Genomic DNA, 72,089 nt, shown 5'->3' on the forward strand with positions numbered 1-72,089 from the left:
TTCAAATGCTTGAGATAACTCTCCCATTTGTTATGACGGCGGTGGAGGGGGGCCGCGTGGACTCCCCTCCTCATTACTAGTACAACCGGACCCCGGTGCTAAACTTGGCCCAGTGGAGACTGCCCTTATTTTTTTATTTTTATTGTTTGCCACAAACTTGTGGCAAAAAATGATTGTTTTGGCCCCACATCAGGCCTAGCGGATCAGGGTATTCCTACCCTGCCCCCTTGAGGTGTTTTTTTTCTTGAGTACCCATTCCCAAGATGGCTGTTACCACTTTTTTGTTAAAGTGGTGTCAGCCGATAAGATCTCACCATGAGACCTGTTGGATAGGGAACCCTGCCCTGACAGCAATGCTTTTAGTAAATTAAGAGGCAAGTCAGGAATTATGTGGACCCTGTTTATGGGCTAGATTCCAATTATGAATGGGGCAAACATTTAGGGCCTCATGTAGGTAGCCAAATACCGGTCGGTAACGGCCGATTTTCGGTAAATATGCCGTTACCGACCGGTATTCAGACAAGTGAGATGTAGGAGTCCAAAAACCACTTTTCGGTAAATATGAGGCGGTAAATACCGATTCATATTTACCGAATTCCAAAATACCGAATCAGATTTACCGAATACATAATTAACGATTCGGTAAACATGAAGTGGTAAATATGAAGTGGTAAAAATTAAAATGACATGTAGGAGCACTCGGTAATTAAGAAATCCAGGAAAATCGGTAAATAAGAGTCGGTAATTAACACGGATTGAAAGCAGGTGGTAACCATCAACAGTGCAGATAAGCAATCCCAAAATGCAACAGCGTGGACAACATGGCCGCTATGTACGTCATTGCAAGGCGCCTACGTCTACAGGCAGCAGGACTGAGGGTGGGCGACGGGAGGAACAAATCTACAGACAGCGCATCACACTATTCCAGCTGACTGATGCAGAGATACATGAGAGGTACAGGCTACACCCTGAAACCATCATGGACTTAATCAGGGACCTACACCCACTCCTGGACCATCCAATAAGAAGGGCGCACGCCATACCCCCACATGTGCAGGTGCTCTGCAGCCTACATCTGTTGGCATCCGGCAGTTATCAGGTGGTGATAGCTGCGGTGGGTGGGGTATCCCAGAGTTGCCTGTCACGTTTCTTCAGGAAGTTCCTGGATGCCATGATGCAGAGAATGCACCACTACATAAGCTTCCCAAACACACAGGCTGCACTGCAGAAAACAAAAACAGACTTTTATCACATGGCACAGTTCCCCCATGTCATCGGCTGTATTGATGGTACACACATCCCAATCTGTCCACCAGCTGACACAGAGCACATCTACAGGAACAGGAAGTCCACCCACTCCATCAATGTGCAGGTGATCTGTGATGCAGGGAACATCATCACAGATATTGTTGCAAAGTTTCCTGGGAGCACCCACGACTCTTACATCTTCCAGAATAGTGGGATCTACACACGACTGAGTGCCGGAGAATTCGGAGAGGGATACCTGCTAGGTAAGTAACAGTGACGCCCCTTGAAACCTGCAAATCATAGTGTATAGAGGCATGTTACTGATGGTTCCCTTTTACTCATCCAGGCGACAGTGCATATGCATGCCGTTCATTCATCCTCACTCCCTACCTACACCCAGCAACCCAGAGTGAGAGACGATACAACGTGGCACACAAAACAACACGCAATGTGGTGGAGCGCACGTTTGGACTACTGAAGAGCAGGTTCCGCTGCCTGCACAAGAGCGGAGGCGCACGCCAGTACAAACCCATCACCTGCTGCAAGATTATTGCCACTTGTGCAATGCTGCACAACCTTGCCACGAAAAAAGGTACAGATGTGGAACTGACATATTTTGAGGACAACGAGGATGAGTCAGGCCAGCCAGAGGGCAACGCAGCTAGAGTGCCAACTGCAATCGATGGGAGAGAGAGACGGGCAGAGATCACATGCAACTATTTCTGAGTAAGTGAGGGGACACAGCGAGTTGTGAGAAGTCATGACGTAGTTTTAATGTGGCACCACGCCATGAACACATGAACAGGCCAATCTGGCAATATACCATCTATACAAGGAGTATGTCCAGGGTTACGTCACCCAATGGGAAGTGGCTAAGCAGGGCTACATCAATGTTTGCGCATACGCGCTGCAGTGGTGGATTGCACGGCCTGTGCATCCTCACTAGAGCCAACCCCAAGCCGCCTGCTGCTCCTGCGTGCTTCTGGGACGGGGGGTGTGATGCTGCTGCTGGTGTCGATGCTCTCCGCAGCATCCCCTGCAGCAGTTGTCGACGCCTGACTAGTCAATAGCACCCCTAGTGCACTTGTCACCTGCACCATCCCCCGAGACAGGTCGCTGCAGCACTGTGTTAGGCCCTCCTGCATCGTCACAGAGCGCCGGCACAGTAGAGAAGTCGCAGTTGCCAGACGGTTGAGTGCCCTGCTGGTAGTGTCCCTTCTCTGGCGTTCCCGGCGCCGTGCTTCGATGTCAGCATCTAATTTGCTGCACAACTGCTGGATTGACTGGGACATGTCCCGAATGCCCGCAGCCATGCCGCTAATGTTATTGTCCATGTTGACTAATGTTGTCTTCATCACCCGCATGTGCCTCTGGACTGACATAACTGCCTTTGATTGCAGGCGCTGTTGCTTCAACATTTGGCCCTCGAGCCCCAAGAAGACACCATGGCCGTCAGTGGGTGCTGGTGGACTCTGGACACGCGACCTGCGGCGCCCTCTTGCTCCCGTCTGTGCTGCCTGTGAGGTGTGGGGCACAGTGGCATGGCTCCCTTCCTGGGGCCCGGTGCGGTCTTCTGGGCCCATGCTGTCGTCTGACGAGGTGTCTAAGGCTCGTAGCCTGGCTGCTGGACGCCTCCTCATTCTCACACCTGCAAGCGGAGATGTGGCCGGTGATTCGAACATGAGTGGCGATGCTGGCTCTGGTTGTGGTGATGCTGGCTCTCGGTGAGGTGATGCTGGCTCTGGGTGCGGCGAGGCTGGCTGTGTTGGTGGTGCGGCTGCCAGTGGGCCTGCTCCCTGGTCTGAACTTGTGCTGGCTAGAGGTGATATTTGTGGCCGGTGTGCCGTCTCTCCTGCAGCATGCCCTGTCCCGCATGATGTCACATCTGTGGACAGAAATACAACATTGGCTCAGTGTCCCTGAAGGGCTGCATTGCAAGCGTCACAATAAATCATTTCACATTCCAATATGTCCTCTGTCTCCTTGTGCCTCGAGTGCGTGACATGCCTTGTTGCCCTGTAACATTTACGTCATGGTTAGTGTTGCCCTGACTACATCTCCCGGAATGCATTGCCTGTCTGCACTGACACGTGTGGACTGCAGTGTGATTATCGTTTCACAATGGGGGATGTGGGATAGGGGTAGGGGGGGCTACATTGCTGTGCTTTCGTCTTACCTTGGTGTGTTGCGGCTCTGGCCGAGCTGTCGGCGTCCCCAAGACCCACGACGCTCTCCTGCTCGATTGTGGCCGCCACCAGCTCCTCCAGTTCGGTGAGGGCAGGTGCCCTGTTGGTTCCACCTCCAGTCTGGCTGGCCTCCTTCTGGATGTCGCCCATCTTCCTCTTGGTTACAATCCTCAGGTCATACCAGCGCTTTTTGAGGACCTCAATGTCCCTGTGGGTCACTCCCACAGCATTGACCTGCGCCTGGATGGCCAGCCATATGTTGCGCTTTTCAGCCTCAGGCACTTGCAGGGATTGCCTTCCAAACAGCTTCTGGTGCTGCTTCACCACCTCCTCCACCAGCACCTGGAGTTCCTTGGGGCTAAATTTCAGCTTCCTCCTCCTTTCCCCTCCGTCTCTCTGTGTTCTCTGGCTGGACATGCTGTTCGTTTACCCGCTCGCACATGCAACGGCTCCCTGCCTCTCCTCTGCACTCCAAGCCTCTCCAGGGTCGGCTAATTATGTACACCTGCCTGGGTGTGGCCACTTCGGCTAATTATGTACACCTGCCTGGGTGTGGGCACTTCCTGGTTGGGTGGGCTGTCGTTGCACTGGATTAGCTGTTTCGTCAAGTCATGTGATTTTATTTACCGAATCCGTACATACCGATTCGGTATTTCCCGATTCGGTAAATACCACCTCGGTATTTTCCGATTCGGTAAATACCACCTCGGTATTTTCCGATTCGGTAAATACCACCTCGGTATTTACCGATTCGGTGAATTCCGATTCGTGATTACCGAATGTTACCGAATCGGTAACTGTTACCGAATTTTTACCTACATATAACTTACCGATTCTAATTTACCGATTCGGTACGGCTCGGTATTTTAGAACCGGTAAAATTTATTTACCTACATGAGGCCCTTAGTCTATTTAATCATGAAAGGTTTCTTTTGTACAGCAGAAATGCTGAACTCACATATTTAGAGGGGCACTCATGAGCGAATGAAGAAAAAGGCGGCGCTGTAAAATGAAATATTTGCCTAGGATCCCACATTTTGAGAACAGTTCAGGGGTCTGGTACATTATAGTTAGGTCTAGTAGAAAATTCAAGTTACTAGACCTTGAGGTCTAGTAACATGTTTAGGGTTTTTCAAGGCCTGATGTGTGCAGAATTACTAGCTAGATCTACAAGCTGTAGACTCCTAAATTTCATGTGATTTTTACAGCTTAGGCTGTAGTTCATAGGATCAGGGTAATAGTATTGTTTATGACTGGCATTAGTAAATGGCTGAATTGTTACCCTAGAAACTGATCTCATCAACTATTGATTAAACACAGGAGGAGATTGTGTAACTGAAGATAATATACAGTCACAAAGTGTAATTTTGCATGTAGGTACTGTTGAAAAGACTAACATTGTTATTGACATTCTTGTGTTTACCATAGAGAAACATACACTCTCATTTTCTGTAGTACAAACGTATCATTGGTGACCATGGAAATGGGAAAAGTAGCGTACTTTGTTAATGTAGATGTTCTAAGCATCTGAATGTTTTTCCTGGTGCCTACTCAGTTTTATATGTAGAAGCACTGACAGATAACAAGTGCCTTTATACCATACCACTGGTTGTCAGTAGGAATGACTGTTACTCGTATGTAGGTAAATTATGTTTTGTGAAAATTTAGCACTCCGCTTACACGAATTTTCAAGATCTCCAGTTTTATGTGACTAACATTACTTCTAACTATTTAAACCTGAAAAATTGTTTGCCTGTTCCAATTAATTATTAATGTAATGCTGTTTGTTAAATGTTTTGTATCAGGGGCGTAGGAGACACTAAAATTCGGGTTGGGTCAGGGACAAACTTTTGGAATTTCTAATGACCCTATACAAATCGGTCATTGTTTGAGAGCCGTACAATTTGTTAAACAAATACAATTGCATAGTATTGTAGTGTAAATTGATAAAGGAAGACATGTAGTCACAGTTTGCAAATATGCTTTAATTGTTACTTACATTTACAAAAAATTAGACCAAATGTGAAAAAACATGTTTTTGAATCTTACACCTTCATGCACCAAGCAAACAAAGGTGGGACGAAAAAAAGGAAGAATAAACTGAATGCTCTTAGTGACATTTCTAAAACTCAAAATACAATTGGACCAAATTTGGAGTGTACTGGAGACAGGCTGCATGCACACAGAGCTGTAAGAGCAGATAAATGTCTACTTTCTAAAAGTGTCATATCTAAAATAGTAATGTGCAATCCAACCTTACCAGTAAAGAGGATTTATCATTGCCATTCCAAAGTTATAAAACATGCTACAGCTACTCCTTTCCAACCAGGAATTACACCTTAAAAGAGTGTTTTAAGGAATTCCCGATGTCAATCTATGAGAAGATTAGGCCTCGCATTAGTAAAAAACGAATGTAGGTGGTTTTCACTGCAAGGACATACAAACATAAAATTACATGTCCTACCTTTTAACAACATAGCACCCTTCTCCATGGGCTACATAGGGCCTACCTTAGGGGTGACATATGTGTAATAAAAGGAAGTTTCAGACTTGGCAAGGGGCTTTTAATACCAAGTCAACATGGCAGTAAAACTACACACACAGTGGCAGGCCTGAGACATGTTTAACCCCTCCGATGCTCATGACGGAGCGGTTCCGTCATGAGCATCGGTTGGGCTGTGCTTATGACGGAACCGCTCCGTCATGAGCACAGCCCCTGGGGGAAGCGCTGGCGCTCCCCCCCTGGGGCATCGATCCTGCCCCCACAGAGGGGGATGGCAGCGGAAGAGTTTCCGCTGCCACCCCCGAGCCCCCCCACGCTTCCCCACGACGTCAGCGCGCACAGCGAGCGCCGACGTCATCAGGAAGCACTGGGACGCCTGGAAGCCATTTGCTTCCAGGCGTCCAGCAAGAAGGAGGTAAGTTTTGCTGGCTGGTGGGGCCGCAGGGGGGATTGTGTTAGCGATTGAGGCATCGGGGGAGAGGAAAGAGTATTTCCTCTCCCCTGATGTCTCAATGCTGGGCATTCCTGCTTCACGATCGCGCACAGCGTCGCGATCGTGGAGCAGGGATGCCCCCACTAGACACCAGGGATGTCTTTGTTGTGGTAGGAAGTGACCCCTTGGGCAAGGGTCGCTTCCTGGGGCCCCATTTTCGTTGAAAGACTTTTCTGCCCCCCCCCCCCCCCCCCCCCCCCGGGGGCAGATCGGTCTTTTTTGTAGCCTTTTTCGCTCCCAGGGTGGGCAGAAAAGCCCACTAGACACCAGGGATGTGTTTTTTTTTAGTAAAGGAAGCGGCCCCTTGGGCAAGGGTCGCTTCCTGGGGGCCCAAATAGTTTTCAAGACTTTTCTGCCCCCCCTGGGGGCAGATCGGTTTGATATTGTTGCCGTTTCCGCTCCCAGGGGGGGCAGAAAAGCCCATTAGACACCAGGGATGTCTTTGTTGCATGAAGGAAGCGACCCCTTGGGCAAGGGTCGCTTCCAGGGGCCAAATAATGTTATTAAGACTTTTCTGCCCCCCCTGGGGGCAGATCGGTCTTTTTTGTAGCGGTTTCTGCTCCCAGGGTGGGCAGAAAAGCCCACTAGACACCAGGGATGTGTTTTTTTGAGTAAAGGAAGCAGCCCCTTGGGCAAGGGTCGCTTCCTGGGGGCCCAAATATTTTCAAGACTTTTCTGCGCCCCCGGGGGCAGATCGGTCTTTTGTGTAGCCGTTTCTGGTCCCAGGGGGGCCAGAAGAGCCCACTAGACACCAGGGATGTTATTTTTTTGCCTAAAGGAAGCGACCCCTTGGGCAAGGGTTGCTTCCTGGGGGCCCAAATTTTTATTAAGACTTTTTTGCCCCCCCTGGGGGCAGATCGGTCTTTTGTGTAGCCGTTTTTGGTCCCAGGGGGGAGCAGAAAAGCCCACTAGACACCAGGGAATTAGTTTAAATAAAAATGGAAGTGACCCCTTGGGCAAGGGTTGCTTCCAGGGTGCAATTTTTTATAATATGTATTTGGCCCACCCGCCCCGGGACAAAGTAGCCTTTTTTTTTTAACTGCTGTTTTCTGCCCCACCTGGCACACAACCCGATTGACCATTTGGGTAGTAACATAGCATGTTATAATGTTTATTGTTATATTTTTTGTGATTTGCAATTGCAATGTTTTTTTTTTTACTTTTTTGTTCTAGGTGAAGGCTTTTGCTCTTTCCAGTTTGCCGTTTCGTTACTGGTGGTTCTGCTGTTTGTGTAGTTTGGTAAGAGACTTTTTTTTGTACAATGTAAATGTGTTTGTTTTCTCTGCATGAAGTTTTTTTGCAAATGGTGTAATAATAGCAGTATGTTTGGTTTTTGAGTGTCAAAAACTGTTTGCATTTGTGCTCGATGTGTATTTTGTTGTCTTGTGAGTAATTTGTTTTTTTTTCTTCTTTCTAGTTGGATATCGTTGGTTTTTGCTGTGTCACTGCAGAGTAGGTTCTGGTGAGTGTAGCTGTCTCTTGTAATTGAATTCTATAGTTTTTTAGTACATTGATCTTTGTGATAAAGGTACACATTTCTTTACTTACTTGGTTTGCACATTGTTGGTTGTTGTTGACTTGTTTGTGCAGTCCTCTATCTTAGTAAGTATAATGGCTAGCCGCAGGATTACTGCTCAGCAGGTTGTTGGTTTGCTTTTTGAGTCTTCCTCTGACCATGGTTCAGAGACTGACTCTGCATTTGAGGCAGAGGAGGCAGGGGACGATTCTGGCAGCGAGTTTTCTCTCCATATGGAGTCATCGGATGACGAAGATACTCTTAGTGCGGATGAAGTGCCTGTGTTAGAGGAGGAGACTGATGTGCCGATAGTGCGGCAAGAGGCATCTGGGCTGCAAGGCTTCCCGTTGGTGTAGTGCGGCAAGAGGCTTCTGGGCTGCAGCCTGCGGCTGCAAGGTTTCCCGTTGGTGTAGTGCGGCAAGAGGCATCTGGGCTGCAGGCTGGGGCTGCAAGGCTTCCCTTTGAAAGTGATGACCTCTGGGTTGCCCCTGGCATGGTGCAGCCGGCATTGCCAGACTTTACTGGTGTTCCAGGGTGTAGAGTGAATACTGAAAACTTTTTGCCGATAAATTCTTTTCAGTTGTTTATGGACGATGTGTTTTTGGCAGAGATTGTCGAGCAGACTAATTTGTATGCCGAACAGTTTTTGAGGGACAACAGTGCCAGTCTTAAGCCATACTCTAGAGCTACCCGGTGGACTCCCACAAATCTTGAAGAGATGAAGAAGTTCTTGGGTTTAACTTTGTTGATGGGCTTGCTAAGATAGCCATCAATGTCTTCATATTGGTCTACTAGTCCCTTGATGGCAACTGCTATTTTTCCGGCAGTCATGACTCGTGACAGGTATTTACTTCTGCTTCGGATGATGCATTTTGTTGATAATGGTTTAGCGTTGCCACGAGATCACCCTGAGTGTGACCGTCTTTTTAAGATTATGCCTGTCCTTGATCACTTTGTTGATCGATTTTCTGAGATCTATGCTCCTGGGAAAGAAATTGCAGTGGATGAGTCTTTGGTGTTGTTCAAGGGCTGCTTGGTTTTTAGGCAATACATTCCTAGTAAGAGGGCACACTATGGAATTAAGCTGTATATGCTGTGTGACAGTAGGACTGGATATGTCTCTAATTTCAGGGTGTACACCGGTAAGGAATCCAGGATTAACCCCCCTGGTTGTCCGTCCACTTTTGGAGTGACTGAGAAAATTGTTTGGGATCTTGGTAGAGGATTTTTTAACAAAGGCCACCATTTATATGTAGATAACTTCTACACTGGTGTGCGGTTGTTCAGGGAATTGGCCAAAGTGGACACTGTTGCTTGTGGCACAATCCGCTCTAACCGTAAAGGTTTCCCAAAAGAACTTGTTTGTCAAAAGCTTGTGCGGGGACAGTGCAGTGCGTTGCGTTGCGAGGAGCTTCTTGCTGTGAAGTTTTCAGACAGGAGAGATGTCTACATGCTGACTACCATCCATGATGAAAGCACTGCACCTATGACTGTTTGGGGTCAGGTCGCTGAAGCGCGCAAACCTGTGTGCATTTTAGACTATATTAGGAACATGGGTGGTGTTGACAGAGTAGATCAGAGGTTGGAACCTTACGCTGCTCTTCGTAAGGCTTACATTTGGTACAAGAAGTTGGCTATCCATCTTTTCCACTTGGCAATCTTTAATGCTTTTGTTGTGTTCCAGGATTCTTGCCCTGAGTCAAAGATGACTTTTGCTAAGTTTCAGGAGTCTGTAATAGGCTGCCTTGTTGTAATGGAAAAGGCAAGTGTTCCTAGAGTAGGAGTGGTGGAGGATGTTGCTAGATTGTGAGATCGCCACTTTCCTGATCACATTCCTCCCACACCCTCAAAAGATTTTCCCAGTAGGAGATGAAGAGTCTGTTGGCGAAGAGGTATGCGGAAGGAGATTTGTATGTACTGCCCCGGCTGTCCTTCTAAACCTCACACGCAAAAGAATTTTTGGGAGCATTCATGAGTGGTAAAGTGAACTGCCTGTTCTGTATTCTTTGGAAAATTTGATTCTGTTTCAAGGTTGGCGTTAGTGCAGTGCATTTAGTTGCTGATTTTGTGTTTGTAGATTTGTATCTATTTGCGATTTGCTTGTGTTTTTATTTTTTTCTAAAAAAAACCTAAATGTGATGGCGGTGTGTGTAGGCTGGCGCGTGGCTGTTGGTGTGTGTGGACTGGCACTTGGTTGGTGGTGTGCGTGGAATGGTGCTTGGCTGGCAGTGTGCGTGGACTGGTACTTGGCTGGCGGTGTGCGTGGACTGGCGGTGTGCATAGACTGGTGCTTGGCTGGTGGTGTGCGTGGACTGGAGCTTGACTGGCGGTGTGCGTGGAATGGTGCTTGGCTGGCGGTGTGCGTGGACTAGTCTTGGTTGGCGGTGTGCGTGGACTGGTGGTGTGTGCAGACTGGTGCTTGGCTGGTGGTGTCCGTGGACTGGAGCTTGGCTGGCGGTGTGCGTGGATTGGCGATTGGCTGCCGGTGTGCCTGGACTGGCGATTGGCTGGCGGTGTGCCTGGACTGGCGCTTGGCTAGCGGTGTGCGTGGACTGGTGTTTAGCTAGCAGTGTGCGTGGACTGGCACTCTGCAAGCGGTGTGTGTGGACTGGCGCTCGGCTGGCTGTGTGTGAGTAGTGACTATCTACAGGTCACTACACACACTGCTAGCTGAGTGCCACTCCACGCAATCCATCAGCCTGTGTAGTTGCTGTGTCAGGAATGTGGGTGTGTGAAAGTGATGGGCCCTTGAATGGCGCTGTGTGCTGGTGTGAGTTTTGTTATGTGATGGGCCCGCAGCTGGCGGTGTGAATGGTTTTGTATGTCTCACACGTATGAAAGGTGTATGAATGGCCTGTAAAGAGGTTGGTGCCTTGTCGTGGCTTTACAGCTCACGCGCTGTGATTCAATGGTTCAGTTTCTCGCCCTTTCAATTATTAACAGTGCATTTCATTTTTGTGAAATCTCTTGCTAATACAATTGTTTATACTGAACCATCACTCACCCTCGTGCCAAATCCAACCAGCATGTGTGTGTGCTTGAGGATTAGATGGCTGTGCAGTAATATTTGTCTTTCTGAAGCAGGGTGTACCTTGTCCCTTTTTGTGAATTTTGTAATGTGTTGCTTTTGTGCCTGGTGGTGTGAATGGTCTTGTTTGTATCACGTATGAAAGGTGTGTGAATGGCCTGTAAAGTGATTGGTGCCTTGACGTGGCTTTACAGCTCACGAGCTGTGAGTCATCGGTTTGGTTTTTTGTGCATTTAATTATTGACAGTGCATTTCATTTTTGTGAAATCTCTTGTTAATAAAATTTAATACACTGAACCATGACTTGCCCTCGTGCCAAATCCAACCAGTATGTGTGTGTGTTTTGTCTTTAGTTTCTCTGCCAAGGTGTACTTTCCATGTAAGAATAACCCACCAACTATAGATATTGTCGAAAACCCATGGGAGTTCATGGTGATGTCTCTCTTGTGAATTCAAAAAGTTTTTTTATCCCCAATGTCCTGCAAACCTCAAAATGTCTGCCACATTTTCATTGCAATATTGTTCCAAAATTCTCACACTGTAGAAACAAACCAATAATTATGGATCAGCAATCTGGTTTTGCAAGGGGGGTCACTTGGGTTTTTGGCCCGGCCATCTAGGGAAACCTACCAAACCCATACATTTCTGAAAACTAGACACCCGGCGGCTTCCACGGAGGTATGGCTTGCGTGGATTCCCCAACGTTTCCTTACCCAGAATCCCCTGCAAACCTCAATTTTAGCTGAAAAAATCACTTTTTTCACATATTTTGGTGTGGGAAAGTTGTGGCATCACCGGGCACACACAAATTTTCCACCACCCAGCGTTCCCCCAGGTCTCCCGGTAAAAATGGTGCCTCACTTGTGTGGGAGGCCCAAGTACCCGCGGCAAGCAATATATAGGTTTGCCAGGTTTCCCTAGGTGCCGGCAGGGCTAGGGTTCAAAAACTACAGCTAGGCACTTTGCCAAAAAAGGGTCATTTTTCACTGCAAAATTGAGGTGTGACCACGTTGCGTTTTGCGCCGTTTCCTGTCACGGGCACTAGGCCGACCCGCATAAGTGAAGTACCATTTTTCTTGTAGGACTTTGGGGAACGCGGGGTGGGTGGAAATTTGTGGATCCACGCACATTCCAGAACTTTCCATCACAGAAATGTGGGGAAAATGTGTTTTTTTGACAATTATTTACGTTTGCAAGGGATTCTGGGTAACAGACCATGGTGGGAGGCAGTCAAGTCACCCCATCCTGGATTCCCCTGGGTGTCTAGTTTTCAAAAATATATAGGTTTGCTAGGTTTCCCTAGGTGCCGGCAGGGCTAGGGTTCAAAAACTACAGCTAGGCACTTTGCAAAAAAAGGGTAATTTTTCACTGCAAAATTGAGGTGTGACCACGTTGCGTTTAGCGCCGTTTCCTGTCGCGGGCACTAGGCCGACCCACACAAGTGAGGTACCATTTTTCTCGTAGGACTTTGGGGAACGCAGGGTGGGTGGAAATTTGTGGATCCATGCAGATTCCAGAACTTTCCATCACAGAAATGTGGGGAAAATGTGTTTTTTTTGTCAATTTTTTACGTTTGCAAGGAATTCTGGGTAACAGACCATGGTGGAAGGCAGTCAAGTCACCCCATCCTGGATTTCCCTGGGTGTCTAGTTTTCAAAAATATATAGGTTTTCTAGGTTTATCTAGGTGCCAGCAGGGCTAGGGTTCAAAAACTACAGCTAGGCACTTTACCAAAAAAGGGTCATTTTTCACTGCAAAATTGAGGTGTGACCACGTTGCATTTTGTGCCGTTTCCTGCCGCGGACACTAGGCCGACCCCCACAAGTGAGGTACCATTTTTCTCGAAGGACTTTGGGGAACGCGGGGTGGGTGGATATTTATGGATCCACGCAGATTCCAGAACTTTCCACCACAGAAATATGGGGAAAAAGTGTTTTTTTTGTCAATATTTTGGTTTGCAAGGGATTCTGGGTAACAGATCATGGTGGGAGGCAGTCAAGTCACCCCATCCTGGATTCCCTTGGGTGTCTAGTTTTAAAAAATGTATAGGTTTGCTAGGTTTCCCTAGGTGCCGGCAGAGCTAGGGTTCAAAAACTACAGCTAGACTCTTCGCAAAAAATGTGTAAATTTTCAGTGTGAAAATGTGGTGTGTTCACCTTAGGTTTTGAGCCACTTCCTGTCATGGGCACTATGCCTACCCACACAAGTGAGGTACCATTTTTATCGGGAGACTTAGGGTAGTTCAGATTTGTAAAGCAACTGTTATTACCTATTGATTTTTGATGCATTTCTCCCTTCCAAATGAAAGACATTGTGTAAAAAAAAAAAGCCATTTTGAAAAATGACCAATAATTGTCATGCAAGTATGAGTATTCCCAATTTCGAAAATGTGCAAATACGCTCTGTTTCTAAACTCTGTAATTTGTTCCCATTTCAGAAATACATAGGTGTCTTTCATACCAATTTCTCCATGTATACATTTTCACACAATAATTGCTATATACCCGGAACAAAAAAAAAACCATTATAACATGCTGCTCTGTTTTTTACTCTGGGTTCAATGGGCTCTTGGTGAACCTACAAGTCCTATATATCCCCACAACCAGGAAGGTCCAGCGAATGTAACGGTACATTGCTTTCAAAGAGATGTCATAATTAGAAGAAGTTACAGGTGAAAACGTTGACACAAAAGGCTGCTTTTTTCAACAAATGTTTAATTTTTCCTATATTTAACTGTTAGTTTCTATAAAGAAACCTTGATGGATCTACACAAATGACCCCTTGCTGAATTCAGAATTTTGTCTACTTTTCAAAAATGTATAGCTTTCCAGGATACATTATTGCTTTTCTACCCATTTCTACCATTATCTGGAAGGAGGTTGAAAGCACAAAAAATTGCAAAAATAGGGTATGTCTCAGAAAAATGTCAAAACTGTGTAAAAAATGTTGGATTTCTGACAAAAATCTGTCATTCCCTAAAAGCTGGAGAAATGGTGATTTCAGCCCCACAAATCCTTTTTTGATATCATTTGCAGAGCAAAACCCAGATGCTTTCATTTGCAGCGACATTTCCCCATTTTTCACAAAAAAACAAAATGTTGCTGTATTTTGACTAATTTCTGGGAACCCTCTAGGAGAATCCACAAACCCTGGGTACCTTTAGAATCCGCATGATGTTGGAAGAAAAGGACGCACATTTGGCGTGGATACCTAATGTGGTCAAAAAGTTACAGGGTCCTAAGCGCGCACTACCCCAAATAGCCCAAAAAAGGCTTAGCACAGGAGGGGAAAAGGCCTAGCAGCGAAGGGGTTAAGGGGCTACTTGTGTGGGTGGCACAATCAGTGCTGTAGCACCTCATTTACAGGCCCTGGGTATATGGTGTACCACTGTACATGGTATTTACAAGTAAATTAAAAAGGCCAATTGTGTATACACCAATGTTACAATTTTTAAGGGAGAAGCAAATGCACTTTAGCCCTGGTCAGCAGTGGTAACGTGCTCAGAGTCCTAAGGCCACCAAAATGAATCACAAAAAATGTTTGGGGAAGACCGTCCTAAGGCAGACAGCTCTAACAGTATGGTATAGGATTCTGTATGTCTGTTTGAGTATTGAAGTCAGTTGGATCCCTTTTGGAAGCCCCTGGTTTAGCAGGGCACAAGAAGGAGAGCAAGAATAGTTTCTCAAACACTGTAAGTTTATCACCTGCATTCCTGAGGCTGGAGGGTGGAGAAAACCTCAATGCATCGCAAAGTATACAACACAATACAAAAACTTTTGTTGTCTAATCTATGAAAAGCACTATTGAAGATGGATAATAGAAGTGTAGAGTACCCTCAAACCACATTATCTTGCACAAGAATATAAGACACCCTATGAGATAAATTTGCAATAAGAATTATCCCTGTGTGGGATGTTCACAAAAATGAGATGAACAGATTTTGTGTGGAAGAAGATGCTTACCAATGTAAAAAAAAGCCTGCTGTGCAAGGCACATATGAGATACTCACAGAAGATAGGTGTAGTGAGATATGCAGAATGAGGTGTGTGACAAAGCTCAGATATGAGATGTTAGTGATAAACACCAGAAACAGTGTTTGTGTGTGAAGCTTACAAATGAATACAGTGAGTGGAAGGTTACAAATAATTAGTGAGTGGGATGCACTAAAGCGCAAAAACTTTGTTATATGAGAGGTCCACAAAAACTATAAAAATGCTCAAACTAGCAAATATGCCTCATGTGGAGGCCTTGCTCAAGACTATGACGATTTATTTACAAGTGACATTTGGGGGAGTTGCGTATCAACAGTGAAGTAATCTTTGAGGAACAGTTATTGCTACCAAGAAAAAAGTTCAGATGAGCAGGATAACTTGAATATGGATGGTGATGCTCCAGAAGAGGAGCCAAACTCTGCTTCAGAGCATATCCAGGAGGAGTCTGAAGACCCCTTACTGGAGAACTCTAGTCCCCTAGTGAATAGTTCTAGTGACACAGAGGGAGGCCCTAGAGGTATGACCCCCTTTATTCCTCCTGGGAGGGTACAACATGATCAGGGGATGTCCAGGTCCTCCTCAGTTAATTCAGCCTCCTCTGCCACTTCAATAGAGACCTCCATCTCTAGCAGGAAGGGGAAAATTCATTAGAAAGGGAATACCACCCGCTCAAACTTGAGAGAGCCAATCTCAGAATCAAGACGGAACAGTTAGCCCTGGATAAGGACACCCTAGAAGTCCTGAGGGCTAGGAAGAATTTGGTATTATAATCCCATGGTGGCAGGATTAGTGAACCTAGAGTTAGGGAAGATCCCTTTGACACTAGGAACTGGAGCAGGATAGTCCCTCCTTAGCAGGAGGGTGATGACATCCATAAATGGATTACTGCTTTAGAGAGGGCCTGTAAAGTTCATAAGATTCCTCAGGGGCAGTGGGCAGCTATCCTGTGGCTCTACTTTGCTAACAAAGGTAGAGACAAACTCTTGACTGTAGAGGAATAAGATGCAGACAATTACAAAGTCTTAAAGAGTGCCCTCATAGATGAGTTTGGGTTAACCACTGAGCAATATAGGTTTACATTTATGGACATATAGAAGGCACACACTCAAGACTGGGTAGATTTTGTAGATAGTGCTATTAAGGCTCTGGAAAGCTGGCTTTATGGAAGTAATGTGCATGATTATGAAGGACTGCACAATTTACTTGTGAGGGAGAACATCCTTAACTGTTAGAATCAGCAACTGCATCAGTACCTGGTGGGCTCGGATCTGACCTCTCCCCAAGAATTAGGAATAAAGGCAGACAAGCGGGTCCGCACCAGGCGGAAACAAAAGTCTCATGGTGGTGGTGACCAGAAGAAGCAAGATTCTCATCCTGGGCTTCTCGCCCTCCGCCTGGGACGACTCCTGGTGGCCCCCCGCCCTGGGCACCGCACCCAAACCGACAGACCACGCACGAAACCTGGGCTTCATCCTGGACTCCTCCCTCTCCATGACCAGACAAGTCAACGCCGTCTCCTCGTCCTGTTTCAACATCCTGTGCATGCTACGGAAGATCTTCCGGTAGATCCCCACCGAGACCAGGAAGACGGTCACCCAGGCCCTCGTCACCAGCCGACTGGACTACGGCAACGCCCTCTACGCCGGAACCACCGCCAAGCTCCAGAAGAGACTCCAGCAGATACAGAACGCCTCAGCCAGACTCATCCTCGACATCCCCCGAAGCAGCCACATCTCCGGACATCTGAGAGACCTGCACTGGCTCCCCGTCAACAAGAGAATCACCTTCCGTCTCCTCACCCACGCACACAAAGCCCTACATGACCAAGGCCCGAGCTACCTCAACAACCGCCTCAACTTCTACGCTCCCAAACGCCATCTCCGATCAACCAGCCACGCCCTCGCCGCCGTCCCCCGCATCCGAAGAGTGAAAACAGGAGGAAGGTCCTTCTCCTACCTGGCCGCCAAGACCTGGAACTCCCTCCTGACCGACCTGCGCCTGACCCAAGACCACCTCTCCTTCAGGAAGAAGCTCAAGACCTGGCTGTTCGAGCAGTAGCGGCACCCCCCCCCCAAGCGCCTTGAGACCCTCTGGGTGAGTAGTGCGCTCTATAAATGTCTTTGATTGATTGATTGATTGATTGATTGATTGATTGATTGATTCTAAGGCCCAACAGAAAGGTAGGGAGAAATCTAAAGAAAAGAAAGAGTCTTCTGAATGGCCCCAAACATTTTGGTCTGGGGGTGGGTCCCGATCTTCTTCCTCCTCTAACAAGAAACCTTGGTGCTATTTGCCAAGAAGTTAGGCACTGAGGGAGACCTGGATCATGACAAAATGGACCAGCCAGCTCCAAGAGAAGGTGCAGGTAGGGTAAAGATGTACCCTTCCCTCAGACTCCCAGTGAGAATCATCCTCCCAAAGGAGCTTGGGCCTTACAAGACAGAGCTCCTGGGGGCAAGGGGACCTTCCAGGAAAGACTTGAGTCTGGAGCAGAAGGCCTGCCCCTCTCTTGAACATCTCAGACTGCAAGCTGCTGCTGAGGAAGCAGGGAATGTCAGTCGTTCCCACAGGACTTATTGGGAAGATGGGCTCATGTTTTCTTAAAGTAGAGACCCCAAGTCTGGTGCCACCAGGAGGTTGGTCATACCTCAGACATTAAGAGGTTTCCTCTTGACCCTGGCAGGACATCTTGGGCAAAGCAAGACTTGGGACAGGTTGTCCCTCACTTTCACTAGCCCCACATGTATGAAAACACCAAGGAGTTTTTTTGCTCCTGTGTTACCTGCGAAGGCAGTGGTAAGTCAGGTGGCACTATAAAGGCCCCCTTAATCCCACTACTAGTGTTTGGGGTTCCCTTTGAGAGGATAGGGATAAACATCGTAGGTCCCTCAAACCCTCCAACAGCATCTGGATTTATCTTAGTGGTGGTGGACCATGCCACTAGGTGTCCAGAGGTTATTTTCCTTAGGACCACTACAGCTCCTGTAGTGGCCAGGGCCCACCTTCAAATCTTTTCCAGAGTTGGGTTCCCTAAGAAGGTCTTGTCAGACAGAGATACACATGTCATGCCTAGCTACATCACTGCTATGTAGAAAGAGTGTGGTATAAACTTTACCACACTCTACCATCTACAGGGCAATGGGCTTGTTGAAAGGTTCAGCAAGATCCTCAAAGGTATGATCATGGTACTCCCAGAAAAGCTGACACAAAAATGGGATGTCTAAGTAACTTGCCTTCTCTTTGCCCACAGAGAGGTTCCTCAGAAGGGGGTGGCCTACAGTCCATTTGGACTTCTGTTTGGACATCGAGTTAGGGGTCCATTATGTCTAGTCAAAGAAGAATGGGAGCAACCTCTCAAGTCTCCTAAACAGGACATAGTAGATTATGTACTCGGCCTGCCTTCTCACATGTCTGAGTGCATGAAGAAGGCCAGCAAAAACCTTGAGACCAGCCAAGAGCTTCAGAATGCTTGGCATGACCAAAAGCCTGTACTGACTTTACCAGCCAGGACCGAAAGTGCAGGTGTTGGAGCCTGTGGCCCCAGCAGATTTTCAGACAAGTGGAGTGGCCCCCACACTATACTGGAAAAGAAAGGTGAGGTCACCTACTTAGTTGACCTAGGTACTCTAAGAAGTCCCCACAGGGTACTTCATTTGAATCACCTGAAACCTTTTGTTGACTGGGCTGACATGAGGTTGCTCATGGCCTCTGATGAGGGACAGGAGGAAGAGAGTGACCATCACCCTGATCTCTTCTCTCAGGACCCTATTGATGGATCAGTTGAAGGAGTAGTCTTGGCAAGCAGACTCACTGATCAACAGCAAGCTGATTGCAGACATGTTCTCAATCAGTTTCCTGGTCTCTTTCTTTGACATCCAGTCAAACCACCTGGTGTACCCATGAAGTGGACACAGGTGACAGTCTGCCACTGAAGAGCAACATTTACAGACAGTCTGACCATGTCAGAGATCGCATCAGAAAAGAGGCCCAAAAGATGCTGGAGTTGGTGGGTTCATTGAGTCTTCAGACAGACCTTAGGCTAGTTCTGTAGCCGTTGTACCACAACCTCATACCGAGGATGTTGAGAGAGAGATTAGGTTTTGTGTTGACTATAGAGGCCTCAATGCAGTCACCAGGACTGATGCCCATCCAATTCCCAGGGCAGATGAACTGATTGATACTTTTGCCTCTGCCAAATATGTCAGTACATTTGACCTCACTGCTGGTTATTGGCAAATTAGATTCTATGAGGATGCCAAATCAAAAACAGCATTTCCAAACCCCAGTGGGCATTCTCAATTTATTGTGATGCGTTTTGGTTTGAAAAATGCACCTGCCACGTTTCAGAGGTTGGTGAATAAAGTCTTAACAGGTCTGGATATCAATAGTGCAGCATATATAGATGATATAGCTGTATTTAGCTCCACCTGGGAGGATCACCTGGTCCACCTCAGAAATGTACTCGAGGCACTGCAAAAGGCAGGCCTCACTATCAAGATCACAATGTGCTGGATAAGGCAGAGTAAAGTTGTGTACTCAGGCCACCCTGTAGTTGGAGGCCAACTTCAAACATTGGAGAGAAAAATTCAGACCATCATGGACTGGGTGACTCCCACCACTCAGACTCAGGTCAGAGCTTTCCTGGGCCGGAGTGAGTATGACGGGGGTTTGTTAAGGGCTATGCATCCATAGCGACACCCCTTAATGATCTCACCTCCAAAAGAATGCCTAAGAAAGTTCAGTGGAGAGTTAGCTGTCAGAAGGCATTTGATGACCTAAAGCAAGCTATGTGCTCTGCTCCAAATCTGCAATGTCCTGATTCCAGTGCTAGAAGTATGATCCCATGTACTGGGGGGCTCCTTAGGGGACCCCCGATGTACTCCTGGTAACAGCCTTTTATGGTCTACCAGCAAGCTAGTGCTGCTGCCAACCACGAACACGATTCTGCCCTCCTGCTGCTGAACTGAGCTCAAGCAGGGGAAGGTAGAACAATTTCCTGTCACTGGAGTTGTGACCCCCTCCCAGACAGGATTTAAGTGTATTGGGCTGGGGTGGGGTCGCCTTCCTGACCACGAGACTGTTATAAAGGGCACACTTGATGCCCTCTTTGCATACTCCAGTTTGAGCCAGTTCCGGAATCCTTGGTTCACGCTCTAACGAGAAACTGGACAAAGGACAGGGAAGTATCCTCCCCTCTGTCAAGCCCCTCCTCTGGGAGGGACCCTGGTGTCGTTCCAACTCTTTCCATAGAGTACATAAGGGTTCCCCTGTGGGTGGGTCCTCAGATTCATCGTGGAACAAGACTCACCTCTGAAACCAAGACAACCCTCTTTGGCCGTCTGGACACTTGAACTTCGTTGGGCTTCGACTGGAACTGAAGAGTCCTGCTGCTGCTGGTCTTGCTGTTCTTCAAGTCTTCTGAGTTGTCTATGTCTGTGCTTCATCCAGGTTCTCCAGAAGGCCTGTGGGCATCAAGGACATCTTAAGTATTCTCCCTTGGTGTGAAGGAGTCACTCCCTTGCATATGCAGGGACCACAACGAAGCTTACTGGTCTGATGCTTCTGTTGTCCTACGGGCTTCCTGAAGCCCAGCAACACAGGTGGGGGTTCTGCAGCTCCCTAGAGGCTTGACCTGTCTTCTCTCCAACTTTGAGGACAGTATCCCTCGTCGGAGCTGCTGGGACTGAACCCCTGTGCACCGCATCTACTTGCTATTGCCAATGCTTGTTGTTCCAAAGATCTTAAGGCTACAAGAAGCTCAAACCTCCAGTACCTCATCCGTGGAAGGTCAGCATCCTCATTGCATCCTCTGAACCATGGGTCTCCATCTTTGGTGAGCTGCCTGAGGTCCTCTTGCGACTCCTGCGCCTTCGGCATGTGGGTCCTCTCAAGGGTCTTCCTTTGCTGCTGTGGGCTCCCCTGCTTGCTCAGGGCCTGCTCTGATTCTCCTGCTGGTGGTGAGTCCCTTGGACCTTGCTGGCCCCAACGTTTGCATCTTTTCACTTTCTACGCCAGTTGTGGATACCAAGGCTTGTTGCTGCTCCCGCCAGACACCAGACACCTGGACAAGGACACCTGATGTGGGCCAGCTCATGCACGGCTGCTGGTCTTCCTCAGCATCAATCAATCAATCAATCAATCAATCAATCAATCAATCAATAAATCATAGCATTTATAGAGCACACTACATACCCGTGAGGGTCTAAAGGCGCTGGGGGGGAAGCTGCTACTGTTAGAAGAGTCAGGTCTTGAGAAGTCTCCTGAAGGTTAGAAGGTCTTCGGTTTGCCGCAGGTGGATGGGGAGGGTGTTGCATGTCTTGGCGGCAAGGTGGGAGAATGATCTGCCAGTGGCGGTCACTCTTCGGATGTGGGGGACAGTGGCGAGGGCATGGTCTGCGGAGCGGAGCTTGCGGGTGGGGGTGTATAGGCTGAGTCGGCTGTTGCGGTACACTGGCCCGGTGTTGTGGAGTGCCTTGTGTGCGTGGGTGAGGAGTTTGAAGGTTATCCTCTTGTTGATGGGGAGCCAGTGCAGGTCTCTCAAGTGAGGTGTGATTTGGCTGCGGCGAGGGATGTCGAGGATCAGGCGTGCGGAGGCGTTCTGGATGTGTTGGAGCCATTTCAGGAGTATGGCCGGGGCTCCTGCATAGAGTTTCTATAGTCCAGTCTACTGTTGACAAGGGCCTGGGTGACCATCCTTCTTGTTTTGATGGGGATCCACTTGAAGATCTTGCGAAGCATGCGGAGGGTGTTGAAGCAGGAGGAGGAGACAGCATTGACCTGCTTCGTCACGTAAAGGGTGGGGTCTAGGATGACCCCTAGGTTGCGTGTGTGGTCAGTGGGTGTAGGGGGTGCTCCCAGTGCAGTCGGCCACCAAGAGTCATCCCAGGCCGAGGGGGTGGATCCAAGGATGAGTACCTCCGTCTTGTCCGAGTTCAGCTTCAGTCGGCTTTTTCTCATCCAGTTGGTGACGGCCTTCATTCCTTCGTGGAGGTTGGTTTTGGTGGTGTGGGGGCTTTGGTGAGGGAGAGGATCAGCTGGGTGACATCGGCATAGGAGATGATTAGCGGTCGTGCCGTCGTGTGACGTGGGCGAGCTGTGCCATGTAGATGTTGAACAACGTTGGGCTGAGGGATGAGCCTTGGGGTATGCTGCAGATGATCTTGGTGGCTTCGGAGAAGAAGGGGGGGAGGCAGATGCTCTGTGTTCTGGTGGAGAGGAAGGAGGTGGTTCAGTCCAGGGCCTTCTCTTGGATTCTGGCGTCGTAGAGGCGTGTTCGTAGCGTGCGGCGTCGAAGGCGGCTGACAGGTCCAGGAGGATGAGGGCCACGGTTTCTCCGTTGTCAAGCAGGGTCCTGATGTCATCGGTGGCGGTGATGAGGGCAGTTTTGGTGCTGTGGTTGCTGCAGAACCCGGACTGGGACGGGTCTAGGATGCTGTTCTCCTCGAGGAAGCTGGTCAGTTGTTTGTTGATGGCCTTTTCGATGACCTTCGCCAGGAACAGGAGCAGGGAGATGGGTCGGAAGTTCTTGAGGTCCTTGGGGCCCGCCTTGGGTTTCTTGAGTAAGGCGTTGATCTCTGTGTGCTTCCAGCTCTCCGGGAAGGTCGCTGTCTCGAAGGAGATGTTGATGGTTTTCCGGAGATGGGGTGCGATGGTGCTGCTGGCTTTGTTCGAAGATGTGGTGTGGGCAGGGGTCTTTCGGGGATCTGGAGTGGACGGTGTTCATGATCTTGATGGTGTTGTCGTCGTTGATGTTGGTCCAGGTGAGCAGTCAGTTGGTGCGGGTGGTGGTCGTGGGAGCGGGGGTCTCAGCGGTTGCTGGGGTGGGGATGGCGTTGAAGCTTTCGTGGATTTCTGCAATCTTGTGATGGAAGAAGGTGGCCAGTGAGTCGCACAGGTGATGTGACGATGGGATGTCGTTGGTGTTGGAGCTGGGGTTGGAGAGTTCCTTCACGATGTTGAAGAGCTCTTTGCTGTTGTGTGCGTTGTTGTCTAGGCGATCTTTGAAGGAGGTCCTTTTGGTGGATCTGATGAGGTGGTGGTGTCTGCGGGTGGCGTTCTTGTGGGCTGTGTAGCTTTCCGGTGTTCGTTCACGGATCCAGTTTTTTTTTAGTTTTCGGCAGGATCGCTTGGAGGCCTGGAGGCGTACAGCGAACCAGCTGGCTCTCTTGCTGGTGTGGGTGTTGGAGGGCTTCTTGAGCAGGGCGAGGGTGTTGGCGCAGTCGTTGATCCACTGTCTGGGGGACTTGGGCTGCGGCGTCGTTGTCGGTCGGGTCTGCGGGTGGGCTCTGGGCGTGGGTGGTGGCTAGCTGGTCATCGGTGACTTTCCTCCAGTGGCGGCGAGGCGTCTGCTGGGTGCAGTGGTGTGTGGTGGCTTTCCGGAAGGTGAAGTGGATGCAGCGGTGGTCGGTCCAGTGGAGTTTGGTGGTGCGGTTGAAGAAGACGTGGGAGCTTGCTGAGAAGATGGGGTCGAGTGTGTGGCCGGCGGAGTGGGTGGGTGTTGTGACGAGTTGTCTGAGTCCGAGGTTGGCGATCAGGGTGGAAGAGTTGGAGTCGTTGTTGTTCTCGAGGTGGAAGTTCAGTTCCCCGAGGAGGATGTAGTCCGTGGAGGCGAGGGCATGTGCTGATGAGGTCGGCGATAGAGTCGCTGAACTGCGGTCGGGGTCCGGGGGGTCTGTAGATGAGGGTACCTCTGAGGGTGGTGTTGGGGTCGGTGTGGATCTGGAAGTGCAGGTGTTCGGCGGTGCTGAGGGTGTCGTCGGTGTCTGTCGAGATTTTGAGAGTGTTCCTGTGGACGATGGCAATTCCTCCTCCTACTCCATTGGTGCGGTCCTTGCAGGTGAACTTGTAGCCTTCCGGGATGGCTATGGCGATGTCAGGTGCCGAGGAGGGTGTCAGCCAGGTCTCTGTCAGGAAGGCGACGCCTGGGGCGTTGGTGTCGAGTAGGTCCCAGAGTTCGACGGCATGTTTGCAGGCGGAGCGGGTGTTGAGCGGGATGCATCTGAGGAAGTTGGGTTCTTCTGTAGGTGGGTTGGTGGGCCGGATGCTGGTGAAGCTGCAGTTCTGGCAGGAGAAGGGTCCTTGGGTGCGCTTCGGGGCAGCCACGCAGGAGGTGCGTGATCGTCCGGCATTGAGTGCGTGGAGAGTGCTGGAGTCATAGCAGAGGTGGGTGTCATGGCGTTCGCGGGGGCCAGGGGTCCTGGCGCTGGGCACGGTCCAGGTGCGGACGGGCGCAAACGGTCTTGCCTTAGGCGTGCCTGGTCCTCACAGCTGCAGGGACAAGGTCATTGTCTTCACTGCTGAACCTCCAGACATAAGTGGGCATTGTGCTTCCGTGCCTCCTAGTCACTTCCGAGGGGCATAGACTCTGTCCCCTCTGCTTGCAGGTTCTCCTCTTGAAGGGTCTACTCTTGGATTACACCAGACTCCTTCACAGGCTTCTCCAGAGGCATCTTTTTCAAAGTCTTCTATTGTCATCTACTGTAGGTTCCGACGTCACTTCACTCTATGCACCTGGCTTTCCTAGTGCTAGTAACCTGATTCTTGGGACATTCACAGGTGGGGTGGTTCTCCAACCTTCCATCTTCCAGAGGGTTTCTTCGGAGTCCTCTGGGAAAGGTCCTTCTTTTTTAAAACTGCAACCGGGACCTCTCCATTGACTTCCATTGAGCACGTGGCTGTGTTTCCAATCTGTACACAGCCTCCGTGGGGTTCATGAGTACTTACCTTGGGTGGTTACTTGTGTCCAAGTCCAAGTCCTGTTGTCCTTTGCAGTTCACATTCCACTTTCTTAGTATATGGGTTGGTCTACCCCTGGAGACCAGTGTATATTTGTGCTACTTACTTGATTATTTTGAAGTGTTCTTGAGTGTATTGTTGATATCTCCAGGTAGGAGATATGCCAATGTGTTAGTGATTGTGTTGCATAATAAATAGACCTATTTTTATAAACACTATGTGGTTCTTTTTCATCTAATCTACACTGTTGATTAAATGTGGTAAAACAAGCGGCTTTACACTCCTTCAAGATAAGCCTGAAGGCTGCTCAACACAGCTACCACTTTGAGAGCTTTGTATGGTTATCAAAGACTACTAAAATCACCATAAGGGTTGTCTGGATTAGTGCAAGGTGCATCACTTCTGAGTATACACTATATACTAAGACAGCCACCTACAACCACCAACACCAGTTGTCCATTGTACTTCTCCCACCAGGGTACAAGTCATAAAAAAAGAAGTGGGGCACTAACCAAGTTAGGCAGTATGTACGTGACATCACAGCACGTGACATCACAACCCATGACCTCACAGGAAGTGATATCACAATAAATGATGTCAGATTTTAAGCCCTCATGTATGTTAAGCAGGTTTGTCATGAGTACACTTGAGCATATTACAATATTTACCATATTAGATCTTGCGTCGGAGTTGTGCCAAAAAAGTGTTGCAACCCCAGCGCAAGATCTAGGCCTCAGATTACACATTTATTTATTAAAACTCTGCCAGAAAGAAATTGGCAATAAGGAGAAACGTGTCATTATATCTGTTCTGCTTATTTGCTTGCAAAGTCTACATTTAAAAATATCTTATGGGGTTAAGGTGCCTGCTGCATAGATCTTTATGTACCAAGTAAATCTGAGGGAATAATAATAATGGTAAGATAACTCTGGAGGTTGATGCACTTGCTGGAGAGACAGGTGTTTTGTCTAGTCCCAATTTTGTCAAAGTAGCATGGAGGATTAATGTGTCTCCCACAAAGAACATCATGTGACACACAGATGACAGATTTTTATTTTATGTGGATGGGTAAGTGGGTTATTGCTTTCATCTCAGAGATCCTTTAGTTACTTGCAGCTAATACATTGTAATCCTTCTAATAGAGTACAGTGAACTATGAAGGAAAGACACGTGACACCTAAACCTTGCAACCCTGTCTTATGTAACACATCCAGTAAATTGATTTACAAACATATGATTTATTGTCAATGTACATTTGTGATGTAAGGCGCTCCAACACCCTGGATTGGGTTGAGTAGCGCTATAAAAGAAATCAGACAAAATAGTGGTATCTAAATTGTTGTTTGTGTAAATATTAGGACAGACCAACACATCTTACACACAACAGAACTGTGCTCAGATAGTGGCTGATACAATTGTTTTTATGTTCCTGGCTCAAAATAAGCATTTCACCAAACATTAGCCTTTGAGCGGCTGAATTGCGCAGTAAGAAACAGTCAAAATAAGGTAGGGTTGGGCCTGAGGAGGTGCAGGATGCAGATAGCAATCAACAAACTGCCTCTCCTCCTTTGTCCTAGAAGTGCAGAGTGCAGGCAGCCATGGCCGGGAGGTCGATGGCGAGGTGAGGACATTTCTGGAGGTTTGGAGCACAACAAAAAGGAAGGGCCATTGGCACGTGAAAGGCTTTGACAAAATCATTTCCCCTCTCTCTTCTGTCAATTACAGGGCCATTGGCACCACAAGGCACTGTGCTTTGCGGTGTCAATGGCCCTGCGACTGACAGAACAGGGAGGGGAAATTCTTTTGTCCCCTTGTCCCCCCCACCCTTGTCCCCCCACTACAAAATCTGGGGGGGATATATCCGCTGCGTCCCCCACACTTCCTACGCCCATGTTTATAGACATAAAATGTTGCATCATGGTCATCCAGATACAGGAGAGAAGGTAAGATGTTTACTTACAACACATATTTTCATTGAAAAACAAAGGAGTTAATTAGACAAGAAATCAAATGTACTGTAGTGATTTATTAAAAAAATATAGGATTTCCTGTTTTCAGTTTCTATTTTTGGTAAATTCTGGTGGAGTTTTTTCAGTGTTTTCAATACCTTAAAAAAACAGTGGTTTTCATTGGTTACACATTTTCAGGCCATTAAAAACAACAGAAACAGTGTTTTGCCAGTGTTTATGGAATGTTTTGCTTTTAATTATTGCTTGCTTTCTGCACTGATAGTGCATGTGTATAGACAGCATGTGTACAGGGCACATGAGGTCCAACTACAATTTTTATGAATCAAACTTATTGTAGTATACCATATCATACTTTTTATAGTGACTTTTTGGTCATGCGAGCTCGCTCTTTCCTTCCTATGTAACCATGTATCTGTGAAAAGGCCCTCTCAACATTGGCACTTGAGACAGGGAACACCAACAAAGCCAGTACACAATTTGCTAACTCTGGCCAATGACATAGCTTTCCATGTCAATACTGGTGCCCCTGAAGATTGTGATTTTCTAGGACATGTTCTGCAACATATGCGTTGAATTGGGCGCATATGCCCTCAGTTATCGAAGTAGTCAAAATGAAGCAGTACTTTTAAAAGTCTGAAGAAAATTCAGAAGGGATCTAGAACTTGTGCAGAGTACCTCAGTGTGGCTTCATTACCTTGAAATGCCATGGTTGGTGAAGGGACATTTCTATGCATCATTGTAAGCCATTTCCCATAGACTGTAAAATAAAATTTGCTGAATTGCTCATCAACATTTCTGTGCTTACCATGTGGCAATAATTCTAACATGGAGCATGTTGCAGTGCCAAAGTCACACCCACAATGACCGTGGAACATGTCCCTGATTGCCTTGGCACACTGCAGCACACATAGAAATGCCAAGTAGGCCCCCATACACAATGTGCACAGAGGTCCACCCATCAGCAATATCACAACCGACCCATGCACATGTGCTGAATCCAGCAAAGCAGCGGCTCTGTGACCCACACTGACTATGCAAATAACACTGCATGTCCGATAGCATGGCAGCAGCCAAAAAATTGACATGGCCCACGAATCAACTTGGAGGTAGCCCGGTGCAGATCACATTTGTAAAGGAGCAGGTCACACTCTGACATGTCCACGTGCACACACAACGTATGCCGTACAATACACGCAGCAGACGAACAATGCACCATGCCACAAAATCTGTCCGGGAGCACATATGACCCAAGTCAAAAGCAAATCAGGCCCCGAAAAGCACAAAATTCAAAGGCATTCCACCTCAAAGAGAGAAGACCACATAAAATCAGAGCTGCAGGTGCAACTCCCCCACAATGCAGCACACACACATAGCAATCACAGGACATCAGCAACAACGGCAATGTGGTACAATGTGCAACACCAGCACCACAAGACAGAGCTCACAACAGGTTCCGCTCATGCATAGTAACTGTCCACTCACATCTGGCATTGCCTGACACAGTGTGATGACAATCAACAGGTACTACCACACATACGTCATGTATTCGGAAAACATACTGACTGCCATCAAATAGCCAGCTCCCCAAAACAGTCACAATGTACATTGGCATACAGTCTGAATGTAAACATCTGCAAATCAACAACATACATGTGAAACTCTGTTAACTTGCATCTCCCCTTAACATTTCAGAGGGACAATCAACACTTACTGCAGAGCAGACCACAAACCCCATCATTGATGATGAAGAGGACAACCTGCACATATGTCAAGATGCCCTCCAAGGGATACTGGGCAGCCACTGCACCTGCACCCGCACCCCCAGGAGCAGGGCAGTCCAGCTGCCTCGAGGTGACCCCACCACCTGCACAGACTACACAGCAGGAAACACACACCACCACAGCTGTCTCCCAGGACCCCCCAGACCAATACATGGAGCACATACAACGTGTGTGGTCTTCCCAGGTGGAGTTGGCTGAACAGCTGCAGGTGGGTTTCGAGCTCATGGCAGCCAAACTTGATGCCATACGTGGATGTCTGAGTCCCATCAGGAACCATGTACAGTCCCTATCGGACACCCCATGTCCGCACCATGCTCCGCCACAGACCTTGTCTGACCTCGCTGGTGCCATGAATCATACGCAAGAACTGTGAAGGCAGACAGGCACCAGCCATGACAGCACAGAGTTGGCACAGATCCAGAGGTCAATGGAGACCATGGAGCAGATGCATGCTGAAGGATGTCTGACACGTATGGACACCAGCGAGTAGTAGCTGGGGACTTTAATGCTCTGCAGTACTTCATCTTACCATTGCTGCCACTGAGCCATTCCCAGATGACTGCAGCAGGAAAATCGACACACACTGCTCCGACACCTGATGTGTCCGTGGCACACAGTGTTGCTGCCCCATCACCATCGCAGTCTGATGTGTCAGTGGCACACAGTGATGCAGTCATCACCCCGCCACACACACCGTACACACCGACCACAGAACCCGTATCAGGGGAGTAAGAACGGGATGTGAACTACTGTGTGAGGAAGGAGGTAGTAGCAGCCATCACTGTATGGCCTGTCCCTGCCTGGTTATGACCTATGAATCATGGCCTGGGAAACACCTCCTAGTGACCCCCGGAACACTCTGCGACTTTCACCCGAACCCCGACGCGGACTGCCATTTCTTCACTGCTGGCCAATTACACAGCTATCCTGCTACGGACTGCACTCTCCCTCTTCCCAATCACTGTGCAATCCCCAAAGGACTCTGGTTGGCACACCACTGGGTTTTCATGTGATGTGGGCTTGGATGGCCATGTACAGTCCCAGCTCTGTCACTCACCTGTATGTGAATAAAACATTCTAAATCACACAGATGTGTCATCACTATGTTCACTCACGTATGGAAGTATGGCTGGATGTAGGAACAATGATTGCACATGAAGGTACACCCTGGTAACTGACATCTATGCACATGTGTATCCCTGAGACACATGCCAATTGGATGACTGTGAAGGTGAGTACTAGCTGTGTCCCCATAGCACATCAACAACAATCTCACAACCTCCAACGTAGGCACACGTCCATGTATTGAATAGGGTTGTGTGTAGGACTGACCCAAACGAAAGCAGGCCAGGAGTGGTGTCCTACACCACATGTGACACCAGAAGTTCACATCGCATACCTACTCACACACATATGTGTGGACACAATCTGTTGTGATATATGACATTGCTCCACATGGTCAGAGGTTGGACACCATACTCACATTGCTGAGGTCACGTAAGTGCACGTCATCCAGCACCTATCCAAAAACAATGTCTGGCTCACAGAGGTGGAGTTTGCCAAAGGGACACACCCTTATAGCACATGCGTCCGTCAGTTCCTCCCTGTGTAGGGACGATGCTCATTGTGGCACCTGAGTGGACAATCCAAACAACACACCTCACAGTTAGACACCAGTGGAGTTGCATAGACTTTATTGGCATGTGCGTGTCAGTACAGACGAGGCAACGGCCACAACAGGCAGGGACATGCTTAAGACACTTACATGCAGCATGGGTACATGTCGAGGTTCAGAAAATGTTGGGGCTAAAATGGGCAACATTCATCACGGATGGCAATGCTCTCAGCCAACCTTGCCTTGCTGGATGAGTCATGTGCCCATTGCCCTGTGTGAGGGGGCACGACTCACTGCCCATGGGATCTGCATAGTGCTGTGCCTCTGGAGTGCGCCGATTGTCTGCTCTGCTGACAGTGATCAGGTGTGAGGGTCTGACAGGTTCACATGTTGTGCTACATTGCCATGTGTGTGCTCTCCCCCAGCAGTGTGTCCGAATTGGCAACATTGCTAAACGACCCTATGTTGCACCGAGCATGAACCTGCATCACCTTGCACAGGTGTGTGTACACACGTGTTGTTCCACGCACATGCATCCAGAGCCCAGACGAAGGCAGACGTGTCCTCTGTTGTGGTGGGATATGTGAGCAATCCCCACGATGCAACAAGTTGTTGGTACATGTGCTGTGGGTGACAATCGGATGTGGCTGCAGGAACGTAATTACTCGTCCATGAATGCCCGTGCAGCTTCATGTGCAATGTGTTCCAATAGTACGTCATTGTCGTGTTCAAGGAACACCAGGGTGAGCCAATCCATTAACTTGTCCGGGCAGGTGTGCTCAGCACACGCCGTTTCACCAATCCGCAACACAGCCCAATAGGGGAGCGCCTCGATGTGGTCACTGCAAATGAGGAATTGTGCATTCTCCCATGCACAACTACCAATATATACGCAGTATGGCAGGGCATCCCATGCACGGCTGTCTTGGTTACACTCCTGTTCGTGATCCAACAGGGGGCGCAGACACAAGTCATAGTCCAATTCATCAACAGTTGTGTTGGATAGGCAGACGTACATGGGACACTTGAATGTGCATGTTCTGCAGTGGAACCAGGGTTGGACGTAGGTGACGTAGGCAATGCAGAAGCTGAGCCGGTAGCTGATCCGCAGCACTGCCAGTGGTAGTGCGCTCAGTAAATACAGCATATGTGCACAGTACTGTTCCAAGTGACGGGGGTTGTGCATGTGCCCGGTATGGCCTGCCATTGCATCTCGTTGAACCTGCACTCTTCTGAACTGCGGCAGTTGTGTGAAGGTTATGCCACAGCTCTGAGCAATGATTTGAATGTGTGTGCAACCTTGGGGAGAGTGGGTTGCTGTTTCCATGAGTGTCAAGGGCATCCCATGCGCGGGGACCACAGGCAGGGGCTTTTGTGTTTGGGGTGTGGATGAGTCAGATAGTTCATTTCGGAATGCATGGTGTGGGAGTCATCCCCGTCTGCCATGGCATCTCTCTTAGTGTGTTCCATGCGCATTCTGGACCAAGGTCAGAGGTGTCCTCCTGCCTTCTGCATTGGAACAATGGAGCTTTCATCCCTAATGTTTGTCTGACTACTACTTGCGTTTTCTGCATGTGATGTTGCTTTGGCGCTTAGATTGAGACACCGCCTTGGGCTCATGGTGTACAGATGGCGGTACACACACACATGTTGGCATGTGGAGACAGGTGCCCGAGAGGCCTTGCGCCTGCTTGTGCAATCTCACTCCATCTCTCTCCCTCGCTCTCTCCCTCTCTTTAGTTTGTTGGGCGCATGGCACACCAGCTTCTCTTGGATTTGGTCTTCCAGGCTGTGTGCTACGGATTGTCCAGTGAGGAGCCGCTAGGATTCACCCTAAGGGTTGTCTCAGATATTGTTTGGATGGTGACTTGTGTTGGTGATTGCATTGCTGTTAGACTGAGTCTCCATTTTCTGGTCAGGCATGTCTGTTGATTGTCCTGCTTGTGCGACATCTGGCAAAATGTTTGTATTGGGATTTGTGGTGTTGGTGTGCAGTTTCTTACTCCGGGGTTGGGGGTGGTCCCGGGGGGATGTTGCGTGCCTGGTTGTGGTGTCGGTGGGTGTTGTGGCCCTCTTGGGTGTCCGGGCCGCATGATGGGTGGCTCCATGGCATCTGTTGCCCTTTCGAAGTAGTCCTGTGCTGTGCTCCCTTTTGTGGTGCTGGCTGCCGTCTGACTTTACACCAGGTCAGAGCAGGTGTAGATTTCCCGCTGCTAACGTGCCTTATCGCCTGTTTTGTGTTCTTATCGCCAATATGGCTGTTCGTTGTGAATGTTGAGGTGTGATGTTGTCACGGCTTTTGGCTCGGGAACACCCACTCTGCATCTCATTAGCGATAGTTGCGGGGGGCCTCTGTGGTGATGTTTTTTGCGGCTGCTATCACGGGTAAACTAGTGCTGTGGGCTGTTAACAGCGGCTTGTGAACGGGGAGGTAAATTCATCACGACTTTGGCTGTGATAAAGTGCCGTTGATTCGGCGATGGCTCCTTGTGAACATGCTCCTTGGTGTAGTTCACAAGAATGAACTACAAAGTCAATAGCAATTTTCATTTAATTCTGAAGATTGTAAAGATGCTTTCAGCATACCATCTAGCAAGTGACAAGGATCTCTTACAAGGAAGTACTTCAGCTCAGGTATCAATTTTGACAGGTCATCATACAACTTTTTCATATACCTAGCTGAATTACTGAAAATGCAAACAAATTCACTTCTATCTTTATTGAACTTGGTAGGAACTTTTTGCAGCAGCATTCTAAGTGACACTGTATTCCGTGTTTACCAAATATCTGGGGTCATGTTTTCACCACTATCTCAGATGCTTGGTGACAACACTCTTTTCACATATACCTGTCAGTACACCTTGCATTGAATGTTTAAAGCCTGGGTTGTTTGGCAATTTACCTACAATCAATACTGACTCGCTAGAAAAGGGGAATGATGTAGCAAAGGATTTCAGCCATTCTCTGTCTGTAGATGAATGTGATGATACATATTGGGAAAGATTCTATTGAAATCAGCCATTCTACCTATCAGTGAAATCAAATGTAGCCAAAATATCAAATATGATTTTGTAATTTTCTCATTCTCTACAGTTTATAAAATAATTAAATAAGACCTAAACATGCTTGAAAACACTGCATCTTTAGACCAAAGACCACAACACAGAAAAAAGCAGAAGGAAGAAGAAACAATATTTTAGTGACATCCCTAAACAACTAAACTCAAGCAGAATAATGTTAGGCCAGTATTTCTTGCTGCTGCCTTGGATAACAAAGTTACATTGTATTGGCCCCTTCAGGAAAAAATTTAAATTACTCTTTCACTCATCTTTTCCTTTCTTTGTATGGAACTTAGTTTATGGTTGTGAAGGTGTTTTATCAGTGTTTATATGTTTACACTGGTGATGGTTATTTTCCTTTCGGTGGGGTTTTATCAGTTATTATAGGGTTAAACCTAAAACCAGATAGCCTAAAAATATATATTTCTTCGATGTGGTCAAGCAGTGAACAAAACAGACCATTTGTTTGCAAAGCCAAGTATCATCAATATTATATCAAACACAGAACTGATCGTCATCGTGCATGAGATTTTTTTAATTTCAGCTGCAAATGTTTGGGTTCAAGTGTCCAATTTACATATAGTCCTAAAAAGCTAAATGTAAGGGTTGGATTGTCCCAAGATACAATGTTGTGACTGCAAAAGAGGCAGTTATGTATGCCTCTTGGTGGTGGTTCTGTTGTGATCATCTGCCACTGGTCCTGATGAATGTCCCCTCCTCATGGTGACCTGTGGACCAGCAGTCGCAGGGTTTACAAGGATGGCAGATGATTCCTGGGTTTGTAGAAACTCCCTCTCCTTGAAAGGAGTTGATGTCTGAGCCACTGATGGCTTCGTTCCACAGACAGGGGTAATGTTGTCATCATGCAAAGCCCTAAATATGTCCCTGTACCACCACAGGAAGGAAAGGAGCACATTACAGATATATGTCTCTCAAGAAGATAATTGGCTCCCTCGGCATCTCCCTAATGTCCCTCAGTACTTGCTTGGTATTTTTTAAGATCTCTTTTACCTTCTTGCCAGGAGGCTGCTCCAATAATATCCAGGCCCATATTTTCCCTGAAACTAAAGGCATGAGTGGCCTCACTCTGCTGTGTTGCTGTTGACCCCCCAACAATACTTCCCTGTAGCCTATACAAGTTTCTAACATACCACTGGGTCCTGGTTCATTTGCAGATGTAGTTGTACTAGTGGTCAGCAGCAAAATAGGAGCCCGGACTGGGGTGCACACTGACATAGTTGAAGTTATAGATGGGCCACAGTGAGAAGTGACTACTGTCGAATGTTGTGGAGAGGTAGACACAACAATGGTTCTAGATGGTCTTGTGGGCAGAGTGAGACTCACCCATACTACCTCCCCAGATACGGCTGAGGGACCAGGCTGCTCCTCTTCAAATTCAGGGCCAGCAGGATTAGCATCCTTATTGAAAGCTTGTGCATGAGTAGTTACTGTGGTAGGAGTTGATAGAGTGTCTTCAGGACCTTCTGATGTCAGAGCTGGTCATAAACACACAATTACATGATGCTTGTATTATATCTGATTGCAATGGTATGATAATGATGTAAAATACCAGAGATAGTAAAGCAATTAGGCTTTTATGCAAACTATTTTTGATCAAGACTTTGCTTTACATGTTAACTTATTCAATATTTAAGGTTCTGTGATTTCCTTTCATGCTTGTTTAAAAAATCACTATACAAGCCAAAATTGTTCCACAGATTCATTTAATAACAACAAGTATTAAGAAATGACATGCTTCTTTTTGTACAACATCACAAGTATTTGTCATGTCCAATCAGTGATACAAAGAGCTTTCACATTTTGAGAGCTGTTTCTGAACCAAAATAAGATTTTTTTGTATGTTGATGTACGCCATACAGGTAAGCCATTATCCTTTAACAATGCATGAATCCAAAATTGCAAAGCAAAGGAAACACTTGTACGTGATTGTCACTATAGCCCCCCTGGTAGGCATATAGTTGTCAAAGTTCAAAGATTTTGAGTGTGACGCCACAAAACAATTACCCAGCAGAATGTTTCTTTGTGTTGTACAGTATGAACTAGGCAGTAAACTCCGCCCCGCTGGCGGAGTTCGAGGAGTTTTGCCACTCTGTGCTCCTTTTGGAACACGAAGTTCAACAAAAAATCCGCCAACTGCCACGTGGCGGAGCTTACCGGCGCTCACCCCTAAAATAGTAGACTCTCGCACTGGGATTCTTTAAGAATTAAGGGTGGGCGCAGTGCTACGGTCTGGCCGCGGAGTGTGCGTAGTTTTGCCTACTTCGCGATCCGCGAAGTAGGCGTAGGGCAGGCAGGCTACGCACACCCACGGCGGAGCGAGTTGCCGCAACAAATGCGCATGCGCGGGTAGCCGCACATGCACATTTGTGAGGAAGAAGTCGGGCGAGAGAAGGAAGAGGGAGCCCCGGGACGCCGCAGTGCAGGTAAGGTATTTAAATTACTTTAAGGTTGTTTTTTAAATGTTTAGGATCATTCTTACTACATTTTAAAAGCGGGCGGGAGGGAGGCGGGTGGCGCATAGTGGGGCTACGTGGAGTGTGCGGGTGTGCGTAGATTTGCCCCCACTTCGTGATGCTCCGCGTAGCCCCACTACGCCCACTACGCCCAGGGTTATTAAGAATCCCTTCCCACCGCAGCAGCCATCGCTAAAAAGTTCAAGCTACAAGCACAGTTTAGTTTCATATAGAAAAACAAGTATATTTTCACAGAACCCAATCCGTTCTCCAGAATGCTATATATGCATATTAAAAAGAAGACAATTATCGAAGTGCAGATAATATAATTAGTAGTATTGACCATATAAGAAGTACGCATCTATTTGGAACGTTTGCCTTCTTTACATTTTTTATGTCTTCCAAGATGGCTGTCTCAGTCTTGTGCTAGTGCCAACAGATGTCTTTGTCACCTGAGGTCAGTACAATTCAGTTTGCTTCCAATATGCAGTGATCAGACGGGCTGCTTCGGATTTCAACCTATAACTGGGACCCAGGAAGTAATTGCTGTAATTAAAACTGTGGGAACGAACAATGGCAAAAGCTGGGATGGACATGGCAATTTCATACTGCAGTATAAGAGAAGGATGAGCCATGACCTCTGCAGTGGTTTCTGTGCCACAGTAGTCCATCACCACTGGTTCTTGTCGGAAAGTGGTGAGATGGGGTCTTTTACAGCGGTGTGATTATATGAATTTATGATTAGCAGTTGTACCATTATTTTAGGCTGGGAGGAGCACCTGAATCCAGGTATTTACCCTGGCTATAGTGTAGCTGTATGTTTGTGACCATATTGGACTATCAGCATATGCTCTGGCTATGATACTGATGTAAAATACCAGAGATAGTAAAATAATTAGGCTTATATGCAAACTATTTTCAATCAAGACTTTGCTTTACATGTTCACTTATTCAATATTAAAGGTTCTGTGATTTCCTTTCATGCTCGTCTAAAAACGCACTGTATAAGTCTAAATTGTTCCACAGATTCACAAAATAACAAGTAGTCATCATCAAAAACTTTATTTCAGTAATTTTGACCATAAAAGTACACGTGCATATTTCATGAAAATGTATTTTTTTTTTAAAAACAGTCCACCAGAACGCGGGCTAAAGTTGCTTGTTAATGTGCATATGCATCACATTAATGTTCCATAAAAACAATCTATAATAGCACGTGCCCAGGCCCAGTGACCTGGGATTGACTTGCCAATACAGGGACCATTAAAGTGAGTGCAATACATGTTATTCGCAAAATAATAGCAATAACATAAAAATAGTCAATGTGGGCATGAGCCCAAACCCCATGGCCCTCGGTTATAGTTGCTCGTGAATTTGCATATGTCTTACAATAACATTTCATGTAAACAAACTATATAAGCATACGCCTATAGCCATAAACCAAGGTTTGGATTAATAACACAGAGGCCATCGCACCCATGTCAAATTCAGAAGAATATACCTATATGACACATTCCTAAAACCAGATACACATCATATTATAGTTATTAAAAACATGTTAAAAAATCGTAAAAGTTAGAAACAGATTAAAAATATTCCAGTCCAATGAAAAAATATTATCAAATAATCAGTGAGGGCCTCATGTAGGTAAATAAAATTTACCGGTTCTTAAATACCGAGCCGTACCGAATCGGTAAATTAGAATCGGTAAGTTATATGTAGGTAAAAATTTGGTAACAGTTACCGATTCGGTAACATTCGGTAATCACGAATCGGAATTCACCGAATCGGTAAATACCGAGGTGGTATTTACCGAATCGGAAAATACCGAGGTGGTATTTACCGAATCGGTAAATACCGAGGTGGTATTTACCGAATCGGAAAATACCGAATCGGTATGTACGGATTCGGTAAAGAAAATCACATGACTTGACGAAACAGCTAATCCAGTGCAACGACAGCCCACCCAACCAGGAACTGCCCACACCCAGGCAGGTGTACATAATTAGCCGAAGTGGCCACACCCAGGCAGGTGTACATAATTAGCCGACCCTGGAGAGGCTTGGAGTGCAGAGGAGAGGCAGGGAGCCGTTGCATGTACGAGCGGGGAAACGAACAGCATGTCCAGCCAGAGAACACAGAAAGACAGAGGGGAAAGGAGGAGGAAGCTGAAATTTAGCCCCAAGGAACTCCAGGTGCTGGTGGAGGAGGTGGTGAAGCAGCACCAGAAGCTGTTCGGAAGGCAATCCCTGCAAGTGCCTGAGGTGGAAAAGCGCAACATATGGCTGGCCATCCAGGCGCAGGTCAATGCTGTGGGAGTGACCCACAGGGACATTGAGGTCCTCAAAAAACGCTGGTATGACCTCAGGATTGTAACCAAGAGGAAGATGGGCGACATCCAGAAGGAGGCCAGCCAGACCGGAGGTGGAACCAACAGGGCACCTGCCCTCACCGAACTGGAGGAGCTGGTGGCGGCCACAATCGAGCAAGAGAGCGTCGTGGGTCTTGGGGACACCGACAGCTCTGCCAGAGCCGCAACACACCAAGGTAAGACGAAAGCACAGCAATGTAGCCCCCCCTACCCCTATCCCACATCCCCCAATTGTGAAACGAGAATCACACTGCAGTCCACACGTGTCAGTGCAGACAGGCAATGCATTCCGGGAGATGTAGTCAGGGCAACACTAACCATGACGTAAATGTTACAGGGCAACAAGGCATGTCACGCACTCGAGGCACAAGGAGACAGGGGACATATTGGAATGTGAAATGATTTATTGTGACGCTTGCAATGCAGCCCTTCGGGGACACTGAGCCAATGTTGTATTTCTGTCCACAGATGTGACATCATGCAGGACAGGGCATGCTGCAGGAGAGACGGCACACCGGCCACATAAATCACCTCTAGCCAGCACAAGTTCAGACCAGGGAGCAGGCCCACTGGCAGCCGCACCACCAACACAGCCAGCCTCGCCGCACACAGAGCCAGCATCACCTCACCGAGAGCCAGCATCACCACCACCAGAGCCAGCATCGCCACTCATGTTCGAATCACCGGCCACATCTCCGCTTGCAGGCGTGAGAATGAGGAGGCGTCCAGCAGCCAGGCTACGAGCCTTAGACACCTCGTCAGACGACAGCATGGGCCAAGAAGACCGCACCGGGCCCCAGGAAGGGAGCCATGCCACTGTGCCCCACACCTCACAGGCAGCACAGACGGAAGCAAGAGGGCGCCGCAGGTCGCGTGTCCAGAGTCCACCAGCACTCACTGACGGCCATGGTGTCTTCTTGGGGCTCGAGGGCCAAATGTTAAAGCAACAGCGCCTGCAATCAAAGGCAGTCATGTCAGTCCAGAGGCACATGCGGGTGATGAAGACAACATTAGTCAACATGGACACTAACATTAGCGGCATGGCTGCAGGCATTCGGGACATGTCCCAGTCTATCCAGCAGTTGTGCAGCAAATTAGATGCTGACATCGAAGCACGGTGCCGGGAACGCCAGAGAAGGGACACTACCAGCAGGGCACTCAACCGTCTGGCAACTGCCACTTCTCTACTGTGCCGGCGCTCTGTGACGATGCAGGAGGGCCTAACACAGTGCTGCAGCGACCTGTCTCGGGGGATGGTGCAGGTGACAAGTGCACTAGGGGTGCTATTGACTAGTCAGGCGTCGACAACTGCTGCAGGGGATGCTGCGGAGAGCATCGACACCAGCAGCAGCATCACACCCCCCGTCCCAGAAGCACGCAGGAGCAGCAGGCGGCTTGGGGTTGGCTCTAGTGAGGATGCACAGGCCGTGCAATCCACCACTGCAGCGCGTATGCGCAAACATTGATGTAGCCCTGCTTAGCCACTTCCCAATGGGTGACGTAACCCTGGACATACTATAGATGGTATATTGCCAGATTGGCCTGTTCATGTGTTCATGGCGTGGTGCCACATTAAAACTACGTCAGGACTTCTCACAACTCGCTGTGTCCCCTTACTTACTCAGAAATAGTTGGATGTGATCTCTGCCCGTCTCTCTCTCCCATCGATTGCAGTTGGCACTCTAGCTGCGTTGCCCTCTGGCTGGCCTGACTCATCCTCGTTGTCCTCAAAATATGTTAGTTCCACATCTGTACCTTTTTTCGTGGCAAGGTTGTGCAGCATTGCACAAGTGGCAATAATCTTGCAGCAGGTGATGGGTTTGTACTGGCGTGCGCCTCCGCTCTTGTGCAGGCAGCGGAACCTGCTCTTCAGTAGTCCAAACGTGCGCTCCACCACATTGCGTGTTGTTTTGTGTGCCACGTTGTACCGTCTCTCACTCTGGGTTGCTGGGTGTAGGTAGGGAGTGAGGATGAATGACCGGCATGCATATGCACTGTCGCCTGGATGAGTAAAAGGGAACCATCAGTAACATGCCTCATGACACTATGATTTGCAGGTTTCAAGGGGCGTCACTGTTACTTACCTAGCAGGTATCCCTCTCCGAATTCTCCGGCACTCAGTTGTGTGTATATCCCACTATTCTGGAAGATGTAAGAGTCGTGGGTGCTCCCAGGAAACTTTGCAACAATATCTGTGATGATGTTCCCTGCATCACAGATCACCTGCACATTGATGGAGTGGGTGGACTTCCTGTTCCTGTAGATGTGCTCTGTATCAGCTGGTGGACAGATTGGGATGTGTGTACCATCAATACAGCCGATGACATGGGGGAACTGTGCCATGTGATAAAAGTCAGTTTTTGTTTTCTGAAGTGCAGCCTGTGTGTTCGGGAAGCTGATGTAGTGGTGCATTCTCTGCATCATGGCATCCAGGAACTTCCTGAAGAAACGGGACAGGCAACTCTGGGATACCCCACCCACCGCAGCTATCACCACCTGATAACTGCCGGATGCCAACAGATGTAGGCTGCAGAGCACCTGCACATGTGGGGGTATGGCGTGCGCCCTTCTTATTGGATGGTTCAGGAGTGGGTGTAGGTCCCTGATTAAGTCCATGATGGTTTCGGGGTCTAGCCTGTACCTCTCATGTATCTCTGCATCAGTCAGCTGGAATAGTGTGATGCGCTGTCTGTAGATTTGTTCCTCCCGTCGCCACACCCTCAGTCCTGCTGCCTGTAGACGTAGGCGCCTTGCAATGACGTACATAGCGGCCATGTTGTCCACGCTGTTGCATTTTGGGTTTGCTTTTATCCATTGTTGATGGTTACCACCTGCTTTTAATCCGTGTTAATTACCGACTCTTATTTAACGATTTTACTGGATTTCTTAATTACCGAGTGCTCCTACATGTCATTTTAAATTTTACCGCTTCATATTTACCACTTCATGTTTACCGAATCGTTAATTATGTCTTCGGTAAATATGAAGCGGTATTTTAGAATTCGGTAAATGTGATTCGGTATTTACCGCCTCATATTTACCGAAAAGTGGTTTTTGGACTCCTACATCTCACTTGTCTGAATACCGGTCGGTAACGGCATTTTTACCGAAAATCGGCCGTTACCGACCGGTATTTGGCTACCTACATGAGGCCCGGAATGCCTAAGGACTAGTCTTCAGGATGCTCTACGTACACACCACATGGAATATAGAAAGCGTGATCCTGAAAATACAATGGGCAGATGGGTGTCATATTTCAGTATCCTAAAAACCTCTACACAACACTTGGTTCACAGGTTTCTGCATAGCTGGATCGACCATCGAAATCGAGCATTCTTATAGCCTGGAAGGAAACAAATTACATGATATTCTGTCTATGCTGCATTGCTACTGGCTGGACAGCCCAAATGGGGTGAGCCCACCCATTTGTTTGTAAAAGCACACAGCGAGAGTACCAAATGCCTAAACTGCAGTTATAGCTTCCTGGCAAGGGCCTGTTGGATATCATCCAGTACAGACTCTAGACTATAGTGATCGTTGATTTCCAAAAACACTGTGGTGAGCATGCTGGTAGTAGAACTCCCCTGGAGGGAGGTCAGTTTACTCTCCATAGCTCCCTATCAAGTCCTTCCTGGATAATATAGGGCAGGTTACTTCTTCGTTATACCATAGGTTGATCCTTCCCATGGCCACTAGTGAGTCCCTGACAAAGGAAGCCATGTTAGGTTTCCCGCACCCTGGAGGCTCAACACCTCTCTCAGTTCTGCCCTGTATTCAGCCCATATGCGATGCCAGAATGTAAGGGGTCTAAGGGCAACTTCATCTGCAATTGGACTTACCCCAACAAGTCCATTTATAAAAAGACTAAAAAGGGTGAGGGCAAGGACACAGCCTAGTGGGACACCTCTGTCTACAGGTATGGGGGCAGTGAGCTCTTCAGGTTTGCCAAACCTGATTTGGGCAAAGTTTTCTTCATGTAACTATTTCAACTGGTGGCAAAGGTAAGCTGGGGCCCCCAGGTCCCTTAAAGTTGCCCACAGTTTGTCTCTTGGCACCCGATCAAATGCAGATTTTAGGTCCACGGAAATTAAATAGAGGCTGCCACCCTCTATAGACTCTGTTTTCCAATGCAAAAGTTGGAGCCTGAAGATTTGGTCTGTTGTGGACATCTTCTCCCTACAGCCGGCTTGAAATGGACCAAGAAGATTGTGCTCCTCCATCCAACTCTGGAGTCGTCCAAACAGTACTCTGGCATATTTTTTTTGGCTAACATCGATGACACATAATTTATAGGGAGGAGTGGCAAACCCTTTTTATAGATTGGAAGGATTTCTGCGCCAGCCCAAGTAGCAGGAATCACCATACCTTGTAAGATGGCGTTAAAAAGGTTCCAAAAATAGGGGTCGCAGATTGTAGGTTTAATGCGAAAGAGGTCCCTGGGTTTCTTGTCTAACCCTGGAGCTTTCAATGGTGCTAGTTTACTCAGGGCATCAGTTATCTCCTTGAGGGTTATCATGGGGGCCTCGATGCAGTTAGTCTGTGGGGGGGGACTCATTAGCTATCATGCTACCCTCACCCTCTGCCCATAAATAGAGGGTCTCAAAGTGCATCTTCCATGCATCCGCCCCTATATTAGGTTTGTAGCCTGTTTTCCTTCAGAGTAACCTGAATCCCACTTGTCACATTGCCACCTTTTTTGGCCTTGATCATGGTGCTTTTTTAGGCCACCCTATTTTCTATAATTTAAGGCCTATCCATAGCTTTGATGGCAGAGATAAGAGCTAGCTTGGCCATACGGAAGCCATCGCTAAACCATGAGTGTTTGGGTTTTTTATGCTCCCTTATTCTTATGTTGCGGTAGAAGATATTGGCCATTGTAGTCATTAGTGCTTTGTGATTTTCAGCTACTTGCATAAGGGAGATAGTTGTGCCAACAACTGAAATAGAATGCTGCGCAGCCATTAGAAATGGAAGGATAGTTTGATATAAAGAGGACAGCTCATACTGAGATTGGTGAATGTCCGTCCATCGGACTCTCTTCCTACAGTTAGTGAGTGTTAATCTATCATCAGGTGAAGAGTTTGAATCTGGTACACTTGCAGCACTTGGCAAAGCCGCCTCTAAAATCAAAGCATTGTGGTTGCTATCATGACAGGGCACAATGCTAAAATCAATCAACCTATACCAAATACTTGTGCCTACCAGGATACAGTCTAGGATAGAGGAGTGGCAGGGTGGACTGAGTCGAAATGATGGAGCAGCTCTGGCCCAAGGAGATAGAGGCTGCACGCTACCGGCCAGCGGATCCCTCCTGCAGGGTGCTGCCACCGCTCTGACCTTCCGCACCACTGCAGCAGAGCCATCCCCCCCTGCCTGCCCAATGGATTAAAGGAGCCGTGGGCAGCGGGGTTGCGATAAGGCTAAACACTTTTTGCACATGTGACATGAAGGGGAGTTGTGTGCAAGGGAGAGGCGTCGATTTGGGAGTCAAGCTCCACTAGAAATAGAAAAGGTGACCAGTGCCCTCTTCACTGGTCCTTCACCACAGTAGCCACGGAAATAGAAATAGGGAGCAACCTTCTCCCAAGGATGGCAGCCATCTTGGATTGGTCATCACCTCTCTATCCATTGAGATAGAAATAGGATGCAATCCTCTGACTTGGAAGGCAGCCATCTTGGATCGGTCAGTGCTATTCAATTTCCCTCACATTAGAGCAACCACACTCCTCAATGGACCAATTAATATAGAATATACTTGCCTTTAGGAATCCAGACAATTTTGAACCAGGTATGTCCTGGAGGGATCTAACATAACCAATGAAGATTAAAACAACACGTTGGATTAGCTCTCATTCAAGGAGACATCAGATGTCATTGGATATCCTACTTCACAGAAAACTAAACAACCGAGGAAACTTTTAATCGAATATATCTTTATATTCTTCCTACCGCTACAAAACAGACATAATACTGAGGTCTCAAGAATAATAAAGACTGTAATTGTTAATCGTAATCATGACGGGGAACTATCTGAAATCAGAAGGAAGGAGCTGCTACACAATCTCATATCCCCCAATCTCTCCAAAATGCCACCAAATCCTTTAAACACAAACTACTTCGAATAAACCCAGAAACCTTAATCTCAGACCCCTCCTTCAACATAAAAAAGGCGCCATTATTAATGATCTATTATTCCTCACTACTAAAATGGCTAAATGGCACAACACCCTTAATAACGTGCTGATGGTATAGGAAGTAAGAAACATTCCTTACGGCATGAAGATGCTAACATCACTCTCTCGAAAACGAAGAGCTACACTGAATATAACATGGTACTAGAACGGCACGGTTCTCATACAAGCCGCCAACAAAGATCTGGAACGTTTTGACGAATATTTCTCAACCTTGAATGAATACGTCCTTAACTGCCCTCACCCAAGAAACCTGCCACATAATAATTTGCAAGCCACCTCCCAGCACAGGTTTCAATCTGCAAGGACAGAACACATCAGAACACATCAGCTACAACAATCGAAAATGGAACCCAGAAGCTTTGTGGCTAAGAGTAACAGCCCACAATTACCTAAATCCAATTTATCCCCTACTAAACACTAAGCACATAGCTCTGAAGCAAGCTCTAACACAGGTCCCAACTCTATATTGTATAAAGTCGTTAGGATGGAGTTAGCAAGCACTGACCAGGATAACTTGACATGTATTAGGAGGTAAGGCTCTACGAAATGCGAAACAGCAACAAGACATAAGGAAATATGCAAAGATAAACCCGACTAGCCCAAACCGTCAAGAAACAACCCATCCCAACATACCAACAGAGTCACCCAGACTACCTCCGGTAGCTCAGCAACCTAGCATGGAGCCTGATAACCTCAGTTCTCCTCATCCCAGTATGGAATATGATGATAACCTCAGCTCCCAATTGAGCAAGACCTGCAAAGCCATACAACTAGCTATCAGGGATATGAAGAACTTACTACTCTTATGAGAAAAATCTCTTTCAAAACTAGAGCACCTACAGAAATCAGATCGTGATACCCATAATACATTAAAGTCTATCCCAATGGCAATGACAAACAGACTATGCTGCTCTCACAATCAATTCAGATATCTGACAGACATTGAGTTACAAACCCTTGTGCTGTCATATGAACCTTCCCCCAATCCTCCCACCAAGTTAGATGAACATCGCATTCAGTCCATTCCAATGAACGCAAGCAGAACTGCAAAGACTAGCCTCAGAAAGCCAAACTTCAATAACCTAAAAAATTTGATACTAATTCCCAAAAAGCAAGAGCCGTTACTGATCAAACCACAGAAACCTATTTTGTATCTACTACTCAACTGTCGGTCAGCAAAGAAACATGCAGCTGACATAGCTGACCTCATTTTAAACCAGGAAATAGCCGTAACCATCCTAATGGAGTCATGGCTCTCTGATTCATCCTCCCCATGCCTAGATCTATTAGTCCCCCCGAACTATTGTATTGTGAGACTAGACAGACCAAATAAAAAGGACGGTGGTATAGCCTGTATACATAGATCTGACATAGCCATTACGAAAATACAATCAGACCCCTTAGAGTCGTGTGAATAGCTGGGGCTGATATTAGGATCCTTAACTAATCAAATTTGCAAACTTCATGCATTTTACCACCCTCCCGGTAAAAACACCATGTTCATAGACCAGCTGATTGAAATTATCACAGCAAACACGACTCCCCATTCTAATGATATTTTCCTAAGCGGCTTCAATCTTCACTGGGAGGATCACACTGACAATCAGATGAACCTACTCAAAACCTTCCTAGTAGAGCAATCACTGGTTCAAGAATGCCACCTACCAACTCATTTGAAAGGCTCTACATTAGATTAGATCATCTCTAAAGAAAAAGATGTCGATAAAATCGAGATCACCCCTTGCGACTGGTCTGATCATCATATCATTACCCTCCAAATACCCCACATAACAAAGAAAATCTCCTCACAACACGCTGTATGAAAGAACTGCAACCTCCCAATAACCTGAAAGGCGTCAAGGACCTCACGGATTACTACAATATTATGATGACGAGCATAATTGAGAACATAGCCTGATTAAAACTTAAAAGGGTCCCAGACATAGATAAAAACCCTTGGTTTGACGGATCCCTCAATGAAGAAAGACGATCACTCAGACTCACAGAGTGGAAATCGCGACAACACCACTCCTCACCACATTTAATCCAACTAACACAGGCCAGAAAGGCCTACAATGAAAGCATTCTAAATTCAAAAAATACTTCTTTAGAAAAGAACTGGATAACGCAAAAAACGGACTGAGGAAACTCTTCGAAATGCTAAAAGACCAATCCAATTAAACGGTCAAATCTGCATTAACAGCTACAAAATCTAACATAAACAGCGAATAATTCTCCTCCTTCTTTACAGCCAAAGCCATCTCAATGGAGGTGGATCTCAAAAAGGCAGCGGATTGCCTTTCAATCAAAGAGAACACCCCAGCCAAGCCTCTAGTTCAACCAATGCTGGAAAGGCCTAAAAATAATGCTTTATTGTCAAAATTCAAGCCTGTCTCTGACACAGATATCGCAAAGATTATCTCGACCATAAAACCAAACAATCATTTCAACGATCCTCTACCTGCAAAGTGTTGGTCATCTATAAACCATCTGCTCATGCCCTCTTGGACAAAGATTATTAATGCCTCACTAGCGCAAGGCTCACTATTGGACTGCCTAAAAACAGGGCAAGTCACTCCAATTTAACAAAAAGCAACAGTGAACCCCGCAGACCTGAACAATTACATACAAGTAACAAACATTCCCATGCTAGCCAAAGTCCTGGAAAAATGTGTACAACAACAACTGAGCCAACACATCACTGAACTCAAACTGCTGAATAGCTTCCAATCAGTATTTAGACCGAACCATAGCACTGAAACAGCAATTCTGCACATCGTGAATGATGCTCTACTTGCCCTCGACAGCAAATAAACTTGTCTCCTAATCCTGCTTGACCTTTCTGCGGCATTTGAGACGGTAAACCATACCAAAATACTGGATCGCCTGGAAAAAAGGATGGGCTTAGAGGGTATAGTCCAAAAGTGGTTCAGTTCGTACTTAGAAAACAGATTGCAAAAATTAATAGTGAGCCAATCTTTATCTGCTTCATCCAGAAATGTTATCGGAGTACCACAGGGCTCAACATTATCCCCTGCTTTATTTAACTTTTACGTAGAGCCACTCACAGAAATTTTACAGCAGGCAAACATCTCCTTCCACGTGTACGCTGACCATACACAGCTTTACATCAAGATCACATTGATAGAAGAGATTGGTATCATGAACCAGGCATCGAAGAAAACCGTTCATTGGCTATCTAGTAATCACCTCAAGCTTAACCCACAGAAAACTGAATTCCTCTTGATTTCCCCCCCGAAAAGTGCCATGAATATCGCAGAATGAACCAAATTATTCACAGCACTAAACTGTACTCCAAGGATTGTGGATTCAACCAAATCCTTGGCCATTATGCTAGACAAAAACCTGAACATGCTTGCCCATATCAACAGAATGGCAAAAAACGCCCACTTCCATTTAAACTACCTCAGAAAACTGAAAACTTCATACATAAATTAGACCTCAAAATTACAGTCCAGGTACTAGTCATTTCAAGGATCGAGTACGGTTGCGCAACAATAGCCGGTCTTCCTAAGATTTCAACAGCACCACTTAAAGCCTGTCTCAGTGCGGCTTCAAGACTTATAACTGGATCCAGAAAATGCAACCACATCACCCATCATCTGAAAGCGCTCAACCGGCTGCCCTAAGAAGCAAGAATACAGCTAAAAATGGCATGTTTCACTCACAAAGCGATACATTACAATACCCCTAGATAATTAGCTCCGAAAATCACTCTATCAGGAGGATGCCAGGCTTCCCGGAATCGTGGAATGCTATTACTGAAACCGGCCCTCTTCCGAAAGAGAAGAACATATGACAGAGCTTTCTCCGGCGCAGTACCAAGAATGTGGAAGGCTCTCTCCCCTAACATTAAAAAAATCGCATCCATCGCGGCTTTTAAAAACGCAGCCAAAACGTTCTCATGACCAAATTCCTGCCATAACTCCAGCCGTCTTGACATTAGCAGAGGACCTTCATGTTTAATACACACGCTACCACACAGTGACCAATAACGTCTTTTTTGATTTTGCAGATTTGAATGTCTCGCACAAATATTTCTCCCACTTTGCAATGCACAACTAACTTAATTTTTGACTTTGTAGCTTAACTGTTGCTAGTAACTTACTGTATACTGATCAGGGTTACTGACACTGCAAGGTGTTCATGTTGTTTTAAGCAGAAAATTATGTGAATGTAAAGCGCTCTGATACCCTACTAGGGTCAAGTTCGTGCTATATAAAACAACAAAAATAAATAAATAAATAGGTGTGTCCTATTCTATTAAAAGTGTGGTTCCCTGGTGATTTAGTTCGGCCATTGCATGCCCTTAGTGAATGTTTCAGGGTGAGGGAATTTATCTGAAGCACCAATGGAGTCCAAGCCCTAGTAAATGGAATATTAGGCTTCGGGATGGCCCAGTATAGATCCTCTTCACTGGGGTTGCCTTCCTTCAGTCCATTCAAGGGCTCGAACTGGCAGTTGAAATCACCACCAATAATCACAAAAAAGTTGTTGGGGATAGTGGATAAAAAAGTGGTCAACTGATCAAGTGTCGCTGACTCTTGACTAAAACCAACTGGCCGAGGGTAAACATTGACCAGGGCAATTCTGACCCTAAATGGAAAGGTAAGAAAGATACTTAAAATGTCATTGGAAGATGTCTCCATCTGTTTTGCTGTGCAACCCAGGTGCGAACCAACCCAGATACAAAGCCCCCCTGAAGTCCGTACTTTTCCCCCAAAGGTGGCGACTGCACTCAATGACGCATATCCCAACCTATGCGGGTCCACCCTAGCCCATGTTTCCTGAAACATGCAAATCACGTGCCTGTCTATAAATACCCCGCAGTCAGGGTTATCCAGTTTAGCCGTGAGTCCAGCAACATTCCAAAATAGTACCCACAACATGGGTGGGCCTGGACAGCCACACAAACCTGCTGCACCAAATCATAACCCATCCCCCTACAGTGCGGAGTCCCGCAGGGCTCTTCGTTGAGTTCTACTCTGTTTGATGTTCACATGGCTCCGCTGGTGGTTGTTATAGCCCCGTTTGGGATTCATATGGTGACATACGCCAATGACGCACAGCTGGTCGTAGCGCTGAGCGATCCCAACCAGCAGACCAATGACCTCCATTCCTGCCTTGGGGAAGTCGTCAAGTGGATGAGTCTTTCCCACTTGAAACTTAATTGGGAAAAGACCGAGCTCATGATCCTCGGTAATTCTCGAAGTCTGCCTCCAAGCACCATAGGGCTTCCCTCCATGGGTCCTGTGCCGATTCCCAAGACAGAGATTAAAAGTCTGGGAATCTGACTAGACCAGGACCTTACCTTTATGGTACAGGCTAGGAAGACTGTTGCTCCATGCTATGGCCTGCTGAGAATGATCCACAAAATCCTTCCTCTCCTACCCTTCCAAGCAAAAAAATTACTGATCCAGGCACTAATTTTGTCAAGGATAGACTACGGAAATGCCCTTTATCTGGGCGCACCGAACACAATGACTGCAAAACTACAGGTCGTACAAAATTGTGCAGCGAGACTACTTACTGAGACCCCCTTTCGATGCTCAGCAAGGCCCGCACTATGCTCTCTCCACTGGCTCCTGGTGCAAGAGAGAATCAACTTTAAGGCTCTCTGCATAGCCCATAAGTCGTTGGACGGGCGTGGACCCTCCATTAACAAAGCCATGATTCGCCCCTATAGGGCAAACAGGAAACTTCGCTCAGATGAACTTCACCTTGCTGTGGTCCCCAGCATTAACAAAGCCAGAAGTAGCGGTCGGATTTTTTCATTCAATGCCTCCAGACTTTGGAATGCCCTTCCGCTGAACCTCCGTAGTGAACCAGATCACCTGATGTTACGAAAACAACTAAAGACCTGGATTTTCCCTTAGGGTATTGGTCCTCTAGTTACGGTCTCAGCACTGGGATGCTCCCGAGTAGCCATGTGCTATATAAATGCCACTTCAGTGTCTTCAGTGGACCTTCTTCCTGCTGGGAGTTACCAGGTGCGAGGAGTGGGGATTATGAAGCCACCAGTAAGGATAGATCAATGGCCTGTGCTATCTCATGGAACGGGTTTGATGGAAGTGGGCTTGTTATAGCCTTCTGCCCTTGATCCCTGCTGGCTCCATCCTCCATTACATAAGGATGCTTCCTCCAGCCGACCCCCTCTATCCTAGGTAGCACACCCCACTGAAGGCTCACCCTCAATTGCATGTCTGTCCCCTGGGGCTCCCTCTGACAATGGAGTTTCTCTATCTGCTGCCCCGGGGTTTGAGTCAATCACTGTCTCTAGGGCCCCATATCTATTTGCTATTGGGACGTTAAAAAATAAAGATCTAGGCTGTTCCTGAGACAAGCTTGTAGGTTGACAATTCTGCTTCCATATCCCCATCTCCCGTCTATTTTGCTCTCCAGTTTGCAGAGCTCGGCCTGGAGAATGAAAATATCCCAATGGAAGAGATCTTATGCCCCCTTCCTGCCTATGGTGGTTCCTGTCTAGAAGAACTTGGGCAACCGATGGATTCCTAAAATTGATCACAATACAGTCCCCTTGCATGTCTTTCAGTCTATAGCCTACCCAGCCGACCCTGCGAGTCAAAAATATCTCGCTTGCATCTTTATAGGAGAATTGCATACATTATTCTTTATTTCGTGGTGTGGTTCTCTTTGCCTCTTTTGGAGTTCAGGTACACCTGTTAGAACAATGAAATACGGGTTTGAGGCTGGGGGTAGATTATTACATGGCAATGCTGCCCTCTCTTTGATAGCTTCTGTGCATGGGACAGGACCCTTCCCCTCCAGGTAGCTAAGCCCCTGGCAATGCATATAGTCTTGCTCTATCGGCATATCGAGGTGAGCTCTGCTTTTGTTTATAGTTTCATGATTAGCCTGATTTGGGGCAGTAGTGAATGTCAATTTTTGTGCAGAAGGGGGGTCCGATCTTGTTCTAGGGGAGCAGCCTGTGCTGCCTGACAACTGGCCTTCTTGTCCCCACTTATAGTTACTTCTGGGTTGGCTGCCCTTGCCTCTAACAGCGTTGCCATCTTATCCACCCGTGCTATCAAGGAGCTGAGCTCATCCTTCACAATAGCCCTAACTTGGACCTGAAGATCCACCACCAAGTTTGCGACCCATGCTGGGTAGTCTGTAGCTATGGGTAAACAACCATCCAATCCCCCCTCCCCAATGTCTCCAGTGACCAGTGACACATCTGCACACTTTTTCCGTTTCACCCCAGACTTCAGTACTGGTTTAGATTTCCCTTTTTTAGCAGGGCCTGACACAAACAGCCCCCCTGGTGCGGGTCGACGTTGGATGCTTCGTGAGCCGATTCACATCCCCTCAGAATTATTGGCCGAGGCAAGTGAAGTATATAGGGCATCGGCCCTGTCAAAGTAATTTCTAGATCTGGGGTTAAGGACAACTGCCTTTCGGTCAGTTCGATTCCAGCGGCCACCACGCCGATAGCCCTCTGGAACATCCTGTCAATAGAGGTTGGATGGAGTGATAAAGAGGGGTTCAGGAGGGGTGCTTGCTTTTTTTAACACAGGTTTACTTCCTCATTGTTAGATTCAAATGCAGCACTTTAAGGTGTATGGGTTCTGCTTGCATCTGGCACTCTTGTGCTGCCTTTCCACTCGCTGCAGATATGGAAAGGAAGCCAGATTGGAGTAAGGGATAGCAGAGGCCAAAGTTTAACAAAATTTAGATCGGCCACAGAAAAAGAAAAAGGGTGGCAAAAGAGTCTTAATAGCAGTGTGAGCGCTCACCTGAAGGGAGAAACACTAACCTTGGATCGAGCGATGGTTTGAATTTATAGCCAGATTTCTCCAGTGGCAGATCACAGAGAGGTGGCCCAGCCCAGCCTTGCCTCCTCCGGGATATGACAGGTGCAGACGGACCTGCCCTTGGCCTGGACCTTGCCCAGGGGGGCATGGGCGCATACTCACACGTCCCATGCTGCAAAAGCTATGGGCGTGTTTTAGCACCTCCTGGCGTTGCATCGGCGTCGTCGCTGCCGTGTTGGTGAGTGGGGGCTGGAGTCCTGCACCCCCAGTTACTGCTGCTCAGTTTCGGTCTCCTGCGCTGCAGGAGCCCTGGGCGTGTTTTAGCGCCTCCAGGCATGACATCAGCATATCACTGCCGCGATGGTGAGTGGGGGCTGGAGTCCTGCTCCCCCAGTTACTGCTGCTGAGTTTCAGTCTAATATTCTATATATGTGTATTAAGAAATTAAATGTATTTTTGTACAACATCACAAGTATGTGTCATGTCCAATCAGTGATACGAAGAGCTTTCACATTTTGAGAGCTGTTTCTGACCAAAATTAGATTTTTTTGTCCTATTATGTACATCATACAGGTAAGTCCATATCCTTTAACAATGCATGAGACCAAAATTGCACAGCAAAGGAAACACTTGTACATGATTGCAAAGTTATATGCACTATAGCCCCCCTTGTAGGCATACAGTTGTCAAAGCTCAAAGATTTTGAGTGTAACGCCATAAAACAGTTACCCACAAGAATGTGTCAATGTGCTACAGAGTATGAACTAGGGGTGGGCAGTAAACTCCGCTCTGCTGGCGGAGTTCACAGAACTTTGCCACTCTGTGCTCCATTTGGAGCATGAGGTTCCACAAGCACTCCACCAACTGCCACGTGGCGGATCTTACCGGCTTCCACCCCTAAATTAAGAGACTCTCGACCTGGGATTCTTTAGGAATCCCCTCCCACGCAGCAGCCATCGTTAAAACATTCGAGCTACAAGCACAGTTTTGTTTCACATAGAAATGAACGTGTATTTTTCACAGAACCCAATCCCTTCTCCAGAATGCTATATATGCATATTAAAAAGAAACCAGTTATCGAAGTGCAGATATTATAATTAGTAGTATTGACAGATGTCTTTGTCACCCGAGATCAGCACAATTCGGTTTGCTTCCAATATGCCGTGATCCAATTGGCTGTTTCGGATTCCAACCTATAACTGAGACCCAGGCAGTAATTTCTCTAATTCAAACCAAGGGAATGAACAATGGCAAAAGCTGGGATTGACTTAGTAATTTCATACTGCAGTAAAAGAAAAGGATCAGACATGCACTCTGCAGTGTTTTCTGTGCCACAGCAGTCCCTCAGCCACTGGTTCTTGTCGGTGAGTTGGGGTCTTTTACAGTGGTGTAATTCTAAGGATTTATGATTAGCAGTTGTACCTATAATCTAGAATGGGAGGAGCACCTGAATCCAGGTATTTACCCTGCCTATAGTGTAGCAATGCATACTCTGGCTGCAAAGTAGACATTGTGTAAGAGTTTGATCGCTGAGCGTCTGTGTGTGTTCTCCCTAGCTGCACGGTGCCTATGTGCCATGTCAGTATATTACTAACTGCACACAAGCAATGCTGCAGTGTGCTAGTAATTTCCTTTCCGTTCCGGTTCCTCTCAGTCATGGCTAGTTTGTGAGCTGCAGTTCCATTCTTCAGTTACTGGCTAATATTAGTGGATTCCTGCAGGCAGGGTGTGTTTGGGTCTGGCATAGCCAGTCCTCGCACAGCCTCGCTGGATGTGACCAGTGTCTGCCTGAAACACAGGAACCTTCCCTGACTTCTCGTATACTTTATCTTTAGTGGCAGGAGTTCTCATGTAAGCATTATCTCAGCCCTCTTGCTTCCCCTCGATTTGGCAGTTCTCATCAACTCTGTCAGTAGTGAACGTGCATGTCCACGTTTCACGATGTTCCACCCACCCCTATTATGAGCATGCATTATTTAAAGATAATTACTTGTTAGTTTATATATCTTGAGTCACAATTAAGCTATGATGATAGTGAGATATGGCATGAAGGTATGTTGGCTCTTACAATACTTTATGGGAGTTGTTGTCATTGGCCACTAAGGGTGTAACTGTTGTTGGTTACTGCACCAATGGATGACTTCACGAGTTTTTTTTTATTTTGCTTAAATTGTAATGTAAATTGAGAGCACACCTACAGACATTTAGGGTGGGCCAAAACATGTTTGGAGGCACACTGTTTGTTCAAATTAGGTCATAGGTATTTTCACCATGTTTATAGAAAAATACACAAGCACTCAAGACTTGAGTAGCAATGGAATGGTTTTCTTGTTCAGAAGGGCCTATCCATACTAGATTTAGTGGACTAGATGAAGAAGTTAAAACAGTGTGAGGGACTGTTAATAAAGATTAGACTACAACAGTTATATCAGGATTTACTAACTTTCTTTGATAGAGAAATGTAATATTGTTCTTCAAGGCAGTTATAATGTGTAGCAGGCATGTAGAAGGAAGTGAATCATCTTTACCGTAGTTTGTGTATGTTCATATTAAATACCAGGCTCTATTCAATGGACACTTGTCAGACAAATTTCTAAAACATTACACATAAGGTACATAATTATGCCACTATGTACTCCATTTAAAAAAACAAAAATATTCGGTTTGTTTTCATACCAACATTACAGTTTAATAATAGAGTGGTCCTCCCAGTGTGCTAACACTAGTATATCTATGCAATTTTTTGACAATTTCTGTGTTTAATTCGTAACTTTCATGTTACAAACACACAATTGAAATTGATTTCAAGGGGATTTACAATTAACACATTTTTTGCTTTGGACTTTAGTGTGCTTTTACTTACCTGTCTCCACTCCACCTGGGATTCCTGCAAAACCTTTAGGGCCATATTCTCAAGGAGCTATCTCCGATTTAACGGCACTTTAGCGCAGCCAAATTCGTGATAAATTTACCTCCCCATTCCCAAGCTGGTGCAAACAGCCTACAGCGCCACTTTTCTGGCGTTAGCATCCACAACAAAGATCGCCACGGATGACCCCGGCAACTATCGCTTATGAGATGCAGAGTAGGCATTACTGAGCAAAAAGCAATGACAACATCACTCCACAACATTCTCAAAGACCACCCAGATCTGTGATAAGAACACAAAACAGGCAATAAGGCGCGTTAGCAGAAGGAAATTAACACCTGCTCAGACCTGGTGCAAAGTCGGGCCACAACCTGCCCCAGACAAGGGAGCAAAGCCCATAGCCACACATGAAGAACAACAGATGCCCCTGAGCAACTGAACATGCAGCGTGGACACCCAAGAGGGCCACAACACCCACCAACATCACACCCAGGCCCACAACACCCCCCCGGGCCCACCCCCAACCCCCGACAAAGAAACTGCACACCAACACCACAAATCCCCAAACAAATATTTTGCCTGATGTCCCACAAGCAGGAAAATCAACATACATGCGTGGCCAGAAAATGGAGAATCAATCATACAGCAATGCAATCACCAACACAAAACGCCATTCAAACAAAAGCCAACACAAGCATTCGGATGAGTCCTAGCGGGTCCTCACGGGACAATCTGTAGGAAACAGCCTGGAAGACAATATCCAAGAGAAGAAGGTGTGCCAAGCGCCCAACAAAGGAAAGAGAGAGGGAGAGAGGGAGGAGAGAGCGAGGAAGAGAGATGGAGTTAGACTGCACAAGCAGCGCAAGGCCTCTCGGGCACCTGGCTCCACATGCCAACATGTGTGTGTGTATCGCCATCCATACACCATGAGCCCAAGGCCTTGTCCCAATATCAGCATCAAAGCCACATCACATTCCGAAAACACAAGTAGTAGTCAGACAAACATCAGGGATGAAAGCTCCATTGTTCCAATACAGAAGGTGGGAGGACGCCTGCACCTCTGACCTTGGTCCAGAACATGGCTGGAACACCCTGAGAGAGATGCCATGGCAGATGGGGACGACTCCCACACCACGCATTGCACAAATGAACTATCCGACTTATCCATACACCACACACAGAAGCATCTGCCTGAGGTACCCCCACATGGGATGCCCTTGACACTCACGGAAACAGCAACCCATTCTCCCCAACGTGGCACACACATTTGAATCATTGCTCAGAGCTGTGGCATGTCCTCCACACAACTGCCACAGTTCAGAAGAGTGCCGGTTCCACGAGACGCACCAACGCAATGGCAGGCCCTCCCGGACACATGCACAACCCCCGTCACGTGGAACAGTACAGTGCACATATGCTGCATTTACGGGGCGCACTGCCACTGGCAGTGCTGTGGATCAGTTACCGGCTGAGCTTCCACCTTACCTACGTCACCTGCTTCCATCCCTGGTACCACTGCCGAACATGCACATTCGAGTGTCCCATGGATGTCTGCCTATCCAACACAACCGTAGATGAATTGGACTATGACTTGTGTCTGCGCCCCCTGTTGGATTACGAACAGGAGTGTAACCAAAAACATGCATGGGATGCCTTGACATACTGCGTATGTATTGGCAGTTGTGAATGGGAGATTGCACAATTTCTCATGTGCATTGACCACATCAAGGCGCTCCCCTATTGGGCTGTGTTGCGGATTGGTGAAACGGCATGTGTTGAGCACACCTGCCCAGACGAGTTAATGGAATGGCTCATCCTGGTGTTCCTTGAACACGACAACAACGTACTATTGGACCACTTCGCACATGAAGCTGCACGGGCATTCATGGACGAGTAACTATGTTCCTGCAGCCACATTCGATTGTTACCCACAGCACAGGTACCAACAACTTGTTGCATCGTGGGGAATGCTCACATATCCCACCACAACAGAGGACATGTCTGCCTTTGTCAGGACTCTGGATGCATGTGCGTGGAACTACGCGTGTGTACACACACCTGCGCAAGGTGATGCAGGTCCATGGTCGGAGCAACACAGCGTCGTTTGGCAATGTTGCCAATTCGGACACACTGTTGGGGGGAGACTCTTTCACCTGAACACTGTTAGCAGAGCAGACAATCGGCGCACTCTGGTGGCAGTGCACTATGCAGATCCCATGGGCAGTGCATCGTGCCCCCTCACACAGGGCAATGGGCAGACGCAAAACAACACATGGCTCATCCAGCATGGCAAGGTGGGCTGAGACCGTTGCCATCCATGATGATTGTTGTCCATTTTTGCCTCACCATTTTCTGAACCTCGACATGTACCCATGCTGCATGTAAGTGTCTTACGCATGTCCCTGCCTGTTGTGGCTTTTACCTCATCTGTACTGACACGCACATGTCAATAAAGTCTATGCCACTCCACTGGTGTCTAACTGTGATGTGTGTTGATTAGATTGTCCACTCGTGTGCCACAATGAGCATCGTCCCTACACAGGGAGAAACTGATTGACACATGTGCAATGGGGGTGGGTCCCTTTTGCAAGCTCCACCTCTGTGAGCCAGACATTGTTTTGGGATATGTGCTGGCCAACCTGTGCACTTACATGACTTCAGCAATGTGAGTATGGTGTCCAACCTCTGACCATGTGGAGCAATGTCATATATCATAACAGAATGTGTCCACACAGATGTGTGTGAGTAGGTATGCAACGTGAAGTTCTGTTGTCACAAGTGATGTAGGACACCACTCCTGGCCTGCTACCAATTTGGTCATTCTTACACACAGCCCTATTCAATACATGGATGTGTGCCTACGTTGTGGATATGCAATGGGGACACAGCTAGTACTCACCTTCATGGTCATCCAATTGGTCATGTGTCTCAGGGATACACATGCACATTGATGTCAGTTACCAGGGTGTACGTTCATGTTAATCATTGTCCCTACATCATGACACATCTGTGTGATTTAGAATGTTTTATTCACATTCAGGGAATTGATGGAGCTGGAGCTGTACATGGCCATCCAAGCCCACATTACATGGAAGCTCAGTGGTGGGCCAACCAGAGTCCTTTGGGGATTGAAACGTGATTAGGAAGAGGGGGAGTGCAGTCCGCAGCAGGATTGCTGTGTAATTCTCCAGCAGTGAAGATATGGCAGTCCCTGTCGGGGTCCGGGTGAATGTCGCAGAGTGTTTTGGGGTTCAGTGGGAGGTATTGCCCCGGGGCATGATGCAAAGGGCAGAACCAGGCAGGGAGAGGCCATTTGGAGGTGATGGATGCTACTGCCTCCTTCCTCACACAGTAATTACCATCCCGTCTTCCTCTTCTCCTTGCTCTTCCCCCAAACACCGGTTTCCTGGCTGGTCCTCCGTGGGGCTTGTGGAGTTCGGCTTGTGCTCTGCACTCGGTACGGGTGCATCCATGGTGCTACGCAGTTTGAATTGGTGGTTTTTATTTCTTTTATAGTGCACTTTCCCGCCTGACGCGTGGGATTTGCAGGCCTTTGGCTAGTTTTCGCTGATTTTTATACCGCAATTGGCCTCATCGCATGATTTTTTGCGTTCGTGTTTCACATTTTTGCAGCATGGTGTTGATTTTCACGCTGACATTTGACGTGTTATCTGGTGACTATCGCATGCTACTGCCGCGTTGTGAATACTTGTTTGGCACGGCGTCATTTTCCCGCGATAGGCTGCGATGTTGAGAGTTGCGTTAAGCTACTCTTGCGGTAGTTATCACGCGTTCTTGTAAATCTACTCCTTAGTGTGCAGTATCCAAAACACCTTTTCCTCCCAGGGCAAAAGATGCATAGGCCTGTGAGAACCACCACCAGTCTGTTTGACTGCTAGGTTGGCTTTGGTGGTCTGAGATATGTCTCTACCCCGCAGATCATTCCAGCACTTCCTAATTTCCCTCCTGTGGCCACCTGGTGTTTGACACAGCATTTGGTCTTGAGACAATTCTATCCCACATTTGCCTTTTCTGAGAAATAGTTGTAGATTGAATAAGTGATCCAAACAAGTTGGGTCCACCCTATGATTTCATCCACCATGATGGTCAATTCTGTGTCTTTAAATCTGGGGTTGCTTCTCACAGCCATGGCTGTAAAGAAGTAAAAACATTGTAGTTTAAAAAAGGGAAGAGAATATATGATGTCAAGGGAAAAATGTCACAAAAATAGCAAAAGGGGGTTCTAAAGTTCTGTCACCAAAATGACTATCCGCTGCTGGCTGCTAATGAGCAAAGACAAAGGATGATGCTATAGCATGGGTTGTGCTTTATAGTGTACTCAACAGGTGTGATTACTTAGGACATTACTACCAGGTGTGTAACTTCAGCGTCCTTCATTCAGATGCAATGCCATATCACAGAAATCCAGTTCCATGATGTATTTCCTCCAATGGTACACCGCAGTGATCCTGCCACTCTGACGGTAATATATACATTTTGCAGGCTGAATCCTGCTACACCAGTGCCAATCAAATGTTATCCGATGGCAGAGGACTGTTTGCCATGTGTGTGGTAGTCCTACTAGAATGACAGACCTCCCTCCTACACAACAGGTGGTGGTTTTCCCACTCTATATATAAATCCGGTGGAATGTACTGTGTAAACCAGAGGGCGGAATTGAACCTCCATCACGGTGGATGGACGGACTGCCAAGATATAAATTGAGCCCATAGTATCTGGTCCTTTGATATTCCTGTTATGGTTTTTTGACTTCCTTGAAATGCCCTTTCCTCTGCCCTGTTCTCTGTCAAAGGGACAGTCTGTCAGAGCTGGAACAGCTCCAATTTTGATTTATCCACTACACATGCCAAAGAAATAAGTGGGGCCATTTAAATGTGCTTACAAAGGTTTAAAAAACTACCCTTTCTCCTGTATCTAGACAGTGCCAAATATTTCAAAACATTTGTCTTTCTTTACAATGAGCTCATGCTCCACTGACCAGTAACATTTTTGGGAATAAGCCAGATCTTTGATGTGCACAAATGTTACTCTGCTCCCCTGCCACCATTGTGTGTGTTCACAACGAGCCCTCTGGAATGTCAGCAATTCCCATCTCATGCCTGGCGGTAGCAGTCCTCATCCACACTAGCCTTTCAAGGCCCTGGGCTTCATAATTAGACCCCCTGGCTTTCGTGTTATGTACCACGCACAGGCACACACACATTTCAGCATGTACAGACCAGTATCACCTTCTGCCTAGTGCTACACACAGTCGCCATGTAGGCCCCAGGTGAGTTAAGTGCACAGCAGTGGAACTTTATAGGAACGGGCTGGTAGGCACCACTCCAGTGATATATTTGCTTTGCTCATGGTACTTAACTCCTGGCAAGGGCCTTGGCCCTCTAGCTTGGTGCGCCCCTCCCACTCTAACAAGACCACATTATCATGAGACAGGCCTAGGCCCTGGCATACACTTGTGATCTGTGTTCGCTCATGGCCACAAATCAGCATCAGGTAACCAAATATCCATGCAACTGGGCATTCAGGGCAGGTGTGCACATCTGCATCATACCTGACTTTCAACTTGGTCCTTTTTTCCATGACTGTTTAGAAAGGAATATTGTCCCCATACCAATTTATTTTTGGGGACTTACATCCTCCCTCATCCAATGTGAGAGCCTTCAGAAGAAGCGAGAACGTTGACAATGATTTCTCCTGAACCATGAGTTGTTTATCTTTTAATTTTAAAACTGCGGATAGAACAGAGTGAATGGAGGACATCATTGATGAAATAGGGTCCCCAGAACTATTCGGTTGATCTATACTTTAACCTACATCTAGGGACAATCCTGGGACATTTGGGGATGCAGGCCAAAAGGGAATGTGTGAGGCCCACGTAATCTGCATACTACGTGAAATCACATAAAATGACAACATAAGAATCAGCATCAATTGCCTATTGTTCAGCGACTTTGCCAGAAGCAACTTTCTTGGTATGGATATCAGTAAAATAAAAAGATAAATATTAACACTAATAAAAAAGCTCATATATTTTAAATTTCAATTGACTGGAAATACATTACATTTGTCACACTTAATGGGAAGGTTTGGCATAGGTCTCTCCAAAACTTATAAGTTCAATCAAATGTTGGCAATTTATTTACAAATTAGTAAATTTGTTTTTTTTGTGGAGTTTTATATAGCGGGAACTAGACCCGAAGGTATCAGGGCGCTTTACATTAGCATCAGTTACATTACAGATGGACACATTCATTTATGTCAGGCACGCGGAGATTAAGTGATTTGCCTGGAATCACAGAACATTGAGCGTCCCTGCCAAGACTCAAACCCAGTTCCCCAGCTCCGAGGTCGACCGCCCTAGCTGTTAGGCCAGATTATCTGCCCAAATTACATACATATATGTGTATGCAGAATTTATATGGCGCAAACCAAGCCAAAACATGGCGAAGCACTGTACAGGGTCAAAGATCCAGTCAACATGTGATAGGAGAAGTAGATGGTTTGGGGACTGTGACTGCAACATGATTTCTTTTTGTTCAAAAGTTGAGTATTCGCTGTTTTGTAAATTGGGGCTGACATCAGGCTGTCTGGGGGGATATGAGAATAACATTCCAGATCCTTGGGGCATAGATGGGAAAGGACATTTTTTTTCTTCTTTTTGCCACTTCATCTTCTTCCTCTGAAGGTGTCCTTGTGGAGGTTGTGTGGAGAGCCACTGGAGATGACAATCTTTGTATCCAACAAGGCAGGAGTGTCAGTCGTATACTGAAAACTTAGCCAAGAGAAGCAGAGCACTGTACTGGGTCAATGACAAGCATAAACTCAAGGAGTCATGGGAAAGGTAGATGGTTTGTGGACTATTATCCCATTGTGATAGCTTTGGAGATAATGTAGCTGAGCTTCAAGATGGGGCGAGCTGGCAAGGAGGACCTGTGGAGTTCCATCACTGTGTTATGAGGTCGTCATATTTCTTCATGCCCTAGTGAGGTGAGCTGCAGCATGTAGAATGCCCTTCAAGAGGTCCGTGTGGATTAAAATTCCAAGATAGTTTCCCAGATACCCAGTGCAAGATAGGATATGAACAAAAAAGAAATGAAAACAAACAAGTAATTAAAAACAGCTTGCCTTTTATTGAAGGTATCACCACAGTCACTGAAAAATATCAGAAACTACCAGAATGCAATCATATGCAGGCTAAAAGGTTTTAATGTCATGTGCAATGAGCCATGGCTACCACACCCGTATCAACATCCTCTGAAGCCTTTAAATGTTCTGATATTAATAATTAGTATACACTTACATGGTTCCAAAGTGCATTTCATTTTGTAAATGAGCATGCTGCAGATTCAGTTAACAGATTTAAGATAAAGCTCCTCTCATTTGGTTTCTCCTAATTTTAAACAAAACCAGTAAAGCATGCGTTTAATTGCAATTAAATGATGCTGTGGGCTAGACCCCTTAACTGGCCCATTTCCTTGAGCCTCATAATGCTAGACTATGACTGCCATGCCCATGTAAGAGAGTTGATTCTGGTCAGTATTTTACCATCATGGATAGTACTTTCTTGTCTAAACAGAGCAAAAACGCAAAAAATCTCTATAGAACTTCTAGAGATAGAATATAGAACAAAATATTCGTGCCTCATCAATTAAGTAAAATCTCTCATATTGGAGGAGCACAAAATATAAAGACAAATGGTGTAAGCAGAGGTCTTCAAATTGGGGCGAGGCACCCCTGGTGGATTTCAATTTATCATAGGGGAGCATCAGCCTCAGCAGTGACTGAGATTAATTCGAGCTTTCCATCCTTCACTTTTTTGTATACTTTAGTGTGTTGCCCTAAGTGAGACAGGTATGCACAGACGTGGGTCCTGTGCACACTGTGGCCTTCAAACCAAGCTATATCTGGTTAATGTTTCCCAACTAAGGTGACACCTCTCCTGGGTTGCTTGTATTCTGGGTCGGGGAAGACCTGGCCTGGTAGTTTGGTTTGGACTGTTCCCATTGGAGCAGAGTAAAGACTGATTTGCATATGGCTGGGTCTAAACGGAGGTGTCCTCTGTCCCACTGCTCTAACTACACTATTAATATCTATGCCCTTCAGAGGGTCCTTTGCTACACCTTTGATAGCTATGCCCTGCATAGGGGCCTTTTCTACACTATTAATAGGTACGCCCTTTAGAGGGGCCCCTTGCCCTGGGCCTTGCAGTCATGGAACAGTGCTGTGAGCACCAGAACAGTATGGCTATGAGGCTCATTGGGAGTCTCTCTCAGGGGTGTAGCTATCAGTAGTGCAGCAGATGCAGTGGCACTGGGTCTCATGAATGTTCTAGATCCAATGCACCCAGATTATGGCTGTGTTTTACAATCCAACATCATTTTCATGCATCACAGCCCATGGCTACATTACCATGCCACTGGTCCCTTCTTTCATGCACAACACCACCATGATCCAGAGATACGAAGGTCTTGAAAGGTCCATCCTCCTCTAGGCCTCTCAGCACTGGACCGTGGAGGGTAGGCCTAGGGGGGTATGGACCTTTCCTGACCTTCACAGCTCTGGATCATGGCTGTCATTGAGGTCTCATAAATGACCTTTCTACTATGAGGCTACTCTGTCAATATACTCATTCTGCTCCAGGGGTAACCCCTCACCCAGGGATGCTTTTACAGCGAATACACGCCAACCATGTGACCTCTCAACTACTGACTGCCCATAATAGTAGAAGCAGTAATGAAGGCAGACTGTCAGGCTGGCTGGATGGGCAACATTGGGAGAGCAGAGGCTGATGCAACTACCCTCAAACTAGTCCTAGTGGGCCTGGACAGCATAAAAAACAACAAGCAATACGTACCTTATAACATTACATTACAAGAACGCCAAGCTTTAAACACACTCAAAAATGACAAAACAATAATTCTCAAACCTGCTGACAAAGGGGGTGGGATTGTGGTCCAGGACCGCAAAGACTACGATACTGATATCCTGAAACAAATAGGGGAAGAAAGGCACTATAAGAAATTGCCCAGTAACCCGTTAGCTGATGTTAGGAAGGAGATACTGCAAGTCACCACAGAGGGAATGAATCAAGGTTACATAAATACAAAATAATTTGAATTCTTGAACGCATGGAACCCAAGGACCTCCGTACCGTACACATTCCCCAAGATACATAAAAGTACCACTAATCCCCCTGGCCAACCAATTTTGTCAGGGTGCGGGTCCATTTTGGAGCCCCTTGGGAGATATACAGATCATTTCATCAAAGAGTTTGTCCCCCTACAGGAAACATAAGTGAGAGATACAATGTATATGATCAATCTGGTTGATGGTATGCCTTACAACATAGATTCTGATTGGCTAGCAACTTTAGACATTTCATCGCTTTATACTAACATCCCACAAACCAAGTGCATTCAGGTCATTGAGGAGTTACTAGACACTAGACCTAGACCTGTTCAAGTACCGACTTCCTTCATTATCTCACTTCTATGTATCGCCTTACAAACGAAATATTTTGTTTCCAGTGGTAATTACTATCAACAGTGCTCTGGGACCAGCATGGGAGCCGTTTTTGCGCCCAACCTGGCTAACATTTACATGGACCATATAGAACAGAAATTTGCCCTAAGTGTCACCAATATATATTGCTCCAACATCAAATGTTGGAAGAGATACATAGACAATATCTTTCTTATCTGGTCTGGGAGTGAGATTTAATTCAACAACTTTGTCTTGTACCTGAATAGCATTCAGACATACTTGACATTCACCTCCACAGTACACAAGTCCCCATTGCCTTTCTTGATCTCAATACCCAACACACTGAGGTGACAATATATACTTCCCTTCACAGAAAGCCCACTGGGAGAAACACACTCCTATCATATAGAAGCCACCCCCGTGCCCTACGGGATGGACTACCCTTTGGCCAATTTCTGAGCCTGCGCAGAAATTGTGCTCATAAAGAAGATTATATGTTGGAGTCAGAAACACTGAAAGCCAAACTAGTGGCAAGAGGCTACCACACAAGATTAGTGAGAAAATCTATGAAATGTGCCTGGTTCTGTCCCAGGGAAAAATTGCTAACCACCAGAGAGAAATATACAGTAGACAGACTGATTTGTGTTACTACATTCGGTGTGCACACGAACAAAATTCGGAAGCTAATAAGCAAAAATTGGGACATAATCAAAAGTATCGACCCATAGATTGACAACCCAATGTTTGCTTTTAAACGCCGTAAGAACATCAAGTATCACCTAGTTAGATCATCTACAGCGGTCACTTTGCGTAAAAGCAATACATTACAATCCACATGGGGCCTACCCGAAATCAAAGGACACCACAAGTGTGGGAATTGTGTTCCTGCACCTTTACATCAACCACTAACGTATTTGAACATGCAAGTTTGAAGCACACATTGGAATTTTTTTCCAATTGCAATACACAAAACGTGGTATGCTGCATATGGTGCCCGTGCGGGTTACCATACATTGGACAAACACAACAGCCAGTAAAGGCACGCATTGGACAACATCATAGACGCTCTGTTGCCAATGTCCCATTTTGATGAAAAAAATCATACTGCGGAGGACATATGGTGGCAAGTGATTGACGTCGCAGTTGTCCCTGAAAGAGGAGGTGATATCTCACAAATTTTACAATGACTTGAATGTTGCTGGATAGCGAAAATTAACTCTATCGACAATGGGCTGAACTCCGCCAAAGAATGGCCGGGTTTTGTGACCACATTAACCCTCTGTTGTGGTCATATGCTTACCAGATCTACTGTCTACTACCGCATCATGTAAACATGTCAATGTATGTCTGTACTAGCTACTAAGCATTATCTTGATTTCCCCTATGTTTGTTTACAAGAGGTATACATTGTGAAACAGGAGCGAAATGACACACCTCTATGCTATATCATATTTCAGCACAGGATCATTTCCTGAATGTTAGCCTTTTGAATGCCGCCAAAAATGCGTCTCTCTCACCAATGTCACAGTTGAGACCTAGTATGGCCACAAATTACGAGACTACTAAATAATGTATGATGTCATCAATAACAGAAAATGCGTAATTATGTATGCACCACCTTGGGCACACTGCTTCATGAAAATTTGCCAACTTAAAGCCATCCGCTTTGAATGTGCCACAATGATATACATAGCGCCTCAACCTTGACATTGTAATGCCCTCCCGCGTGCATTTTTTGATACAAATCACAACATGATCATTTACATGATGACGCAATGAATCACAGACTATTAGTCTCTGTTATAACCGCTCATCAATGATTTTTTTTTTAAAAAGCACATGAAATTCTTATTAGTTACAGAAACTGTGGAATTATGTCTGCGCCCAATCTCGGAAAACTACTACATATAATTTTGTCAGTTGAAAGATACACGCCTTAAATATGTTGCAAACAAAGCGCATCAACTATGACAGGGAAATGTCCTCCCATACGGTTTTTTTGTTATAAATTCACAACGCGATCCTCCACATGATTGCGTGTTGACGTATGCGGAACCAATCACTTTTACAACTGCTTTTGCAATCGCTTTTCACATAAACTCACAAGGGGCACATTTTCTTTATTAAAAATGCCCCCTTTCTGTGCCACATTCGTTTTTTTGCCACCGTGTAATCTTATCCTTTATTTTGTAATTACCTTCTCTTTACTCATCTCTTGACCGTTCACTCTCCGGTCTGTCTTTACTCTTGACTTTTTTCAACCGAAAACCGGATGACACGGTGCTGCGGCATTCGACTGTGATGCCTGCAGGTCACTCCATTTTTCGGCAGGTAGATGATGGGGCTCATTTATGAGCCCCAGCGTCACTTTTGCGCCGCCGGTGCGTCACTTTTTGTGACGCACCAGTGGCAGAAAACATGCGCCATGTTGCGCCATATTTACAAAGTGAAGCATCTAGGTAGATGCGTCACTTTGTAAACCCCTGCGCCACATTATACCTGCGCCAGGTATAATGTATGCAAGGGGGGCGTTTTGACGCAACAAAGGGTCGTAGAAGTGACGCAGTGAAATCTACGAGATTTCACTGCGCCACTTCTAGGGTGCAAATGCGTCAATATCTTGCGCCTGCCTCACAGCAGGCGTAAGACTGACGCAGGCCCTTTCACATGGGGCTTGCCCCATGTGAAAGGACACATTGCTGGAGTTGCGTCACTTTTATGACACACTCCAGCAATGCGTCACTTTTGCGCCTACAGATACGTCAGAAATACTGACGTATCTGTGACTCCTTGCGACATGATGCGTCATACTGTAAATATGACGCATCATTGGAGTCGCAGGGAGGGCGCAGTGAAAAGTGACGCATCACTGTTTTCACGCAGTGATGCGTCACTTTTCATAAATGAGGCCCGATGTATTTAAGGGCCCAGCAAGCACAGGCTCACTGTCATTTGGCCGATAGCAGACAGACTAACGCTGTTGTGCTGCCTGCGCAGTGGACCATCACGCACCTTGAGGGCTCCATTAATTGAAGGTAAGAACCTGACAGTGCTGCGCACTCGTAGGGCCTCCAGTAGCTTCAATTTCCCTGTTGCCTCACTAACCGTTGGATTCCTGCTAATTACAGGATTCATCTTCATTGAAGAATATTGCAGACAGACAAACGCTGGTTACTGCAAGCTCGCTCCATTATATGGGCTTCACACCACATTTAGGTAAGAATCTTTGGCCTTGCCCCCATTGCTCGACCGCGCTATGCCTTTATGATTTGGGACTAAGTGTAATTCAATCACCCCTGCCATTCTCAGGTTTGGACCACCATATTGGACACTCGTGAACCACAGGTCAGTGCGACAAGACCGCCTGTGATTAACACCAACTCCAGGTAAATTCAGTCTCCAGAGGATATATTTTATAGAAATACACCTGAATTGCACAGGCCCTGATTGTCTCCCATTCTCAACAGAGTTCCTCATTGCCGTCTTCATACACGTCTCTGTGTATCATCAATCCAGTAACAGTGCTGAGCTACCCATGGATTGCCAGCCTTCACACCCACTTGGGGTAAGGTTTCCTCAGTGTGCATTATCAAAAGTACAGGCAGCCCTTCCAGCCTCTCTATTCTCTTGCTTGCCGTCCCCATACTGAATATTCTTCTCTTTATTTTTCCTCTCACATAATCAGTACCTGGCTGGGTGTCCTTGTGAGTATCTCGCTTTTCTTTTTCACCATCACCCCCTGTTGGCACGTACACCTCATGCGGCTGCATAGTCTACCCATCAGGTACTCTTTAAAGCCCTTTCATCCGGTTTGTCGCATTTGTGCTGGTACATGGGCCATATGCTTACTTTATTCTTCTTTTCCTAGATTGCCTACATCCTTAGGTCCTGATAAGACCCTAAACCACGTATAGGGTCGAAACGTCGTCGGCAACAAAAGAAAGCGAACAATTAACAGCACGTATTATTGTATATAGCTGCTGTGTATTGTGTATAGATTTGCTAAATGGTCAACTTTTTGAAAACTTTGGAAACCTTGTAATGCCACCAATACTTTAGGTTCCTGTTTTTCACTGGAGACACCACGCACATTTTCGTTTTCATTGTATATAGAATTTTCTTTGGAAAATATAAAATACGACTGTATCAAACTAAACCATAGGTGTATGTGGTTTCTTCGTCCTCTGACATCATTTTAACCCTTCCATTGCGATTGTGCATCTCATTATCAACATATGATTTTATTATTCCACAGGAACCAATGTTTCTAACAATAATTTACCTACCCAGGTTCCTTAGTGAGTAGGGTCCCCTTGTCCTTTTTTTGGCAACTCCCCTCACAGGTGCTTAGGCTCCGAATACAGCTCTGATAATGCTACCTGGGGGAGCAGGCAGAGTGGCAGCATGGCAGCTAGTTGGAGCTGCTCTGGGCCGTTCTACTCCATGTATGCAGAGAAACGGTACTCTGACTCCCAGCTCCAAAACATAAAAACTACTGTGATGCTGGGTGATGCAGCAACCTCAGGCTTGCTGTTCAGTCTATGATGGGCAGGCACGAGCACAGCAGTAACTGACATCAGCAAGACATCAATGGAGGAGTGGACACTAATCAATCAATCAATCAGAATTTATAAAACACAGCTTATCACCCCGGAGGGGTATCCAGGTGCTGGGGTACGGTGAGCCTCAGTTGAAGAGCCAAGTCCTGAGTCCCTTCCTGAAGCCGGTGAGTGAAGAGGAGGTTCCAGGACTTGGCAATGAGGCAGGAGAAAAATAGACCTCCACTGCGGCTTCGCCGGATGTGGGGGACATGATCGAAGGAGGAAGATCTGAGTTGTCTGGTCAGTTGGTGGAAGGTCAGGCAGTGGTGATGTAGGCAGGTCCGGCATTGTGGAGGGCCTTGTAGGCGAGGGTCAGCAGTTTGAACTGGCATGTCTTCGGGACGGGGAATCAGTGGAGGCTTCTGAGGTGGGGTGTGATGGTGGCCCATTTGGGGAGATAAAGTATGATTCTAGCTGCAGTGTTCTGTAATATCAGCAGTCGTTTGAGGATCTGGGTGGTGGTTTAAATGTATAGTGTGTTCCTATCAGGCGCGCAACGCCCATTGGGCTCAAAGGGCTTCAGCCCCCCCGTCCCGTTGTGTGTGGCAGCCTGGGCTGAAACAGCTTCCCGGGCACACACACAGCTGCACACAAGTACTTCACAGGTCTTTAAAAGACCATTTACGCATTAACGAGGCTTTGTTGCTTTTCACCCCTTTTTTGAGCCCCTGCAGCAATACTCTGCATATTGCTGGAGGAGTCAGCCCCCCCAAACTTTTTAGTAGCCCTCCCCCCCGAAATTTGGCTCTAGTTGTGCCTCTGGTTCCCATAGTCCAGTTGGCTGGTGACGAGGGCTTGAATCACGGTTTTCCTGGTGCTGACAGGGATCCACCTGAAGATCCTGCCAAGCATGCAGAGGGTGTGGAAGCAGGAGGCTACTGTGTTGACTTGGCGCTTTATGGAGAGATCACTCTCCAGGATGATGCTGGGGTTGCGGACCTGGTTGGTGGGGGTGGGTGAGTGTCCGAGTTGCAATGGGCCACCATGCCTCATGCCATGGGGAGGTGTTACTTTCGAAGATGAGAACTTCTGTCTTGTCTGTGTTAAGTTTCAGGCAGTTGGATCTCATTCAGTCGGCGGCGTTGGTCATGGTGTTCTGGAAGACGGTGGTGGCGGTGTCTTCTGTGAGGGAGAAAATGAGTTGGGTGTCATCTGCGTATGAGATGATGGTGAGTCCTTAGGTGCGGGCGATGTCAGCCAAAAGCAGTCATGTATGTGTTGAAGAGGATGGGCAGAGGGACAATCCTTGGGGAAGTTCACAGATGATGATTTTGGGTTCAGAGGTGAATGTTGGAAGGCAGATTCTCTGTGTGCGTCCTGAAAGGAAGAAGGCGATCCACTTGAGGGTGTTTCCTCTGACGGCAATGTGGTGCAGTCTGTTGATGATGGTTTGGTGAGATATGATTGAAAGGTTGAGGAGGATCAAGGCTGCTCTCTTGCCATGGTCGAGGAAGGATCTGATGCCGTCGGTTACAGCTATCAAGGCAGTTCTGGTGCTGTGGTTGGACCCTAAGCCAGATTGGGAGGTGCTAAGTGGGTTGTTTTATTCAAGATGATCCATGAGCTGGCAGGTGCCGGCTTTCTCTAGGACCTTGGCTGGGAAAGGGAGCAGCGAGATGAGGTGGAGTTTCTTGAGCTCACTGGGGTCAGCAGAGGGCTTCTTCAAGTGCGGTTTCATCTCTGCATGTTTCCAGGCAACAGGGAAGATGGCTGTGGTGATGGATGAGTTGAGGATGATGGTGAGAGCGTTGCCGATTTCCTTCTGTCTCAGGTTGAAGGTGGGGTGGGGGGCAGGGGGTCTGTCGGTGCTCCGGACTGAATGGTGGTCATGATTGGCGTGGTGATTGGTGTGGTGAATGGAGTCCAATTGGTGAGGTGGCTGTGGGAGTTGTCAGTGTGTCAGGAGGTGGCTGGGTCAGTGGGCTGTAGGTCGAAGTTGCTGTAGATGTCTACTATCTTGTCGTGGGAGTGGTCCAGCACGCAGAGAGCTTGGGAAGGGCGGAAAGTGGTCTTGGGTGCAGATGGGCATTAGAATTCTCTGACAATGCTGAAGAGTTATTTTGTGTGGTTGGTGTTTGCCTTGATATAGACACTAATTTGTGTAACTCATGGAGATGCAAATATTGTGAACTTAACAAAGCTTCATACACAACTTTTTATTGCAAAAAACATGTTTTAAATGGGAATTCTCCAACTAAATAAGTTTTTGTTTTCTCTCCCAAAGATGGTACATTCTCTTTTTTACCCACTATTTGTTCAACTTCATTGAATTTAAAATATATTGAACTTTTAAAATGGCATGCGTATTTTTTACTTCGAGGGAACTCCTGCAGGTGACTCTTTACACCCATTCCCAAAGCTCCCTGACTTTTTTTTTTAACCACAAAGTAGTCTTTCTCCTTGGATATCACAAAGACGCGGACGCTTTTCACAAAATAGAAGACTTTTAAAAACATTCCCTTAGACCGGGCCGGAAGAACTAAAGGCATGCCCTACATTATTTGAGTAATAAAAAGCAAGGAGTGTTGTGTTTCGCTCTATCTGACAAGGGAAACATTCAATCTTGAGGATATTGTCTTTTCTCTAAAATTGCCCGCTCTTAAAATGTCACATCAGCACGAATAAACGTTTGGCATTCTCCATAATAGGCAGTAAACACTGACCAGAGGGGACGGTGATACTGTTGTTGATATCTCATGCAGAGCTCAGTGGCGGAAGCCCAGCAGTAAATAAAGGCAATGTTAACGTAATGACTTTATCAAAACACTGCATAGACGTGCCAAGCTGTAAATGCATTTGCAATGATTTCAATGCCCAAAGTCAATAGGTTCACTTGCAGTAAAAGAATAGAGCAATGCAACAAACTAACCCTGCTAAAGAATGAGGAAACATTCGCCATGGCCTCTTTGATTAATAGCTATACAAAGAAAATCCTTTAGGCTACTAGAGCGCGCATTCAGGGGCATATTAACAAGGGCTTTATCTCGCCCTATTTACAAGAGAGTGCTAACATGCATAATCGCATGTTAGCACCCTTTTTCCCGACGCCTCTCTTTGCATCTCTAATGAGATGCAAAGTGGGCGTCACTGGGCAGTACAGCCTTGCAAATATCGCTGATGTGCACATCGCGATATTTACAAGGCTGCCCCAGCA

The sequence above is a fragment of the Triturus cristatus genome, chromosome 9 (genome assembly GCF_964204655.1).
Source record: "Triturus cristatus chromosome 9, aTriCri1.1, whole genome shotgun sequence".
NCBI classification, from domain to species: Eukaryota; Metazoa; Chordata; class Amphibia; order Caudata; family Salamandridae; genus Triturus; species Triturus cristatus.